This window comes from Triticum urartu, chromosome 5A (genome assembly GCF_056163025.1).
Source record: "Triticum urartu cultivar PI428250 chromosome 5A, HENAU_Tu73, whole genome shotgun sequence".
In the NCBI taxonomy this organism is placed as follows: Eukaryota; Viridiplantae; Streptophyta; class Magnoliopsida; order Poales; family Poaceae; genus Triticum; species Triticum urartu.
In genome coordinates, this window is record NC_141877.1 from 543,876,562 (window position 1) to 543,948,650 (window position 72,089).

The 72,089-nt window shown below is 46.4% G+C and overlaps 2 protein-coding genes and 1 pseudogene across 10 annotated transcripts; 2 read left to right on the top strand and 1 right to left on the bottom strand.

The window, feature by feature from the left end:
* Positions 1-7,686: 7,686 nt before the first annotated feature.
* Positions 7,687-9,533, top strand: LOC147972689 (uncharacterized; annotated as a pseudogene).
* Positions 9,534-16,945: 7,412 nt separating this feature from the next.
* On the bottom strand, positions 16,946-22,220 carry LOC125510410 (NADPH--cytochrome P450 reductase 3-like). The gene is made up of 18 exons (XM_048675579.2): positions 21,730-22,220; positions 21,587-21,646; positions 21,409-21,485; positions 21,120-21,177; positions 20,940-21,023; positions 20,807-20,843; positions 20,478-20,547; positions 20,107-20,301; positions 19,934-20,026; positions 19,597-19,825; positions 19,430-19,513; positions 19,202-19,353; positions 19,022-19,118; positions 18,192-18,341; positions 18,012-18,089; positions 17,610-17,732; positions 17,404-17,517; positions 16,946-17,321 (listed from the first exon to the last, which is right to left on the bottom strand). The coding sequence occupies exons 1-18, from the start codon at positions 22,057-22,059 to the stop codon at positions 17,241-17,243; spliced, it is 2,112 nt and encodes a 703-aa protein (XP_048531536.1). The 5' UTR covers positions 22,060-22,220; the 3' UTR covers positions 16,946-17,240.
* Positions 22,221-22,720: 500 nt separating this feature from the next.
* LOC125530730 (uncharacterized) lies at positions 22,721-36,331 on the top strand. Of its 9 annotated transcripts, XM_087521598.1 has the most exons (8): positions 22,735-23,571; positions 24,275-24,397; positions 33,660-33,714; positions 33,850-33,904; positions 34,010-34,032; positions 34,113-34,223; positions 35,507-35,585; positions 36,013-36,331. In XM_087521598.1, exons 4-8 carry the CDS (start codon positions 33,887-33,889, stop codon positions 36,115-36,117), a joined length of 336 nt encoding a protein of 111 aa, XP_087377724.1. In that variant the 5' UTR covers positions 22,735-23,571; positions 24,275-24,397; positions 33,660-33,714; positions 33,850-33,886; the 3' UTR covers positions 36,118-36,331. The 9 variants fall into 9 exon arrangements, 3 of the variants coding, with proteins under 3 accessions (XP_087377724.1, XP_087377723.1, XP_087377725.1); XM_087521597.1 differs by lacking the exon at positions 24,275-24,397 and having other exon boundaries at positions 22,739-23,571; XR_015602635.1 differs by having other exon boundaries at positions 22,743-23,571; positions 24,301-24,397; positions 34,113-34,948; positions 35,507-36,331.
* Positions 36,332-72,089: the final 35,758 nt, after the last annotated feature.

The following is a 72,089-nucleotide window of genomic DNA, read 5'->3' on the forward strand; positions in this document are numbered from 1 at the left end:
ACTGAATGGCTGCTGGAAGTGCTCCAACCACTTTCAGAGATAGAGAGGGGCATGTTGTTGATGTGTTTGTGGCGGGTGTGGCACAATCGAAATGAGATAACACACAACAAAGAACCACCTCCGATGGAGGCATCGAAAAGGTTTTTGATGGGATATTTGGACTCCTTGATACCGCTCAAATATTCAGATGAGGAGCTTCTGAAAGGTAAACTGGTTGTTGCATATTGTTTGCCCGAACCGCAAGTGATACCATCTGTTGCTCACAACATCGCATGGGTTTTGCCTATGGAGGGTTGGTCAAAGCTCAACGTTGATGGTTCTTGGTCTTTAGATGGGAAGGCAGGAGCTGGCATGGTCCTCCGTGACAGCAAGGGCCAGATCATATATACATCATGCAGGGAGCTCTTTTCATGTAGGAATGCATTGGAGTCTGAAATAAGTGCATGTATGGAGGGTCTTTCACTAGCAATTCAAAGAACGGAGCTACCTATTCAGGTCGAAATGGACTCACGGGAGGCCTTGAACATGATCACAAATGATTTGCCTGATAGGTCACTGTTCTCATCATTGGTAAAGGAAATCAAGCACCCGAGGAGTCTTCGTAATACTAATATCAAGTATGTTCATCGTAGTCAAAATAATGTTAGTGATTTTTTGGCAAATTTTGCTAGAACAAAGAGTAGAACAGTAGTGTGGCTTAGCTCTGGTTTATTAGAGGTCATTGAACTTTGTAATGCAGACTGTGGACTTACCACTTGAGTAATACAAAGTTTAAACTGCAAAAAAAAAAAAGACGTGAGGCTAATATGAATGCTCATAGTATTGGTAGGAATTCTCTAGCATTTTCGCCAGGATGCTATGTCTGGCTGATTGAGCCTCCGGGCTATGTAAATCTCAAAATTAATTAATAAAGCTCGGATGATTTCGCTCAAAAAAAAAATCAAATAGTGCATCTGCACTTTGTAGCATTTAGGATTTTTAGATGGCTATATGAAAACAAATGCATCGATAACTCGAGACTAAGGCTTACATAGACAGACGGATCATAACATGCGTATTATTCCTCACAACAAAAAAAACATGCGTATTATATATGCATGCCAGCATACGTATCACATGCATGTACTAGTAGTAACGTAGACCCGTAGTAACGTTCAGCTGGACCAGAGCTTGAGCGACAAGTCCATCTCCACCTACGGTGCGGCGGCTGCCTCCCAGTTGTCCCACTCGGAGGACCAAGCCCAGTCCGCCAGCACAGGCGCGACCGCGGCCGCCCGGAGGTCCCCGCCGGCGTGGAGCCAATAGTGGATTTGGATGGCCGGGGGGGAGGAGGGGGCGACTATGACTCGGCGCCGTTCTCGCTTATGCGTGTTCTGGCCGCCGAGCGCATACCCGTTGAAGAACTTGCGGCGGCAGTAGTTGCACGAAAAGTCCGGCTCCCGGCCGGCGGTGAGCAATGACCGGCGTGGAGACGTCTTGGCTAGGCCTGGGCGGGGGTCGAGGCCGCCGACCACGCCGCCGTGCTGCCGCGCATTGTTCTCCATGGGCCGGGGCTAGAGTGTGACCGAGCGAGTGTGTGGAAGGAAGATGGAAGCGGCAACGAAGGGTCGATGGACGATGCAATGCACTATATATCATGCGTGCATACATGCATGGAACTATATAGATTGAGATGAACGTACGACTTGGCATGCACGTCCATCCATGTCATGAGCTGTTTCTGTAGCACGGTGGTGCCACTGCCACGACATGGCTCGAGCTAGTGTGTGCATGCAGCACTCAACCCAAACGAAACATCCATGGCATATCATGTGATGTGAGCAATCATTAGCTATAACAGGCTTGTACCCTCGCAAAAAAGAAAAGCTATCGTAACAAGCTTGTAAAGAAGGTGGGCCAGCGCGCCAGCTAGTGGTGGGTACAGAAGGCCAGCAGACCGCCTTTTTTAAAAAAAAAAGGGGTTTATCGCAGCCTCTGCATCAGAACTGATATGAGTGAAAACGAGAGAGATGTAAAATGAATCCAATCAGGGTCAATTTCATTGATGATCAGTCCTTATATACAATTGGAGAGGACGCAAGCGGAGGGGCGCGTCCACTCGATGGGGAACGAGGGAACCGTCGTGACTGTTGCCAGATTGCCAACGCACGTGCAGTTACACAAGAGAGGATTATCTCCTTAATAATATTATTAATTAAATCCTAACACTCCCCCTAATCCTCGCTTGTCCTTGTGAATGATCATCCTTGAAATACTCTCCTCCAAAAACCCTGCAGGAAAAATATGAGGAGATATACGTAATATGCCATGAAAAACTCCTTCCAAAACCCAGTGGGAAAATAAGGAGAAAATGACATATCACAAATGCTTGTATTACTATTGCCTCATTAAAAACCTTTCATGAGAAACCATCCAGAAAAAACTCATAAAGGAAAAGAGTGCAATACAAAAGATCCGAAGATCTCGAACAAGTTATCGTTCAGGAGTACACTCCCCCTGAACCTTGCAAATAATAAAGTCATCTCATACCAATTCTATTAACTTATTTCTGGAATGAAGAACTTGGTAAAGACTTTGTGAATAAATCATCAAAGCTATCACATGACTTCATTTGCAAGATATTTATCTTCCACCTATCTTTAACTCATGGGGAATAAAATACTTTTAGAGCCATACACATTCTAGTGTTGCTCTTTATAACCTGTCTACATCTACATAATACAAACAAAACATTATCTTCATAGATAATGGTGGGTGGTTCCTATCAACCAATCCCACTTGAACTTTCAACAAAATTCATCATTCTATGAAGTCACATACATTCATGTGATGCTTCATACAAATCAACGATTTTCAGAATGATTAGTGGATGCAGCCACTAAAATATGTCTTCTCGACTTCCCAGAGAAGGTCACACCTTCATTCGAGGAGACAAAAATCAGTCTGTGATCTAGGATCATGGGGATCTAATATATACCCAGCATCACAATATCTAACCATGGCCCTATCTTGATTTATAGAACAAACCAAGATCTGTGGTGTCCAGAATATATCTAAAAATATTCATCACACCAAACCAACACCTTTTAATCAGTGATGCATTGTGTCTAGCCAATCAATTCACTGAAAATAATATACCAGGCCTGGTGCAGTTGCTAGATACATTAGTGCTCTCATTGCACTAAGATATTGAAACTCAGGTCCAAACATCTCTTCATCACTTCCCTTAGGTATTAATGGGTTTAATCTCTATCGAGAGATCTGACAACCATAGTTCTTGATGGATATGATTTATCCATATTGAATTATTCAAATATCTTATGGATTAATGTGGACTGATGAACAAGTATTCCCGAAGGAATATGCATAAGTTTGGAACTTAAGCAAAGTTTGGTCTCAACCAAATCTTTCATCTCACACTCCATCTTGAGATGATTTGCTAGTCTCGTGTACTTACTTGTGTAGTTCCAATGATAATCAGATCATCAACATACACAAAAATGATAGAAAATCCTGCTTCGGATTTCTTGATGAACATACATGAGCAATCATCATTGTTTGAGTAATCCTTCTAACAAAGGAACTCACTCAGTCGGTTATACCACATCCCTGCCGACTACTTCAAGTCATAAAATGATCTTTGAAGCTTTCACAATACATGTTGTGAATAAATTCAGAATCTTCATTCCATCAGGAATGATCATAGAGATATCTGAATTAAGTGAGTCATACAACTATGCAGTCACAACATCCATCAGTTTGATAAACAAATTCATTATTCACTGCTAGTGATATCAAATATCGGAACGTTATTCCACTCGTAATAGGATAACATATTTCATCATAATGACGGGTCTCTGCGTGAACCCCTATGCTACAAGCCTCGCTTCATGTATCACCACCTCATTGTTTTTGTTCCTCACATAAACAAAAACCTATTTGCTCCCCTAGGGAACAAATTCAGAGGAGTGGGTATTACTGATCAGGTCAATACCCCCTCTTCTTGAGAGCGAGTACATCCTCAGTTGTTGCCTTCCTTTGGATCAACTAGACTGTTTTAGATACTCAACCATGCATGGACTTAGCTTCTTGATCCAATCCAAGGTCTTTTGCAATTCATGAGGATAAATAAATGTCGACATAATGTAGTCTTTATTATATGATTCTCCTGAATCCATATCCATAGTGGAGATTTCATCATTACCTTTTGACTCTTTGTGATTTCCCACAACAGTTGAGTCAAGGTCTTCCGATGTCCCAGCACAAAAATTTGTGTGCACACTTGTGCTGGGTCCTGGATGTGTCCAACATCCTTCAGGTGTCCTTCAACTCTTGGTTGAATATCAACATGAAGTTGACCTGCATTTACTGTTTGAGGATTCCTCATTCCCCTTGGACACTTTCATGAAGCCTTGTCCTCTTGTGTCCAGATTTCTCCCCCTCATCAGTGGCCAAGTGGACCTATGGGTCACATCCACTCTCTCGGACACATTCACTATGGGAACATTTTACTTTGTGACACCTTTATACTCAGTAAATGCAACTAGCAGATTATTTACGATACTTTGCAAATTCATAATCTTCTGAACCTCTAGTTCAGATTGATTTGTACGTGGATCTAAGGACTAGATGTCTCTGCACATCTCATTCTATTTTACCGGCATTCAATGTGGTTCTTATCTCCCCCTAATGCCGGAAAAATGACCTCGTCAAAATACAACCAGCATACCGGGCCATAAACAAGTCCCCTTCTAGAGACTTCAGGTACTTTATATTTGACGGAGAATTGTACCTCACATAGATCCTCATTTCTCTATGAGGGCCCATATTTATATGTTGTGGTGGTGAAATTGGTTCGTATCCAACACAACCAAAATATCGTAGATGAGAAATACTTGCTGATTTCCACGTATTAACTGCAACGGGGAGACCGTATAATATGCAGTTGGTCGAATTTGTATCAACTACGCAGTATGTAAAACTACATGTCCCCAACAAGATGTTGGGAGATTGCAATTCTGCAGGAGCAATCTTGCTATCAACTTATCCTCTTGACAAGTGATTCCGCAAGGCCATTCTGGGTGTGTACACATAGTACAACAATGCTCCCCACTCATGCCTAAATCTAGGCAGTAATCATCAAATGCTCATGAACTACACGACATTATCCATTCTGATGGATTTATCAAGTTGATCTGAGCAACCAACTTTGTAAAAGCACATGGTTCTTATATAAGTAAAACACACATTGGACCATCCCTTTGATGCATCCAAAAGCACTATGGAATATCCGAATATTCCATATAACGGTTGAATTGGATCACATATATTTCCAGTCCAAGGAAATCTAGAGGCTCAACCTTTATCTTGACATAAGATGGTCTTGTGATCAATTTTCTAGTTGCACATATCGTGTATACATAGTCCAATGAATTTGGAAAATTCACACCATTAGATTATGTGTAGTAGAACCATATATAATTTTCTTATCGTCCCAATACAAGGATGATCTAGGCAACCATATCATATCTTGAACTTATCAAGATTATAGAAAATTATTTTGTATGCCAAATGCATATCTGACTTAATGTATGTATAGTATAATCCAAAAGATAGAGAATACATTTACTCTAGGATTTCATTCAAATCCATTTTGCCGAGTCAAGAGTAGGCTTTCAACCTCACTCACTTTATGGGTTTCGACATAGAAACCATTACGGATATCCTTAAAACTCAGCAAGGTACGAGTAGAATCTAGATACACCAATGCATCCAAGATTACCATGTAGTACCCCCAGGGAGTGCAATTGTGGCTTGACCAAAACCAACAATTTCCCCATCACGACCAACAATTGTCATGATTTTTTCCATTACTCTTATCAAGAGCTTGGAAACACTTAATCTCCCTAAATATCGTGTTAGTAGACCCAGTTTCCACTTAACACATTATCTTCTCAATTGGATTATTTCCATAAGTTTCTAAAGAGAAGGAAACCAATTTCAACATATGAATGAACTCATATAGAAATAGTACATACATTATAAGCTGCATATGTCAGATCACATACCACAAGCATCATGTCTGATGACATAGCTACCATATTATGTCGATGGACATAATATGTTTCACGACACGTAATATGTTTGTGGACATAATAATAATACCTGACAAATCCAGAAGACGAAATTTGGTCTCCATATATGTCACTATAAGAGAAGTCCACTAATATGTCATCGACATTCAATAGTGAATCTTCGTTTTGCTGAGCTTGGGCATGGCTTCCCACATTTCTTTTCCCATGAGCCTTGTTGCTCGTGCCAATTGAGTGCACTTTCAGACCCACCAAATGCTTGAAAGTATCAGATTTCCTTTCAATGTTAGTCATATGACCACACCATAGCAACCTTCAGAGCTGCTAGCATTGTCATTCTCCGAAATGACTTTTGGCATTTTGTGCTCCATTCATCTCTGCTTCTCATCATGTCTCCACTTTCCTTCACCATTGACAAAACTATTCAGTCAAAAATCCTCATAAAAGGATTGAAAGTGGAACACATTTCATCGATGAGATTGGCATCTAAAACCGCACTATTGCGGAATCTCAATTCTCAGTTGATTTGATGCACATTAGAGTTGTATGTTGCCACTGACTCAAAGTCATCAAATCAGACGAGTGTCCGTTTCGTATACACTTCATGTGTAATTACCACCCACTGCTGGTCATATCACTCCATTTAAGGAGTTCCAGAGTGTTGGAGAATTCACCTTCATCATACACTCTATTTTGAGAACCTAGTGCAGGTGGTGTTAGATGAAGTGTAAAGCAACATACTTTGCTATATCAACTATAGCACGGAGCGCACTTAACTTATGTGATTATGGTGGAACCTAGACTCTGGGTTTTCAAGTTAGTCTTTAGACATCCATGGCCAAGTCAAAATTTAGATGCCATTAATGGCAATCTCAGTAGATTCTTTCTTGGATATGATCAACATATCGTGCATGAAATCATCATGCATAATTAATTTACTCTCTAGTAAATTAATTTTCAACCATCATCAACATATAGCAATCCTGAAATTGCATAATCAGGTATGTTGATATACTAATGTGCTATAGAATACAGTGCAAATTACTGTAAATACACATACAAAGAAAAACTGCATAGCTGAAGCTAAACAGAAAAGAAAACCAAAAAAATGGTACTGGGTTGAATCTACGACCCCACACGAGTGGTACACAGCCCACTTCGCTTGGTTTTTGTTTTCTTTATTTTCAATCCAGAACGTGCTTTGGGCCTAAGCCTGTTTGGGATTTCAGGAATGGCTGGAGTGGATGGGCAAAGCCCACATAAGCTTTGGCCTTTAGAGCATCTCCAGCCGCGCCCCCAACAGGTCTTTCCTAGGCAATTTTGCCGCGCCGACGTCGAAAAAACGGCCCAGTCGCGTCCCCAGAAGCCCGTTTTTCGCCGGCTCGGGGCGAAACTGATGCCGGCGGACCCAGGCCGAACCCGGCTTCCTGGGGGCGCCTGGGGCGCCGGCACAAGCGAAAAGGGCGCGTGGGTCCGCCCTGTCGACGAGGCGGGCGCCTCTTCCTGCCGTTTTTTCCCTCTTTTTCCCACTTCCCTCCCATACTCTTCCTTCCTCCTGCCAATCTCCCTCCCGGTCGCCTCCCAGCCGGCCGCCATGCCACCGAAGAAGTACGTCGCCCCCCGTGCGGCGGCAACCGCGACCGCCTCCGTCGCCCAGCCGAAGCGGAGGAAGCCAAGGGCGCCGCCGACCAAGCCACCGGGCATGTCAAACGCCGAGTGGAGGGTGGAAGTTCAGCGGCGGGAGGCTGTCACCGCCGACCGGCGGAACAGGGCCATCGCCAAGAAGGCCCGCGACAACGCGGCGCGCGCGGCTGCGGCTGCCTCGGCGGACCAAATCGAGGCCGAGGCGGCTCGCGTGGGGATGATGAATCCACCCAGAAGCCACGCCCAGTACGCGCCCTGGGGTCAGCAAGGCGTCGGCTCTCCGCAACCATGGGCATCGCCCTCGCCGGGCTACGCCGACGGTGACGCGCACGGTGGGTTCAACCCAAACGTCACCTTCCCCCATGGATACCCGGTCCAGCGCACGCCCTCACCCGCCTTCGCCGGCGTGCAGTACCCTCCATACAACTACTCGCCGCCCGCCTACGCTTCCTCCCCGACGCTCCCTCTACGTCGTGGCCCGCTGCCCTTCTCACACCTAGGCGACACCGACGAGACCAAGGCCGACATGGACGACATCATCGCGACAGGTTCGGCCGCGGCCGCCGCATCTCCCGGGTTCGTCACCCAGGACGAGGTGGTGGATCTCAGCGGCGGCATGGACGGCGAGCTCGGCTACGTCTACGGCGAGGACTAGCAGGAGGAGCAGGAGGAGGAGGACGACAACGAGGAGGAGGAGCCGACGCCTAAGACGGCGAAGGGGCACAAGAAGAAGCGGGCGGCCAGGACAGGCGAGCCGCGCATCAAGTGGGCGTCCAAGGAGGAGGAATGTCTCGCCGAAGCATGGAAAGTCGTCTGCCTCGACCCGACGACCGGCACGAACCAGAGCGTCGACACGTACTGGGACCGCATCAAGGCCGAGTTCGACGAGCGCAAACTCGTCGACCCCTACTTCAAAGGCGTCTACATGCAGCGCGGCTCCAAGGCGATGGCGAACCATTGGGGGCGTATCCAGGGGGCGTGCAACAAATGGCATGGGGTCGTCGAGGAGGTCGCGGCTTGCCCGGAGAGCGGCGCCAGCGTCGAGGATCAGGTATGCCACACCGGACTCACGCCTCTCTTCGCCGTGTACGCGCGCCAACTGTTTGTCCCTCCACACAGTTTCTGGGCATGTTCACCCTGTACCGGCAGAGCAACAGCGATGCCGAATTCAAGTACCTCCATGTCTACAAACGCATTGACAAGTGCGAGAAGTGGGCGGAAGTCCGGCGCACCCTCGACAAGGCCAAGGAGACCTACAAGCCGGGCGCGCCGACTCCCGGCGCATCGGAAGGGCGGCCGGACGGCAACAAAGTTACCAAGAAGGGGAAATACGCCGACGCGGCCACCACTCGAGTGCAGGAGTCCATCAAGCACTGCCTCGCCGACGCGCATGCCCGGGCCGTCCTTCGTGAAGAGAAGACCGAGGTGCGGTGGTCGGCGTTGATGTCGAGCAGCGCCGTCAAGCTCGACCTGTTCCGGACGAACGTCGCCGCGAAGAAGAGAAACACCAACCTGGCTTTCCTGCTGGGCAGGGCGGACATGCTCCAGAGCACCGACGAGGCAGTCAAGGCGTGGTACTTGGCGGAGCATGGCCTCATCCTGAACCAGCTTCCCTCGACAAGGCCGCCGACGCCGATGCACACGCCGACGCCGACGCCAAGCCCGCGTGACGACGCCTCCACAACACCCAGCACCACCGAAGCCGCGCCGACGCCGCCCAGCGCAGAGGCTGCTCCGACACCGCCAAGCCCGCGCACGCCAACTCCGCCGACGCCTGGGGCAGAGCCCGCCGAGTGATGCGCACGCGAACTCCTGCCGCTTTATTTTTTTGTACGCCAAACTGTGGCTTGCGATCGCCCGACTTGTGACGCCTTTTGTGAGCGAGAACGACCAAGATCGAATTTTTCACGTCCTGGGGGCGGCGCCTGGGGGCGTGACTGGGAGTTAGGTCGCCCCAGGGGCCGAACTAGCGCCGGTTCGCCCTGAGACCGCCCTTTTTAGCGCCCTTGGGAGCCGAAGGGCTGGAGATGCTCTTAGAGCCCTTTGGAAGCCAACTGAGCAGATATTCCAACGCTCCTCGTCCTGCTCGGCCGGCATATCCGCCATCGCCTACCACCGTGCTGTTCAAGCCACATTGCTGCGCGTACGGTTAGGTTGTGCTAGCGACTCTGTGGACCTCCAGCCTCGAGCCCTCGACACCGTGCTTTTTAAGCCGCTGCGCCGCATTTCTAGCGACCTCGCTCGGCTGCATATAATCAGCGGTTGGGTGTCACGCCGCGTGCACTGAAGGCGCCACCGGCTAGTCCTATGCCTGCGCGATTACGACACCGAGCCACCACTCGCGGCATGTGCGAGGCATCTCCTCATCGGAGTACGAGGTCACACTAAGCTGCGCGTCGGAGGTGCACTGCCACCATCGCCCTGCGTCTCGGAGTGCCGGTCCGCGAGTACGCGAGCCTGGCAGCCTGGCTGCATTATCCACCGTCGTCATCGTCGAGGATGCTCGGTGTGCCTCTTCCAGACTTTGGTCAGTGCCGAAGGTGCCTTGGGTCCTGCCGTCGCTGAGGACTACATCGTCGAACTTAATCTGCAGACAATGTTGACCAAAAGCATGTCTGGTAACTAGTAGAATCTAATGATTAAATGATAATAAAAAAACAAAGAGATAAGGTTCCATCGTTATCTTATCTGTTGGCTGATACGAATCAATCAACTTGGTCACGTACAGAGGCCATCGCTGCTGCGACGAACCAGGCCGTGCCTTACAAAACGCCTTGCGCTTCGTGGGTTGCCTCGCCTGGGCAAGGGACCGCGCCAGCGGCCGACGACCTTCTCCATCGCGCCGTAGGGAGTCAGCCTCATGTCGGAAATCGCTGCTGCGGAGGCTCGGGGAGCGCCCTCCGCCGGAGGGCCATCTCCACACCGCGTGCTGGTCACATCATGGCTGATGCCGCCATCCGTGCCGAGGCTTATGCTTCTTTTTTTTTGGGTGAAAAGAGGATTTTCATTACTCACGGAGGCTTTTCAGCCAGAGCCAAGTTTACAATAAAGTCTAACCCCGAATGCAACCAAACAGCGGTGCGAGGGGTGCTCCTACCATACTTGGCAAGCTCATGACTAACTTTGTTTTGCCAACAAAGACTAAAAGAGACCTCCCTCCCCTTCATCATCGCCAGTCTCCTGATTTCCTCAATGACGGTGCGATGAGCCGACCGGTCCTGCTCACGAGCTGTGATCATTGTCACCGCTTCCGCACAATCAAGCTCGACTTTAATGGGCGTGTCCGTACGGAAAAGAGCTAGTTCCGGGCCCTCCCGACACGCCGCTAGCTCTGCCGTGAGCGCATTATCGCATGCATGAATTTCTCTACAAGCACTGAAAATGATCTTGCCTTCGGAATCCCGAAGGAGCCAATCTTGTCGCCGGTATGAAGCTACCATCTGTATTAAGTTTAGTATTTCCTAGCTCTGGGGCAACCCATCCTCGCTCGTCCTTGGGAGGAGCCGGCTCTCTAGTGAGTACCGGTGGTGCATTGAGTATCATCTTTCCCTTGACCACATCTCCACTTGGGTGTTGCTGCACGCACAAGAGTGAATTGATGTATCCATGAAGGAATCGGCGAGAAGCTTCTGTGGGTGGTGGCTTCTTCTCATGCATAATCTCATTCCGCACATGCCAAATTCTCCACATGATCATGAGCACAATCATCCGTGTCGCCTCATCCAGTGGCTCCAGAAGTGTGAAGAACCATTCCGACCCAACATTATGGATGTCGTCGACACCCGGTATAGGCCAGTCCAAGGCCATAGCATGCCATAGTTCCTTAGCTAGTGAACACCTGCAGAACGCATGGAACCCGTCCTCTCGTTCCACACCACAAAAGGGACAAATATCAGTAATCTCAAGGTGCCAAGAGAATTTGTTTGCCCAGGTAGCAAGTGAGTTTGTAACAATCCTCCATGCAAACACGCGTACCTTCGGGGGAGCAGGGCACCCCCATATGATCTTCCAGATGGCGCAACGACCATCCGGTGCCCTGCTCATGGCTGTGGCCGATGGACGCTCGCGCTCGTCCATGGCAAAGCGATGGGCGGATTGAACAGTGAAGATACCATTCTTCTCCGGAGCCCATGCGATGATGTCGTCGGTGACACGAGATGAAATGCGGATGCTGGAGATCGCGTCGACATCTGCCGGAAGGAAGTAGCGTCGGAGTAGGTCCATGTGCCAAGTCCCGTCCAGGCCAAGGAGCTCGGCCACCCGCCGTAGCCGACATGTGCCCTGCTAGGAGACAGGCTGGCGCGATGGCTCCCGGGGGACCCACCGATCCTGCCATATGCGGATGTTCTGGCCATCCCCTACCCGCCACACAATGCCCTTCTTTAGAAGCTCTAGTCCATATTGTATGGCCTGCCACGTAGGAGAAGCATTTCCGGAGAAGATTGTGTCCTCTAGGCGTCCATCTGGGTAGTACCTAGCTTTCAGCACATGCGCACATAAACTGTTAGGCTTGATAAGCAGCCGCCACGCCTGGCGAGCAAGGAGAGCCTGGTTAGAAACACGGAAGTCTCTGAAGCCCAGGCCGCCCTTCATTTTATGAGCTAAGATTTTTGGCCATGCCAACCAATGAGTTTTCCTCTTGCCTTCAGCGGAGCCCCACCAAAAGTTCCTCACCATTTTGTTCAGGTCATCACAGACAGACATAGGTAATTTGAAAACTCCCATGATATATGTGGGGATAGCTTGCGCAATGGCTTTTATCATTATTTCTTTCCCTGCAAGTGAGAGGGTGTCGCCCCAAGCAATGATCCTCTTCAGCAGACGAGACTGTAGATTCTGAAATTTTCCCTTAGACATACGTCCTTCCGGTGTAGGTAACCCCAGGTACTTTTCCTCAAAAGTTATCGTTTCAATGTGTAGGACATCACGCACCTTCTCTTGGTCCTCAATGGCACATGAATTTCCAAACAGAGCACTACACTTGGCTGGGTTGATGCACTGACCTGTAGCTTTTTCATACGTATTTAGCACCTCTTGTACTTTCCTAGCTTGCTCCTCTTTAGCCTTGAAGAAAAGCAAAGTGTCGTCTGCAAACAATAAATGAGAAACACCCGGAGCTCTGCGGTAGATTTTTAACGGAGTATAATCACCTTTGCGCTCTCCATCCTTCAAAAAAGTGGAGAGACCATCAGCCACAAGCAGGAACAGAAACGGGGAGAGGGGATCACCTTGCCGTAGCCCGCGCGACGGTGCGAACGAATCCAAGAGGGTTCCATTAAATTTAACTGTGTATCTCACCGAGGTGACGCATGCCATAATCCAGTTCACCCACCGACGAGCAAAACCCATCTTTTGCATCATTCGCTCCAAGAAGATCCAATCGACCCTATCATAAGCTTTAGACAAATCCAGCTTATAAGCACAGAAGCTCTTATCAGGATCCTTCTCTTGCTGAATATAGTGAATGCATTCAAACGCAATTAACGCATTATCTGTGATCATCCGGCCAGAAACAAATGCACTCTGTTCGGGGGAGATGATATCATCAAGGATAGGGCGCAAGCGATTTACCAGACATTTTGAGACCACCTTATAAATCACATTGCATAGACTGATAGGCCGAAACTCTGTCAGTTTCTCCGGGTTATCAACCTTGGGGATGATAACTATGGCAGTGTCATTCACCCCTTTCGGCATTAGTCCCGTCCGGAGAAACTCTTTAACTCCTGCGATAACTTGGTCCCGCATCACAGCCCAGTTCCTCTGGAAGAAACGAGTGGGAAACCCGCCTGGTCCCGGAGCCTTCAAGGGTCCAATCTGGAACAAGGCGTCCGCAATTTCCTTGTCCAATAAATCTACGCAGAGAGCATCATTCATGTGGTCAGTAACACGAGTATTAATGAGATCAATCACAGGGTCCGCACATAATGAGTTATCAGCTGAAAAGAGATCCGCAAAATATGAAGTAACCATAGCCGCCATAGCCTCATGATCCCTGTGAATGACACCTGCAGCATCCATTAATGATTTAATGCGATTTTTTCGGGCGCGCCAAACAGCTTTCCTATGGAAGAACTGTGTGTTCCTGTCGCCTTCCTTCAGCCATGCAACCCGTGATCTTTGCATCCACAACATCTCCTCACGATACAAGAGTTCATTCATTTTGTCCGTTGCCTCTCTAATCTCCTTCCTATCTGCATTCATAGACATAAGCTCCTCTAGGCGAGAGCGAGACTTGTTAATTTCCTTGATGACATTACCAAACTTTTTCCTACTCCAATCATGCAACTTCTTCATCAAGTTTCCCAACCTAGAAGCAATTTCACCAAGGTTAAGCATCGAACCCAATTCGGTCCAAGTGTTCATAATTACCTCCGGTAGCGTGGGATCCCTCTCCCACATAACCTCATACTGGTGGCACCTCCTTCCATGCTCCTGCCTCGGCTCCTCCCTAGAACAGCGGAGCAGGATAGGTAGATGATCTGAACTAGGAGCCACCAAGTGCTCCACCTTTGCATGTGTAAACAGATCCCTCCAGGAGTTATTTGCCACGGCCCGGTCTAGGCGTACCTTGACATTTGCCCGCCCACCTTGCCGGTTATCATATGTATACGGGAGCCCTGCAAAACCAAGATCACCCAAGCCACATACTTCAAGCACATCACGGAAGTCGATCATCTGACCTGCCGATCTTGGTGTAGCAGAAAAGTGTTCGAAGCCCCACATGGCCTCTTTGAAATCGCCAACCACTGCCCATGGCATGTTGGCTTGTCGGTGCAAATCACGGAGGATGGACCACATGCGATGTCGGTCCTCCATACGGGGCTCGCCGTAGACGCAAGTAAGCCTCCAGGGCGGCTCGCCCACCACACTCGTCACATACGCATCGATATATCTTTCATTTATTGTTTTTACATCCACACACAACGCCTCATGCCAATACAAAGCAAGACCAACACTATCAGAAGCATCAAAACCCTTTAAACCTAAGCGAGCACGATACCTACTCATTTTATTCTTGGACTGTTGAGTTTCACAAAGAAAAACAATGCTAGGGGAGTGAGTCTGAACAAGACTCACAAGATCACGAACTGTCTGAGGGTTCCCCGCCCCTCGGCAGTTCCAACTTAATTAGGACATTCATTGCTCCTGACGGGGCTCCGTCGGCCCCGTCAGTTCGTCGGCGGCCCCTGGGCCGACTGCCTCCTCAAACTAACTAATGGCCGAGCCCGTCACATTGTATTGTTGGCAGCCACGTCACCCAAACTAACTAATGGCCGGTAGTCTGCTCCATTGTAGTTCCCTTGAGACGTTGTGAGCGCTTGGTGTGCATGGCTAGCGCCTTTTTGTTTGATCGCTCTTTACTTCTTCGCTACTGCTATAGCGACTTCTCATATAGTACTACCTCGGTACCAAAGTATAAGACGTTAACTGCAAAAATGTCTTATATTTTGGTACAGAGGGAGTGGTGGTTTCTTGAAAGAAAAAAAATGCATTTTAGTGTGGTGACAGTATTGTGGTGCCCTTCACTTGACTAAAGAGTAGAGTAATTGGGGTGGGAACTCTCCCTTAACTTCCTCCTGACGAAAAGTCTGTTTCTTGAGTAGAACTTTTGGCCTAATTAGTTTGTTTCCTTGACAACATCTGTGAATCCAGGGCTCGGCCAAAGATGCATGCGTGGCTCTGATCGATGAGCATGCATGGCGCCTTCCGTTGGATTTCTCTTTAGCGGCTTCTTATACGCATGAGAAAGTTCATTATCTTACCTATGGATCGAATCCATCGCTCGCCTAAGTTTGGCGTTCATGCATATACCCGCTAATATGCCAATTAATGGAGAAGCTAACTAAGTTGATGTTAGCAAAACGAGTAGCGATAGACGCAAATGTGACGGGTATATATCTTTGGATGTATTCCTTTTTTCGGAAATTCAAGTTCGAGCTCGAGCTCGAGCTCATATGCCCCTCCATGAACTATAAATCTAAATGAATAGTAACAAAGGTTAAAATTCTCAATTTATTTTTACAATGTACACGTTTATTCATCTGCTCTAATTATAAGTATTTATTTCGTGATGAAAAGACGTGTGTGGTGAAGCAAGAGAAGGTTGCTCTAAAAGGCTTTTGAAGGACCCTTATTTTCCCAGATCACCGCACATATTATTCCTTCACGAAAAATAGCCTGGAGTTGGAAGACAAGAATTTGTTTGTTGGTTACATTTTCTAGATTTAGTTGATTTTTCTTTACCTTTTTTTCTGCCTTACTGTTCACCCAAAGCATATGAACTCTTCCACACAAAAAAGAGAGAACATAAAAACTAATTATTTTTTTGGAATTACTGACTTTAAATATACGCTGCATTTTCGGTATGAGCTTCCTAAATATTGAAATCGATCGTGAAGAGAAACACGACACATTAATTAATTCCTGCAGTTCAAGGTGCTATCTCCCTGTCGCGGATCGGCCCACGGTTCCTCTAGCATGGAGGATGGAAAGATCAAGTGAGTACTGGCTTCCACAATTTAAAATTCCAACATCGCACCCATAATGTTAAAATGGCAAATCAAGGCGTGCAAGTTTTTTTTTTTGAGGTAATCAAGGCGTGCAAGTGTGGGTCCAGTGGCGGAGCTCGGCCAAAATGTTGAGGGGCTGGTCTGGGACGGGGGGTGCCTGCCAGAGCAAGATTTGAGCCTATTTCACTGCTTATACGGGCCAATTACTAAGGGATTATCATTAAGAAAATCATCTGGGCTGATGGGCTGCGGAGTGGCAGCCAGAACAAAGATTTCAGCCAATTTCACTGCTTATATGGGCCAATTACTAAGGCTTCTGGGCTGGTGGTCTAGAGGGCGGCGGCCCAAGTTGGCCTTCACTAAGATCGGGTACTCCTGTTTCTCAGAAAAAACATGTGTAGGACCCCTAAAAAACCATCTTCGTACGAATCCACACCATGTATGTTTTCGCGAAACTATGCAAATTTGGCTTGTGCAGGGAAGATGACATACAGCAGCGTAGGTGATCTTGTCTGGTATGTTTGCCTTGTGTCCAAAGTGGACCCTACTAGAATTTTGGTTTAGGCAGAATTGTTTTCGTTTGGATGGCTGCTAAAATTCAACACTCTTTTTGCCAACTCTAGTCCATTTTCCTCATTTATAACAAGGGGGGCACGTATGCGCACAGGTACAGCTGTTGAACAATAACTGGTTAAATTAGCTGGCATGCGAATGGGCACCTTTATTTAGCTTCAATTCCAGACATCACAAACAATCGATGAATCGTCATCCTCCGTTCCACAAATAATACTACAGCAGTACCTAGCTGGAGTTTCCTATACAACAACAAAAAATCCCACTACTATAGCTACTATATATATGCTCCATACAGACCTGAAAAACCGGCGCCAATCATATTCGAAATCGGAGCCGCATTTCTCATGTTCGGTCCATCATTTCGCTAGATTTCCTAAGTGGTGTTGAATGAATCATTCTTCCGTTTCTGCAATTGTTACCAGACGTCTCTCAGGTATCTCCCTTCCGTCTGAAGGTTTTTCACGTAGCTCTCCGTCTTGGAGCTGTCCAGAGAGCCCTGCAATGAAAAGCAAACGACCCGTCAGTTCAGGGAACCAACAGGAACTCCCTCAGACCGAAATGGATGTGTGTTGCGTCACCTGTTCCTGAACTATGGTGTGCAGAGCGCGGTGCACGTCTCTTGCCATGCCCTTGGCGTCACCGCAGACATACACATAGCCGCCCTGGGAAACAATGCTCCACAGCTCTGCAGCCTGCGAAGATTGTTTACACGTGCATGGTCAAGCAAGGAAAACAAAGGATTATTTGTACCTAATCAACGACAGGACATGTATAAACAGGTTACCTTCTCTGCCATTTTGTGTTGGACGTACTCTTTTGTAGGACCCTCACGAGAAAAGGCAACAACCAACTCAGACAGGGCTCCGGATTCGGCAAAATTGTTCAGCTCATCCTCGTATATGAAGTCCTGTAGAAAAGAAATTTTGGTCAGGCAATTTCCAAACAAGTTAGATAGTGTTTTTAATCAGCCCATGAGATCCTTTACTAGATGTATAAAACACAAATGCAGAAAAGTTTCCTGACAGGCGCCAAGGAGCTAAGAGGCATAGAATAATATTTGGGCAGATATATGTAAGAATCTGCCATGCCATATTTACTATGGATGACCTGCATGCTGGCGGGGTTCACAAATCATGACAGTTCCTTACAATAACAGTAGATGAAGCTAAATAGCAGGGGTCATTACCATCTGGCGGTTTCTGCACCCGAAGAAGAGGATGGCACAGCCCAGTTCTACCCCAGACTCTTTTAAAGCTAATCTTTCCTGTCAATGCCAGATGGATTCGATATGAATGTTAACATACTAAAGAGTGACAAAGCTTGAAGCACAATGCAAGAGAAACCAAAAGGGGAAGACAAAACAAACCTGTAAGAAACCCCTGAAAGGTGCAAGGCCAGTCCCAGGGCCTACCATTATAATAGGCACTGTGGGATCAGCAGGCAATTTGAAGTTTGACTGCCTCACAAAAATTGGAGCCCAGCTACATTCTTGGCTCTCTTCCGAGGGAGTTGAATTCTGCGTGTAGCCACGTAGGATCATAAGACAAACGTTTACTAGACGCAAGATGGTCACTGGCAGATATTTCAAATGATTTAAAAAAATACTTGGCTACATAGAACATACGAATCATTATGATTTTAAAATGACTGCACACACATCTCAAAGTACAAATGTTTGCGTGACCACCTATATAAGACCAGAGATACAAAAATATGTAGTGAGAACTCGTATCATACTGTTGAGTAAAAGACCTACAATGTGATTCTAATTCGAAGGCAGTAGTGCAAGGTTGTGTCATTGATCGAAATGAGCTACATGGTATCATCCATTTAATTAATTTACATGGCCACAGAGGGGAAGCTCACGATGAAAATGTGAGAATGATTAATAGCAGATGATTACGTTGACCTATAAACATACAAAGCAAGGCCAGCAGACTGAACTAGAAATTTCAGTCAAACATCATTAAACCTGGGGAAATATGTGTGATTTAAGGAGTTCTCAAGGGAAAAATAATGGAAGTTGCCTCGACATGTTCAGGATAGATTCAGCAAATGGGGGTTGAGTCCAAACATCAAAGTGAGCAATAGGGGACAAATTCAATTATCATGCCAAAGGTCAAAAAGTTTCCATGCTTGTAACTATATTATAGGAACAAAGTTCTGCCCTGTGACCATGAAGAGACAGGAGTATACCTTCATCCAAGTAGAACAAACTCCTTTATGGATCCTTCCAGTTGGGGTTTGCCCATGAACTAGTGAACATGTTACATGAATTCTTGTAGGTGCCATTCTGCAACGATACGATATCATGAAACTTGACTGACTAATCAATTTGTTTATGTAACATAGGGAACTATTTCAAAGACAAGATACCTTGGTGAGGAAGATATTGAGTAGTATCTCGGCTGAAGGCGAGGAGCAATAGCTGCAAAGAAGACACCAAGCGGAGGCTTTGCCGATGGGAACTCCGAAATAACTTCCAAGAGACTTCTTTGACTAGCGATTATCCACTGAGAATACTCCTTCTGACCAATGAAATTCATGTGAGAAAGATGACAGCATTATTGGAGAGTATGAATTTATCCTAGATTATAAACCAACCTTTCCAGCAGGAGATGCTAGATGTCTGAGCCGCTCGGCCTCTTTGGGGTCAGATGCATGAGCAGCCAAAGCAAGTAAAACACTCTGCAGCAACCCATCAGAAAATATTTATGAATACAAACATATGATGCAGCGAGAGAACAAATACGCAGAAACAAAATATTCACCTTTTTAGGTGAATTCAACAGATCGGCATATCTGGCAAGTGCAACCCTCACAGTACAGGGAGATGGGAAAGGAGGTGGCAAAGAGCCCCCAAAAAGTGGAGTGCCATCCTCTTGGTCAGCATAAATTGAGAAATAAGTATCTGGTGAATAATCTAATAGCTTTTCTGCCTCCTCTACAGTCTCAATTGAATTTTCTGCGTACACACCAACATGATCTCCAGTCTCATATCTGGAATGAAAATTAGGAATAATCAGCTGTCTAAAGACCAATCACATAAACTGGTTATCACCTCCTATTCTCAAAAACTGACAGAGCTAGATCCTTCAATATGCTTACGTGAGGCTAGTTCCTGCAATATCAAACTCCAAATGAATGCAGGACCGGTCGGAAGCTGGTGCGTGAAGCTCCCGTCGCACAGCCACATTTGCCCTGGAAAAGAAGTGTGGTCAGAGTTCACTCATAATAATTAAAAAAATGGGTCTAGTCACATAAAAGCAAGAAGGGCATACCTGCAAGGATGTTGACTGTCATAGACAACATGACCATTGCTAAGACTGAAAGACTTGTTGATATGTGTGGCATCCTCTGGTTTGGTAAGCACAATTCTATATTGTGGAATAGCGGCCGTGTAAGGAGATTGTGCTGCTGAAGAATTATCTTCAACGCGGAGCAGTTTGTCCAATTCTGGCCACAGCAGTTCCTTCCTGTAGTCCAAGCAACAAACCATTAGCTTCCGATTTGTAAGACTCTCAAGGTCTAAAGTTGAGATCAAGGTATGTGCAGAAACAGGACCACCATGCACAAGCCGATAAAATGAAAGGCTACCAACTGTCCTGATTTGGAAAGTTCAGATCGAGGTTAAGCTCGTTGCCGTACATACCAGGCGTTGAAGTCATCCTCAATGCATTGATCGTCATCTCCAAGGCCAACAGGAACTATGCGCTTTCCACCTGGAGAAACATCATGGACAGAAGTTAACCACTAGCAGATGACAAAGGCGACAACAAAACTAGGAAAAAACGTGTAATGATGGAGTCATGTTGCAGATGATTCACAACATCTAACTCAAAACTAATCATACATGGCAAAACAATTACAGGCCTATCTAGTTATATAATTTCTCAAAAGAGCACTGTGTCATAATATTGAAATGTAGGTGAACTGAGCTACGATAAATTGAATTGGTCATTCATTCTGTTTTTTGTTTACCTTGTTCAGCGAGGAGCTGATCAACCTCCTTTCCGACCTTCAGTTTGGAAACATTTGAAAGCAAAAGCACAGAGTAAGTTTACATGTAAGAGTGCATGTATGCCTCAGATCAATAGAGGGCAAGGGGGCAGACCTTGTTGAAATGCTCGTACTGCCTATTCCCAAGAGCAAACACCCCGAACTTGAGGTTGCTCAACCACTCACCCCTCTCGTTCCCCTGTAGTCGGACCAAACAAAGCAGCCATCAATACCAACCGTGAGAAAATGCACATTCGGAGCTGCACCACCAGAAAGTACGTGTAATCAAACGGACCTCAGAGAACCATTTGTAGAATCTGGCCGCATTGTCGGTTGGCTCACCATCCCCGTACCTACAACAGCGACAAGGACGCCCATCAGCAATTTTGCTTTTTAGATTAGACAAAAAAAAGGGGGTTGCCCTCAGCTTTAGCAAGTGCTGGTTTGATTAGCAATTGTCTGGAGCAAACAAATATTCATTACTTCCTTGCTTAACACGTGTAGAGTAATTTATTAAGCAAGCAAATCCACTAGTGCTGTAACGAAGTCAGTAAGAGTTGCAGATGGAAACCGGTGATCCTTACGTTGCGAGGAAGAAGAAGGCGACGTTCTCCTTCTTGAGCTTCTCCTCGTACTCGTCGTCCTCGGCGGCGTAATCATCCTGAATCCCAACAAATCAAACGTACTATGAGAGGAGGGGAGGAGGGGAGGGGCTTTAAGAAGAAGCAGCGTCGGGGGCGAGGTTAAGATAAGAGATCGTACCAGATCGAGCACCTTGAAGACGGCCTTGTCGTACCTGGCCTTGGCCTCCTCCGCGAGCGCCTAGCATAGCAGAGCAGGGAGGTCAGATTGTTGCACGGGAGGGGGGAGGAGGCATCAGTGCTGAGAGGGACGAGCGAGCGTACCTTGGCGAAGCCCTCGGCGGTGCCGGTCTGGGTGCCGAAGAAGAGGGCGACCCGCTGGCGGCCGTCGTCGGGGTCGGGCTCCTGGTCCTTCTTGGCGGCGAGGGGCTTGGCCGCGGCGGCCTGCCGGGCGAGCGGCGCGGCGGAGGAGGAGGAGCGGCGGAAGAGGAGCGCGACGCCGCAGCCGACGAGCACGGCGAGGGAGGTGGCGAGCAGCGCGAGCAGGCGGCGGTTCTGGCCCCCGTCGTCCTGGGCGGCCGCCGGGGCCCGGCCGGTCAGCAGTGCCGCCAGCAGGTCCAGCGCCGAGTCCCTCATCCCCGGGGCGGAGTCCATGGCGGCGGCGGATTGGCGGAGGGGGGAGGGGGCGGTGCGCGCGCGCTACGCGTTCGTTCGATGGGATCGAGGCGTGCGGGCGGGCGGGGCAGAGAGGCGCGGCGCGTGCGTGTACGAGTACTAGTGGTGGATGTAGGCGATTTGTGTTTGTTGTCGCGTCAAAACGGGTGGAGGTTTTAAGCCCGGAAAAGGAAGGGCGGGGTTGGTGGTGCGGGGCGACCCACTCAATTCCGATCTGGTTTGCGGTGCGGCGCGCTGACACGCGCGGCCGCGGCCGGCCGCAGGTTCGGACCGGGCGCTGGAAACTTCCCCACCTACCTACCTCTACGGTGCACTCCCTTTTTTTTTCCTTTGACTTGATGATGAAGGCGAGGCATTCCCACCTACTCTCGCGGTCGCAGCGGGGGAGCCTGGCTCTCACGGATGAACGAACGGTTCAGCGTCGCCTTCTTGACCGTGGAATGAGTTGTCTGCCTATACGTTGACACGCTCTTTTCCTCTGGTCACGGACGCTCGGGGCCTCATACCAAAGTACACCGTCAAATGATACTGCATCTACATTACCGAAAGATAAAAACAGGGGCATTACACACCGTATCTACTGCCACTATAAAAGGACGAGAGGACGGAGAACCGAGTCATCTTATCCATTGAAGCATATGATCTGATGGTCTAAATCACTCCAACATATCAAACGTGTTTTACATTTTAATTACCCACCCTGCCACTCCTAAACTCCTTCACCTCTTCTGAGAAAAACTGTTTAGACTGATCGCACGCACGCCGCGCACCACTTCCTCCTCGCACGTTCGCATGCACAAGAGCGCTCCATCCCCAACCTCCCTCCTCTCCCGATCGGCGCCTCACCTCCCCGTCCCCGCATCCCCGGTGCCAAGCCGCCCTCCCTGCACCCGCATCGCCGCACCTAGCATGTCGTCCGATCCGCACACATACCACCGATGACCCTGACCGTCGTGAACCCGATCTGGCCGGGCATCCAGGGGAACGCCGGCAGTGAGGTCCTGGAGGGGGGCGGCTTCTTCCTCCCGTCGCTCTCCCACCGCTCCTTCCCGACGCCCACCCACGCCTGGTCCAGCCGCATCTGGGCGCGCACCGGCTGCGCGACAGGCGACTGCGGCGGGCGGCTCCAGTTCTCCACCGCAGGTCTCCCTCCACCACGGCGGCAACGAGCAATCGTCCTACGGGGTGAGCGTGGTGGACGGCTTCAACGTGGGCCTCTCCGTGACCCCGCACAAGGGCCGCGACAACTGCCCCGTCTTGGCCTGCTGCAAGGACCTGACCCAGAGCTGCCCGGGCGAGCTGCCTGTGCGTACATGGTGTTCATCCTCGGCTTGTCACACACGCAATCTTCTCGGCTTAATTCCATCTCTTCCCCAATTGGAAACAAATCAGCATGAGACTCAGCCTTGCCAAGGTCGAGAACGCCTCACATATATGTATGAGGACGTCTAATCGAGATTTCCGGCTGCAGGGCGCAATTAGTGGAAGAAGGTATTACGATTTTCCAGATTGTGATTAATCGCTTCTCAACTCAAAAATTCCCTCTTCTATAGTCTTGTGAGATCGTTCATTCATTCATAAAGATCATCCTCATACATATCTCTTTCTCACTCTGATTTCATGTTTTGATTGGGATTCGAAAAGAGGAACTGAGATGTATGTTCGTGACTTGTAAGCAGCAACAAAATTTAGCAATTTATATTTTTCTAGCCATCCAAATATCTTGCTCCATACCTTTCTTAGAATTTTTTTATTTGATCAGCAGTGTTCTTAATTACTTGTACCCTATATATTTGTGTGCTAATTAGCAAGATTGTTAGTATATCCATCTGGTAATGAGAATGAAAACTGGCATATGACTTGACTGAGGCCTCGAAAGGAGCATAAACAATTTGTTAGAATACAGACGAGTACTTCTACTGCTAGGAATTCAGAACAGCTAGCTTAGTTACTGCTGAGGAACAACCTAATGAAAAATTATAGGATGACAATATATTGAGTAAGCACAAAACTGTTACTTATTCACCTAATAAAAAACATGCCAATTGACTACAACTTTTACTGTGAATGTTTATGAACCCACTTTTCTGAATAACTAAGATGATAAGGCAACAAAATTATAGTGTATCGAGTATTTATTTGCAACTGAAATAGAAAAAAAACCAGCATATGTTTATGTGGCCTTAGGGGTTAGGGCCCCTTTTTGTTGTCTTTCCCCAGGCCCCTAAATTCTCAGGACCGGCCCTGGCTCCAAGTCCGTGGCCGACCTGGTTACCACCGTCCGGATGTTCAAGGTGGTCGTCCCAAGAGCTCTAAGGTTTGGCCGCCACACCATCGGCTAATCCACTGTTGGGTTTCGTAGTAATTTCAAAAAATTTCCTACGCACATGCAAGATCATGTGATGCATAGCAACGAGGGGGAGAGTGTTGTCTACGTACCCAACGCAGACCGACTGCGGAAGCGATGACACGACGTAGAGGAAGTAGTCGTACGTCTTCACGATCCAACCGATCAAGCACCGAAACTACGGCACCTCCGAGTTCGAGCACACGTTCAGCTCGATGACGATCCCTGGACTCCGATCCAGCAAAGTGTCGGGGTAGAGTTTCGTCAGCACGACGGCGTGGTGACGATCTTGATGAACTACAGCAGCAGGGCTTCGCCTAAACTCCGCTACAGTATTACCGAGGTATATGGTGGCAGGGGGCACCGCACACGGCTAAGGAATAGATCACGTGGATCAACTTGTGTGTTCTAGGGTGCCTCTACCTCAGTATATAAAGGAGCCAAGGGGGGAGGGGGGGCGTCGGCCAGGGAGAGGGCGCAGGAGGAGTCCTACTCCTTCCGGGAGTAGGACTCCCCCCCCCCCCCAATCCTATTCCAACTAGGATTCCCAAGGGGGAAAGGGGGAGAAGGGTGGCCGGCCACCTCTCCTAGTCCTAATAGGACTAGGGGAGGGGGAGGTGCGCAGCCCCCTTGGGCTGCCCTTTTCTCCTTTCCACTAAGGCCCATGAAGGCCCATATGGCTCCCGGGGGGTTCCGGTAACCTCCCGGTAACCCGGTAAAATCCCGATTTCACCCGGAACACTTCCAATGTCCAAACATAGGCTTCCAATATATCAATCTTTACGTCTCGACCATTTCGAGACTCCTCGTCATGTCCGTGATCACATCCGGGACTCCGAACAACCTTCGGTATATCAAAATGCATAAACTCATAATGTAACTGTCATCGTAACCTTAAGCGTGCGGACCCTACGGGTTCGAGAACAATGTAGACATGACCGAGACACGTCTCCGGTCAATAACCAATAGCGGGACCTGGATGCCCATATTGGCTCCTACATATTCTACGAAGATCTTTATCGGTCAGACCGCATAACAACATACGTTGTTCCCTTTGTCATCGGTATGTTACTTGCCCGAGATTCGATCGTCGGTATCCAATACCTAGTTCAATCTCGTTACCGGCAAGTCTCTTTACTCGTTCCGTAATACATCATCTCACAACTAACATATTAGTTGTAATGCTTGCAAGGCTTATGTGATGTGTATTACCGAGAGGGCCCAGAGATACCTCTCCGACAATCGGAGTGACAAATCCTAATCTCGAAATACGCCAACCCAACATCTACCTTTGGAGACACCTGTAATGCTCCTTTATAATCACCCAGTTACGTTGTGACGTTTGGTAGCATCCAAAGTGTTCCTCCGGTAAACGGGAGTTGCATAATCTCATAGTCATAGGAACATGTATAAGTCATGAAGAAAGCAATAACAACATACTAAACGATCGGGTGCTAAGCTAATGGAATGGGTCATGTCAATCAGATCATTCAACTAATGATGTGACCTCGTTAATCAAATAACAACTCATTGTTCATGGTCAGGAAACATAACCATCTTTGATTAACGAGCTAGTCAAGTAGAGGCATACTAGTGACACTTTGTTTGTCTATGTATTCACACATGTATTATGTTTCCGGTTAATACAATTCTAGCATGAATAATAAACATTTATCATGATTATAAGGAAATAAATAATAACTTTATTATTGCCTCTAGGGCATATTTCCTTCAGTCTCCCACTTGCACTAGAGTCAATAATCTAGATTACATTGTAATGATTCTAACACCCATTGAGCCTTGGTGCTGATCATGTTTTGCTCGTGGAAGAGGCTTAGTCAACGGGTCTGCAACATTCAGATCCGTATGTATCTTGCAAATCTCTGTGTCTCCCACCTGGACTAGATCCCGGATGGAGTTGAAGCGTCTCTTGATGTGTTTGGTCCTTTTGTGAAATCTGGATTCCTTTGCCAAGGCAATTGCACCAGTATTGTCACAAAAGATTTTCATTGGACCCGATGCATTAGGTATGACACCTAGATCGGATATGAACTCCTTCATCCAGACTCCTTCGTCCGCTGCTTCCGAAGCAGCTATGTACTCCGCTTCACATGTAGATCCCGCTACGACGCTTTGTTTAGAACTGCACCAACTGACAGCTCCACCGTTTAATGTAAACACGTATCCGGTTTGCGATTTAGAATCGTCCAGATCAGTGTCAAAGCTTGCATCAACGTAACCTTTTACGGTGAGCTCTTTGTCACCTCCATATACGAGAAACATATCCTTAGTCCTTTTCAGGTATTTTAGGATGTTCTTGACCGCTGTCCAGTGATCCACTCCTGGATACTTTGGTACCTCCCTGCTAAACTTATAGCAAGGCACACATCAGGTCTGGTACACAGCATTGCATACATGATAGATCCTATGGCTGATGCATAGGGAACATCTTTCATATTCTCTCTACCTTCCGCAGTGGTCGGGCATTGAGTCTTACTCAACTTCACACCTTGTAACACAGGCAAGAACCCTTTCTTTGCTTGATCCATTTTGAACTTCTTCAAAATTTTGTCAAGGTATGTGCTTTGTGAAAGTCCAATTAAGCGTCTTGATCTATCTCTATAGATCTTAATGCCTAATATGTAAGCAGCTTCACCGAAGTCTTTCATTGAAAAACTTTTATTCAAGTATCCCTTTATGCTATCCAGAAATTCTATATCATTTCCAATTAGCAATATGTCATCCACATATAATATCAGAAATGCTACAGAGCTCCCACTCACTTTCTTGTAAATACAGGCTTCTCCGAAAGTCTGTATAAAACCAAATGCTTTGATCACACTATCAAAACGTTTATTCCAACTCCGAGAGGCTTGCACCAGTCCATAAATGGATCGCTGGAGCTTGCACACTTTGTTAGCTCCCTTTGGATCGACAAAACCTTCCGGTTGCATCATATACAACTCTTCTTTCAGAAATCCATTCAGGAATGCAGTTTTGACATCCATCTGCCAAATTTCATAATCATAAAATGCGGCAATCGCTAACATGATTCGGACGGACTTAAGCATCGCTACGAGTGAGAAGGTCTCATCGTAGTCAATCCCTTGAACTTGCCGAAAACCTTTTGCGACAAGTCGAGCTTTGTAGACAGTAACATTACCATCAGCGTCAGTCTTCTTCTTAAAGATCCATTTATTTTCAATTGCTTGCCGATCATCAGGCAAGTCAACCAAAGTCCATACTTTGTTTTCATACATGGATCCCATCTCAGATTTCATGGCTTCAAGCCACTTTGCGGAATCTGGGCTCACCATCGCTTCTTCATAGTTCGTAGGTTCATCATGATCTAGTAGCATGACTTGCAGAACAGGATTACCGTCCCACTCTGGTGCGGATCTTACTCTGGTTGATCTACGAGGTTTAGTAGTATCTTGATCTGAAGTTTCATTATCATTGGCTTCCTCACTAACTGGTGTAGGTGTCACTGAAACAGTTTTCTGTGATGTACTACTTTCCAGTAAGGGAGCAGGTACAGTTACCTCATCAAGTTCTACTTTCCTCCCACTCACTTCTTTCGAGAGAAACTCCTTCTCTAGAAAGGATCCATTCTTAGCAACGAATGTCTTGCCTTCGGATCTGTGATAGAAGGTGTACCCAACAGTCTCCTTTGGGTATCCTATGAAGACACATTTCTCCGATTTGGGTTCGAGCTTATCAGGTTGAAGCTTTTTCACATAAGCATCGCAGCCCCAAACTTTAAGAAACGACAACTTTGGTTTCTTGCCAAACCACAGTTCATAAGGCGTCGTCTCAACGGATTTTGATGGTGCCCTATTTAACGTGAATGCGGCCGTCTCTAAAGCATAACCCCAAAACGATAGCGGTAAATCAGTAAGAGACATCATAGATCGCACCATATCCAGTAAAGTACGATTACGATGTTCGGACACACCATTACGCTGTGGTGTTCCAGGTGGCGTGAGTTGCGAAACTATTCCACAATTTTTCAAATGTACACCAAACTCGTAACTCAAATATTCTCCTCCACGATCAGATCGTAGAAACTTTATTTTCTTGTTACGATGATTTTCAACTTCACTCTGAAATTCTTTGAACTTTTCAAATGTTTCAGATTTATGTTTCATTAAGTAGATATAACCATATCTTCTTAAATCATCTGTGAAGGTGAGAAAATAACGATATCCGCCACGAGCCTCAATATTCATCGGACCACATACATCGGTATGTATGATTTCCAACAAATCTGTTGCTCTCTCCATAGTACCGGAGAACGGTGTTTTAGTCATCTTGCCCATGAGGCACGGTTCGCAAGTACCAAGTGATTCATAATCAAGTGGTTCCAAAAGTCCATCAGTATGGAGTTTCTTCATGCGCTTTATACCGATATGACCTAAACGACAGTGCCACAAATAAGTTGCACTTTCATTATCAACTCTGCATCTTTTGGCTTCAACATTATGAATATGTGTATTACTACTATCGAGATCCAATAAGAATAGACCACTCTTCAAGGGTGCATGACCATAAAAGATATTACTCATATAAATAGAACAACCATTATTCTCTGATTTAAATGAATAACCATCTCGCATTAAACAAGATCCAGATATAATGTTCATGCTCAACGCTTGGCACCAAATAACAATTATTTAGGTCTAATATTAATCCCGAAGATAGATGTAGAGGTAGCGTGCCGACCGCGATCACATCAACTTTGGAACCGTTTCCCACGCGCATCGTCACCTCGTCCTTTGCCAGTGCCCGCTTATTCCGTAGTCCCTGTTTCGAGTTGCAAATATTAGCAACAGAACCAGTATTAAATACCCAGGTGTACTGCGAGCTCTAGTAAGGTACACATCAATAACATGTATATCACATATACCTTTGTTCACCTTGCCATCCTTCTTATCCGCCAAATACTTGGGGCAGTTCCGCTTCCAGTGACCAGTCTGCTTGCAGTAGAAGCACTCAGTTTCAGGCTTAGGTCCAGACTTGGGTTTCTTCTCCTGAGCAGCAACTTTCTTGCCGTTCTTCTTGAAGTTCCCCTTCTTCTTCCCTTTGCCCTTTTTCTTGAAACTAGTGGTTTTGTTAACCATCAACACTTGATGCTCCTTTTTGATTTCTACCTCCGCAGCTTTCAGCATTGCGAAGAGTTCGGGAATAGTCTTGTTCATCCCTTGCATATTATAGTTCATCACGAAGCTCTTGTAGCTTGGTGGCAGTGATTGGAGAATTCTGTCAATGACGCAATCATTCGGAAGATTAACTCCCAATTGAATCAAGTGATTATTATACCCAGACATTTTGAGTATATGCTCACTGACAGAACTGTTCTCCTCCATCTTGCAGCTATAGAACTTATTGGAGACTTCATATCTCTCAATTCGGGCATTTGCTTGAAATATTAACTTCAACTCCTGGAACATCTCATATGCTCCATGACGTTCAAAACATCGTTGAAGTCCCGATTCTAAGCCGTAAAGCATGGCACACTGAACTATCGAGTAGTCATCAGCTTTGCTCTGCCAGACGTTCATAACATCTGGTGTTGCTCCAGCAGCAGGCCTGGCACCCAGCGGTGCTTCCAGGACGTAATTCTTCTGTGCAGCAATGAGGATAATCCTCAAGTTACGGACCCAGTCCGTGTAATTGCTACCATCATCTTTCAACTTTGCTTTCTCAAGGAACGCATTAAAATTCAACGGAACAACAGCACGAGCCATCTATCTACAATCAACATAAACAAGCAAGATACTATCAGGTACTAAGTTCATGATAAATTTAAGTTCAATTAATCATATTACTTAAGAACTCCCACTTAGATAGACATCCCTCTAATCTTCTAAGTGATTACGTGATCCAAATCAACTAAACCATAATCGATCATCACGTGAGATGGAGTAGTTTTCAATGGTGAACATCGTTTATGTTGATCATATCTACTATATGATTCACGCTCGACCTTTCGGTCTCCGTGTTCCGAGGCCATATCTGCATATGCTAGGCTCGTCAAGTTTAACCTGAGTATTCTGCGTGTGCAAAACTGGCTTGCACCCGTTGTAGATGGACGTAGAGCTTATCACACCCGATCATCACGTGGTGTCTGGGCACGACGAACTTTGGCAACGGTGCATACTCAGGGAGAACACTTCTTGATAATTTAGTGAGAGATCATCTTATAATGCTACCGTCAATCAAAGCAAGATAAGATGCATAAAAAGATAAACATCACATGCAATCAATATAAGTGATATGATATGGCCATCATCATCTTGTGCTTGTGATCTCCATCTCCGAAGCACCGTCATGATCACCATCGTCACCGGCGCGACACCTTGATCTCCATCGTAGCATCGTTGTCGTCTCGCCAATCTTATGCTTCCACGACTATCACTACCGTTTAGTAATAAAGTAAAGCATTACATCGCGATTGCATTGCATACAATAAAGCGACAACCATATGGCTCCTGCCAGTTGCCGATAACTCGGTTACAAAACATGATCATCTCATACAATAAAATTCAGCATCATGCCTTGACCATATCACATCACAACATGCCCTGCAAAAACAAGTTAGACTTCCTCTACTTTGTTGTTGCATGTTTTACGTGGCTGCTACGGGCTTAAGTAAGAACCAATCTCACCTACGCATCAAAACCACAACGATAGTTTGTCAAATAGACTCCGTTTTAACCTTCGCAAGGACCGGGCGTAGCCATACTTGGTTCAACTAAAGTTGGAGAGACAGTCGCCCGCAAGCCATCTATGTGCAAAGCACGTCGAGGGAACCGGTCTCGCATAAGCGTACGCGTAAGGTTGGTCCGGGTCGTCTCGTCCAACAATACCGCCGAACCAAAGTATGACATGCTGGTAGGCAGTATGACTTGTATCGTCCACAACTCACTTGTGTTCTACTCGTGCATATAACATCAACATAAATAACCTGACTCGGATGCCACTGTTGGGTTTCGTAGTAATTTCAAAAAATTTCCTACGGACATGCAAGATCATGTGATGCATAGCAACGAGGGGGAGAGTGTTGTCTACGTACCCAACGCAGACCGACTGCGGAAGCGATGACACGACGTAGAGGAAGTAGTCGTACGTCTTCACGATCCAACCGATCAAGCACCGAAACTACGGCACCTCCGAGTTCGAGCACACGTTCAGCTCGATGACAATCCCCGAACTCCGATCCAGCAAAGTGTCGGGGTAGAGTTTCGTCAACACGACGGCGTGGTGACGATCTTGATGAACTACAGCAGCAGGGCTTCGCCTAAACTCCGCTACAGTATTATCGAGGTATATGGTGGCAGGGGGCACCGCACACGGCTAAGGAATAGATCACGTGGATCAACTTGTGTGTTCTAGGGTGCCTCTACCTCAGTATATAAAGGAGCCAAGGGGGGAGGGGGGCGCCGGCCAGGGAGAGGGCGCAGGAGGAGTCCTACTCCTTCCGGGAGTAGGACTCCCCCCCCCCCCCAATCCTATTCCAACTAGGATTCCCAAGGGGGAAAGGGGGAGAAGGGTGGCCGGCCACCTCTCCTAGTCCTAATAGGACTAGGGGAGGGGGGAAGTGCACAGCCCCCTTGGGCTGCCCTTTTCTCCTTTCCACTAAGGCCCATGAAGGCCCATATGGCTCCCGGGGGGTTTCGGTAACCTCCCGGTAACCCGGTAAAATCCCGATTTCACCCGGAACACTTCCGATGTCCAAACATAGGCTTCCAATATATCAATATTTACGTCTCGACCATTTCGAGACTCCTCGTCATGTCCGTGATCACATCCGGGACTCCGAACAACCTTCGGTACATCAAAATGCATAAACTCATAATGTAACCGTCATCGTAACCTTAAGCGTGCAGACCCCACGGGTTTGAGAACAATGTAGACATGACCGAGACACGTCTCCGGTCAATAACCAATAGCGGGACCTGGATGCCCATATTGGCTCCTACATATTCTATGAAGATCTTTATCGGTCAGACCGCATAACAACATACGTTGTTCCCTTTGTCATCGGTATGTTACTTGCCCGAGATTCGATCGTCGGTATCCAATACCTAGTTCAATCTCGTTACCGGCAAGTCTCTTTACTCGTTCCGTAATACATCATCTCACAACTAACATATTAGTTGTAATGCTTGCAAGGCTTATGTGATGTGTATTACCGAGAGGGCCCAGAGATACCTCTCCGACAATCGGAGTGACAAATCCTAATCTCGAAATACGCCAACCCAACATCTACCTTTGGAGACACCTGTAATGCTCCTTTATAATCACCCAGTTACGTTGTGACGTTTGGTAGCATCCAAAGTGTTCCTCCGGTAAACGGGAGTTGCATAATCTCATAGTCATAGGAACATGTATAAGTCATGAAGAAAGCAATAGCAACATACTAAACGATCGGGTGCTAAGCTAATGGAATGGGTCATGTTAATCAGATCATTCAACTAATGATGTGACCTCGTTAATCAAATAACAACTCATTGTTCATGGTCAGGAAACATAACCATCTTTGATTAACGAGCTAGTCAAGTAGAGGCATACTAGTGACACTTTGTTTGTCTATGTATTCACACATGTATTATGTTTCCGGTTAATACAATTCTAGCATGAATAATAAACATTTATCATGATTATAAGGAAATAAATAATAACTTTATTATTGCCTTTAGGGCATATTTCCTTCATCCACAACGGCCAAATCTTGTAGAATGAGAACATCCTAGCCCGATACGGTGCGTGCTTTCTTATTATGCCATGACCAGTTTGATCAGTCACGCGCATGAGCTTTTCTATGAGGCCACGCTATTTGAAATTTCAAAAAGAGCACGTCTTGTTTGTTATACTACATTTCTAGGCATCCGTACAACCTGGAGGAGCTTTGTCTTTCTGTACCGGGACATCTATGGTGTGCTTTTGTCTAAAATCCGTTAACAAGTAGAGCAATGGTCGGCCCTGCATTAGCATATGTAAGGAATTTTAGATGGTAATACTTTTACCACACAGACAACCTGAAATTCAATGGCTAATAATTGACTAATATCATGCGAGGTTCTAATATGTCAATGACTAATATACTCTAGAGAACTTATGTCCATGAGTATCCATCAGTATTTCTAGTGTATTGCTAAATTTTCTCAGTGTGGACTTGCCACCTTTTACCTTCAAGATCCCTGTAATTTTTTAAGATGACTTTTGACAGTTAACTGGAGATGTTCCGTCATTCAAACATGTTGATGGCCAAGCAAAATATTCAGGTATACTGGAAACATCCGTAGCTATACGCATATACCTTAGTGGCACACTTTACTGTAGTAGTATGTTTATATGCAAAAGAATTAAAAGCTGATATACCCAGGCTATCCTAATTCATGCATGTTTGTGCCTTCCAGGTGATGCGCCCAACATGCTTCTGCACGAGAGTTTGCTATGGGAAGTAAGCATGAGGTGTGCCTGCTGGTTATGCAAAAAAATAGATGTGTCTAACAATTGCATTCTACTTTTGTGGTAAAGCCTGAATAAGTATTTGCTGTATACTCTAAACACTTACAGCAAGATGAAGCTGGCACAGTGAGGTATTTGAACAAGATTCATAAGGATCATCTACTACTCATGCAAGAGCAAGTCAACATCCATCTCACTTGCATGCCTGCAGGCTAGAGACGGGTCACATTTGGTCACACATGGGAGTTGTTCTTGTGAACGTGGGTGATGAGATTGATACAAAGCTGCTGAGGAAGGAGCGGGTGACATTTGTTTCTAAAGGGTATCGAGTTTCATATGTTTTTATCTCCTTTGTTATTCTGATTACGAGTCGCATTACCAATCATTCAACAATTATAGTTTGATATTTTAGTTCCATCTCAATCATTCATTTATGCCTGATCAGCCATGAACGTGCAACTACATTAAAGTTTGCATTAAAATTTTGTTTGCAAATAGAGGTCAGCGAAGCCTTTTCTTGGCCCAGACAGACCTGCACCGCCCGCCCACCCGACAGGAGCTATAACTATTCTACATATTTAGGAGACATTTAATATTTTGTGCGGCATGCAGGCTATTCATTTAGGACATGGTTTCCTTTCAAAAGGTATATATTTTGGCCAGATTTTTTTACACTGAGAGGCTTAAATTCTCTGGATATATCTCACTTTGGGGTTTGTATTTTGCTATCCTCGACCATGATAATTAATGGTATATTCTGTGGCATAGAGATTATGCCTCCTGTATGTAGTGACGCAAAGGACTCGTGTACACGCGTCACATAGAGGAGGCGGCTGATAGCAGGCAAGCGTTTCCCAAATATCATATTATAGTACTAGCTTTCTAGAATTAAATGGAACTACATATTGTTTTCAACTTCTAAGCAATGTATTTATATGCCTATTTGACAAATTCCCCTTTAATCTGAATCACAAGAAACAGAGAGTATACAGAGAGTGCGTGGGAGAAATTTACGTGCCATCATGAGGAAAGAGGGAACAACCTACGGTAGCATGTTATACTGACCGGTCTAAATTGTAGTTCTATTTTCTTTTTCAACCAGATTTTTTGCTTGGGATCAATATATGTTGTATACTGAAATCATGTTGTATTAAGAAGTATCATGACAAAATTATCTTCTCTAATTACTTGTTATGTTTGACAATGGGATGTTGGGGGATTAATCAGTAGATTCAATGTTCTTATTTTACAAACTATCGGAGACCTAATGGATGGAACATATATATTATTGTATTTACGCAGCAACATGACTCCACCCTCTGCTGTTCTATTTTAAAAATACATCTTAAGTGATAATTAATTTGTTGTCCCGCAAAGCAATTTTACGGCCCGGTTGAGTCATTTTGCAAGTTTTTGTTTGAAATTGTACCGGCACTGCAAGTTTATGTCTTAATAGTGCAATTAACTCTTATTTTTATGCCTGATGTATAAGTACAGATTTGTTATATTTTAATATTTCATGATTTTGACAACCTGAGCAACCATCATTGGTATCCACTTTCAAGAATTACTAGCATTGGTACCTGATGCTTCATCTTGTTGCAGTGCTGATTCTATATCTCGAGCAAAGCAGATTCTTACCTCAATACCTGCAAGAGCAAGAGAAGCATACAACCATAGCCAGGTAATCGTGTCATTCACAGATCATTGGTGACAAAGGCATATTTTCTTTAAAGGTGCCTCTGTTCTGATTATGTGTCGCGGGATTATATATTGGGGGCACTAGCTAGCAAAATAGTAATTCTTGTAACCCATCAAGTCGGGTTCATACCAGCTGCTGACTTCATACTGGTAATAACATTATCCTTACAATCGAAGCACTACTTTTTAGAGGCTAATGCACATGGTATATATGCTGTTTCAAATTTATCAGCAAGTTAAGTTGTTCAATTCGATGTGTTGTTTATGCATGTTTCCTGATGAGAATAATACAACAGATTCTGCATGAAAGTTTTGCCATCTTCTGTAATATTTGTCATTAGAATGTTCATGGGATAATGGGCCCTTGGTCTCTCATTTGTGCTTTATTTTTCTCATGGCACATGCTCAAGGATGGTCATATCGTCCAAGATGGAAAATATGAGGATCTTCTCCAAGCTGGAACTGAGCTCAATGCACCAAGAACAAAATCAATTGAAGCAACACTTCATGTATAATGTATTGTGAACCTTGGATTGAGCTCATGTGTGTGGTTTATGTATTGTGAGCCTTGGATTGAGGTCATGTGTGAGGCTAATGTATTGTGAGCCTTTTACTTTGTAATATGTGATAATGATGTGACAGGCTCATGGATTGTGGACACCAAATTTATGTGGCAATTCTGTAATGTGGAGTACCCATGATGACATGACAATGCCTAAATGATGCCAATTTTTCTGTCTAATATACTACTGATAATTCTGGGGAAGTTTTACATAGATTTGAAAATACATTTAAATTTAATTCATCCCATTTTTTGTCAAATTTTGACAAAAAATGAAAAATTTCAGAACAATTTGAAATTTCTGTAAAATCAAAAATAATTTTGTATTTTTGGCTCTATGCATATGATGCTACTTGAAAATATTTTCTTGATTTGTAATATTTTTTAGTGCAACCAAACCATCTTTCTATGTATGTTATTCTCACATATATTTGTATATTAAAATTAGTTGAGACGTGAGTTGCACGTGCAAGCTTACTAGTGACACCTAAAATCCACAACGACATCCTCAGAAGGTGGAAAGTCACCGTCTTCGAATCCAAGAGAAACAAAGGTCTTCGCTCGAAACCCTGACGAAGAGAGAAAAACCACAACAACACCCTCAAAAGTAGCGCGACACCTTGGGTTTATTGCGCGGGGCTTTCACTCGACATCTCACTCATGCTGCCACGATGCACCCAAAAATGGCATGGCTAGCACATGCCACCAGATCTAGATCTGGGCGTCGCCACTGCCCGTGACAGAGAACAAGCCCGAGCCACCCGGCGGTACACCCCTTGCTGCAAAAGATCAAGAGACATAGCCATTGCCGCCACCATGATGCCTTCCAGGGACCCAAACATGCGGACCACCATCCGGGGTCGCCGTCCCGACGTCCATGCCCATAGACACCGCCAATCATCCACGTCACAACCACGCAAAAACACAGTAGAAGGAGTGAAAGGCACCTCCTTCCACTCCTAGCCCGACATCAACCATCGAGTTTGGGTCGACTCCACAATAGGAGCCACCCACACCTGCGTCTGTACCAGTGGATCAAGGGTACAACCCTGTGATTGTCAACGACCGCCGTCGAGCAAACTCAAATGTCGCCATGTTTGTGGTTACTGGCGCTAATACATCATTGCGCAGAGAGCCCAACTCAAAACAATGCCAGCAACAGGTAGTAGTCAAGAAGAGCGCAACACGGACCAAGTCAGGCCCCGTACCCCGCGCGTTACCAAACATCATCCACCACGAATCAAATCTGTGTTACCTATTGAAGACGTTGACGATCCGGATCGCACCGCCGCCAAACCACGACACCTATGTCGCTCCATCACCGCCCTGAGGACCTCGGGCAACACCACCAACGACCACAGTACCCGCAGGGAGAGACACCTCACCTACTCGGGGAGAGAGCCACGCCCCGCCTTGGGCACAAATCTGGTCTGCCCTGAAAAGCGAGCCTTGGGTCGGAGCCACCGTCGTCGCGGGTGCAGCCGGGGCGCGTCCGACACCCATCCCATGCATCGTCGGCTCGAAACCATGGGAAGAGATATCACCACCGCCCCTGCGTCGCCAGGCGGCACACGACTGCCCGCAACGCCACCGTAGATGGCGTCTCTCCACCCGAGGCCCCCACTACCCGCACCTACAGCCAAGACGAGGCCAGTCGCACCACCACCGCCGACAATCATCACCACCCGATAAAAATGGCCGCAATCGTTGGCCCGTGCCACACACAACTTGCGGTCTCTGACGCTGCATGTAGCCCGATATGTTGCCGCCGGTATGCCCCGCCAGGAAAACTTCGTGCAGCCGCGGGAGAACTGCCCCGCCATGGTGCCCCATGTCAAGCCTGACGCCCCTGCTGGGTAGCCGTATCCCGTGCCACGGCTGTTGGAAATATGAGCAATTTATCGAATGATTTTATTAACAGAAATACTAGATAAAGCATGACTAATATAGTAGAGATAAAACAAGTCATGCGTTCTGACAGAGAGAAGGAAAAAAACTTCTGCATATATGAACCGTAGCCTATCATATCTAAAGTAGATAGAATAGCAAGTAGCATATATGAAGTAGAACCTAACATGTGTAGGACAAGGACTAGAACAAGGAACTGTGGCAGAACCTTTAACAGGAAAGACAAGAACACGTACGGGACAGCAGCAGCAGAAGCGCTGGACTTGGGGTCGGTGTCCTCGCCTGCCATGTCGTCGAGTAGGTCATGGACGTTGGGGAAGAAGTCGTCGTCGGGGAAGTCGTCGTCGGCGACCGGATCGTCCGTGATGAAGCAGCCAGTAGTCGCGCTGAGCGCTCCCCAAAAACCTTATCACCCTTCTCCCGTACAGGACTCAAAAGGTGCGGTTTCGGAGGCCTACTGTCCCGACCTGCGATGCACGCCGCAAGCCGGGATGGGGAAGATCGTAGCAGCAGCGCAGTGCTCAGGAACTTTGTGGCGAGAGGAAGGGGATCTTCTGGTGTGTCTCTCTGGAGAGGAGCGACCTCTCTTATATAGGCACAGGAGAAGGACGCGAAGAGGCTGCGACGGGAGGTGAAGCAACGACGGGAGACGAAGCGAACAGGCAGCGGCCGAAGAGGCGCGCCGTTCGAATTCAGTGTCCACTACAGAAAAACGTTTCAACTCCCACATGACCTTTCGTATACCCGTCGTGCGTGGCAAAAATTTAGACATCGACTCGTCTCATTCCCGCAACCCGCGGCGCGGCGCGTCATGACGTGGCGAGGCGGGCGGCGGAGGAGGAGCGCGCGTGGATGTCCCTCTTGTTCTCATGCTCATACATGTGGGGAAAGAACCTCCCTTATAAAGAGGTCCAACTCCCTCTAAACTAGCAATGTGGGACTAAACTTTTATTCCACCTCTTGCCTTGCACAAATGGGCTGCATGGGCCTCTAGGATTTATTAGGAATTTCTGAAACTGTTATTGGGCTAGGCCCAAAATAGACAAAATTCCAGCAATCCCCCACCAGATCCCAGAGGCACACAAAAATTTGCCTTTGGTTCCAAAACACTGTTTTATATACCGGTACTGCAGTGGAGACTGTTAAGTTGAGCTTCCACCTAGAACTCTATGCTACACTAGTAAGCAACTTGAACAGTGGACTGGACCTTGAACCGCAAGTTTTCTGCGAATCTAGCTTCACATAAAGCCTTGACCGATATGTGGCTACCGTGGGTCTTCCCCGCGGGTGGAGCTTATGCGTCATACTCCGTGACCTTTCATGAGTTTACTAGAGAGAACCCTACTCTCATAGATTGCGACGTTTGACAATCAGACTCATATAGGTGTGTTCTTCAAAAGATGTTCTGCAGGATAACATCTCTGCTTAAATAAGCCACTTAGAACACATTAAGATATACATCAACCTGCCATGCAGATAAGGAGAGTATTGCATCTTCATGGAGTGGTATTGTGAATAATAAGGATACTCTCCTCTCAGTTGACCAACAGTTTGTCTTCCACATCTAATTCACGGGATCTCCGATCACAAAGAATAGGTTACCACTGTGAACAACTCATATTGTGGGTCTCATACCCATCTCTCTCGATGCATTATCTATCACATTACGTGATAGACCCTTAGTAAAAAGATCTGCCAAATTTTTAGACGTTTGGATATAATCCAACGCTATAACTCCGGAGTTTTTCATTTTCCTGATAGACTTTAACCTTCTCTGAACGTGTCTTGATGACTTCATGTTATCCTTTGAACTGCTCACTTTCGTGATCACAGTTTGATTGTCGCAGTTCATAAGGACACCCGGTACAGGTTTCTCAACAACCGGCAAGTCATTCAAGAGCCGGCGAAGCCAATCTGCTTCAACCGTAGCTGTATCTAGTGCTGTGAGTTCTGCTTCCATTGTTGACCTCGTTAAGATGGTCTACTTGCAAGACTTCCAAGAAACAGCACCACCTCCATGAGTGAATATATAACCGCTCGTGACCTTTATCTCATCAGCATCTGAGATCCAGTTTGAGTCACTATACCCTTCAAGCACCTTTAGATGCCCGGTGTAGTGAATTCCATAATTTGCAGTGCCTTTCAAATAACGCAAAACTCTTTCTAGAGCTTTCCAATGCACATCTCCTGGTTTTGAAACAACCCGACTTAGTTTGCTAACAGCAAAAGAGATGTCAGGTCTTGTAGCACTGGCTAAGTACATAAGCGAGCCAATAATCTGAGAATACTTCAATTGGTCTCTAGCAACTCTTCGATTCTTTCGAAGCAACACACTAGCATCATATGTTGTTGGAAAGGGCTTGCAGTCACTATAGCCAAAGCGACTCAAGATCTTTTCCACATAGTGAGATTGAAGCAAAGTAATCCCACCATCATCGTCTCTCAACAACTTGATGTTCAGAATGACATCAGCCACTCCTAAATCCTTCATCTCAAAACAACGAGATAGGAAATCCTTGACCTGCTTAATAACTTTCAGATTTGTTCCGAAAATCAGTATGTCATCAACATACAAGCACAAGATAACTTCCTCACCCCCACCATGGCGATAGTACACACATTTGTCAGCTTCGTTCACAACAAAGCCTGCAGCTGTTAAAGTTCTTTCAAACTTCTCATGCCACTGTTTGGGTGCTTGCTTAAGTCCGTACAAAGACTTCAGCAACTTGCACACTTTCCCTTCCTAACCATCTAGTACAAACCCATCTGGTTGTTCCATATAAATTTCCTCGTCCAACTCTCCATTTAGGAAAGCAGTCTTAACATCCATTTGATGAACGAGAAGACCATGCGAGGCAGCTAGTGAAAGTAGAACTCGAATAGTGGTTAGTCGAGCCACAGGTGAGTAAGTATCAAAGAAGTCTTCACCTTCCTTTTGGGTATAACCTTAGCCACGAGCCGAGCCTTGTACTTTTCAATAGTACCATCAGGCCTAAGCTTCTTCTTGAATACCCATTTGCATCCTATAGGTTTGCACCCATAAGGACGATCAGTTATCTCCCAAGTTTCATTTGCCAAGATGGAATACATCTCGCTACGAACCGCTTCCTTCCAGTAGTCAGCATCTTCAGATGCATAGGCCTCTGAAATAGAACTGGGAGTGTCATCTATGAGATACACAAGAAAATCATCACCAAAGGACTTTGCAGTCCTCTGTCTCTTGCTCCTGGTAGGAACTTCATTGTTCTCCTCCACAGGACTTTCGAAGTGTTCCATCGAAATGGTAGGTTCGGTAATTGTAACTGGTTCCTGATTCGATGAACTAGGCATCTCCTGATTAGATGAGGTAGCCATATCCTTCATGGGAAAGATATCTTCAAAGAAAGTCGCATCATTCGACTCCATGATCATACCGACATGCATGTTAGGTACCTCAGATTTTACAACCAAGAATCTATAGCCAATGCTATGAAAAGCATATCCCAGGAAAACACAATCCACAGTCTTTGGTCCAAGCTTCCGCTTCTTTGGAATTGGAACATTGACTTTCGCCAAACAACCCCATGTTCGCAGATAAGAGAGTTTTAACCTTTTCTTCTCCCATTCCTCGAATGGAGTTATCTCTTTATTCTTTGTGGGGACTCGGTTCAGGACATGACATGCTGTCAATATCGCCTCCCCCCACCATGCCTTGGAGAGACCCGATGTATCTAACATGGCATTAACCAAATCAGTTAGAGTACGGTTCTTTCTTTCGGCCACCCCATTTGACTGAGGTGAGTAGGGAGGAGTCCTCTCATGGATTATACCATGTTCCGCACAAAAAGCATCAAACTCAGTGGAAAAATACTCTCCACCATGGTCGGACCTAAGCCTCTTGATTTTTCGATCAAGTTGGTTTTCCACTTCAGCTTTGTAGATCTTGAAAAAGTTCAAAGCCTCATCCTTAGATTTCAGAAGATACACACGGCAGTATCTAGTGGAGTCATCAATTAACGTCATGAAATATTTCTTTCCACCTTTTGTCAACACACCATTCATTTCACATAGATCTGAATGTATGAGCTCTAGTGGTGCAAGATTTCTTATTTCCGCAGTCGTGTGAGACTTACGAGGTTGCTTAGCTTGCACACACACTTGACACTTAGATCCCTTGACGGTGGTGAAACTAGGGATTAAGTTCAACTTCGCTAGTCGCGACATGCAACCAAAGTTAACATGACAAAGACGTGAATGCCACACATTGGATTCACTATTGTTGCAAATATGATTAACAACTTTATTGCAAACGTCTGATAAGGATAAACGAAACAAGCCTCCTGACTCATAGCCTTTACCAACAAAGGTTCCATACTTGGATATTACAAATTTATCCGACTCAAAGACAAGCTTGTAGCCATCTCTACATAGAAGAGATCCGCTAACAAGATTTTTATTGACGGAGGGGACATAATGCACGTTCTTCAGCCGCACGATCTTCCCCGAAGTAAACTTCAGATCGACCGTGCCAACACCATGAACAGAAGCACTTGAACCGTTGCCCATCAGCATGGTTGAAGTCCCTGCGGTCTGATAAGACGAAAACATGGAAATATCACCGCATACATGCACATTAGCACCCGTGTCAATCAATCAGTCAGGAGAATGACATACTGAAAGAATAGTGGGAAATATACCATACCCAGCATCCTTCATGTCAGTGTCTCCAATGACAACATTAGCGGTCTTGCCGCCTTTCCCAGGATTACGCTTGTCATAGCGATTAGGGCAACTAGGAGCCCAATGATCAGGATCCCCACACACATGACAAGCACCTTTCTTCTTGCCATTCTTCTTCTTGAAGTTCGTGTGTTGCACAGCCTTGTTCTTCCCATCAAACTTTGCTTTACCATCAAACTTGCCCTTGTTCTTGAACTTGTGGGGCTAGAAGTTCTGCTTCTGTACCACATTGGCACTAGATCCTCCCTCAATACCTCAAGCACGTGTGTCCTTTGCTCTCGCCTTTTCTTCCACATCAAGAGTGCCAATGAGATCCGGGACGGAAAACTCCTGCCTCTTATGCTTCAGCAAGGTAGCAAAATTCCTCCATGAAGGAGGAAGCTTAGTGATGATACCTCCGGCAACAAACTTGTCCGGTAGCATACAACTGAAGTGCTCAAGTTCTCTAGCAAATGACTGTATCTCATGAGCTTACTCAACCACGGAGCGCTCTTCAGTCATCCTGTAATCATAGAATTGCTCCATGATGTACAGCTCAGTGCCAGCATCTGAGACCCCAAACTTGGCCTCGAGTGCATCCCACATATCTTTTCCATTATCAATTGACGCATAAGCATCAACTATGTTCTCACCAAGAACACTCAAGAGAGCAGCCTTAAACAGAGTATCCATTTTCTGAAAAGCTTGTGCCTGTTGAGCATCAAGCTCTCCTTCAGGTTTGCCGAGAGTGGCTTCATAGCAACTCATGGTTTGAAACCATAAGACTGCTCTCACGCGCCACCTCTTATAGTGGATACCCTCAAACATAGGAGGTCTCATGGAAGCAACAAAACCACTTGGGGTAAATTGCCTATAATAAGGTTTTTGGATTGTTGGAAATATGAGCAATTTACCGAATGATTTTATTAACAGAAATACTAGATAAAGCATGATTAATATAGTAGAGATAAAACAAGTCATGCGTTCTGACAGAGAGAAGCGCTGGACTTGGGGTCGGTGTCCTCGCCTGCCATGGGCTCATTCCCGCAACCCAGGGCGCGGCGCGGCGGGGTGGGCGGCGGAGGAGCGCGCGTAGATGTCCCTCTTATTCTCATGCTCGTACATGTGGGGAAAGAACCTCCCTTATAAAAAGGTCCAACTCCCTCTAAACTAGCAATATGGGACTAAACTTTTGTTCCACCTCTTGCCTTGCACAAATGGGCTGTGTGGACTTTTAGGATTTATTAGGAATTTCTAAAACTGCTATTAGGCTAGAACCAAAATAGACAAAATTCCAGCAACGGCCACCATGCAAAGGGGCAGGAGAGCCCTAGCGGAGGCAAGAGCGAGCGGCATGCATGACCACCGCACGTGGCGGCGCGGGCGAGCGGAAGGGGGTCGGGTCGCCCAACTTCTATGACCACCAACCATTACTGTAACTCGCAGACTGTCTCGCAGACCCTGTCAAAAAAAGGAGAAAAAACTACTGCTGGCAGTCGAAGCAGGTAGTCTGACGGATGATGACTGGTTCAGCGTTGCCTTTTTTGTTCAAACAAGGTCAACGATATACTACTTGTTCCCCAAACAAAACGATGTTACTTTTGTGTGTGTGTGTCACGGACGCTCGGGGCCTGATTCCAAACGTTGGCGGCTCGGCTGCGCGTAATTCTGATCAAACATGCGCTCTGGAGCTGGCGGCATTGACGGTGCCCGCACGCACGTTGAGTTCGCCTGCTTTTTTTGGGGGGTAAGTTCATGCTTGAGGTGAGGTCGGTGTGGGCTTTGACACGACGACGACGAGCCGGTCGTGGCCACCCTCTTAGCTTCCGACACAGCAGCGCGCCACCAGCTCCGATCCTGTGTCACGAAATTGGAAATGGGGTATTCTTTTTCAGAATATACATCTCATGTTTCCTGCACTATTACTTGATTATCTTGGGATTCTTTTAGTAACTCGTGGCATGTGTTTTTTTGGCTCTGGGTGCATCGAGTTGCAGCACAGTATCTTCCGGCCGGCCGCACGCTCGGACGCGAGCGATCTACCCACCCTCTGCTCTGCGGCGCGCCCCATGTGTGCGTGCGCGTCGGTCGCATTATTGAGGCGTCGTTGCATGCATGCATGAATCCGTCGACCGTCCGCGGGGATGGACGCATCTTGTCCGTTTCGACCGCGTCGACCAGGACATGTGCGCGCGCGTTCCTCCCCCTACACACCCGCCACGCACGTGGGTGTTTCTTTATTCCACATAACTTTTTCTTTTGGTTGTTTAATCTTCATATTATAGTGGTAGTACTTTCTCGGTTTCTTTCTAGTTTGCACTAGAAAGATGCCCGTGCGTTGTACGGAATATCAAGATACATTTGTATGAGTAGTTTATCTTATGAGAGAAAATAATGAACAAGAGAAGTCCTTATCTGCAAGTGTGGAGGAAGGTGCGGGTATTTTTTTTGTAAAATTGTCATAATTTCCTTTCTATCCGTCAGATATAGATCGGACGGTCTATATCACACAATGGCAGGCACATCATCATCATCAACTCGGTCTTTTATAAGAGTAGAGATATAAGATGTGGTCAAAGTCAAACTTTATAAAGTTTGACTATCTTTATAGAAAAATATATCGATATTCACAGTATGAAATCAATACTATTAGATGCATGATGAAATTAATTTTCATAACATATAACTTTTGTATTGTAGATGTTGATTTTTTTTCTATAAAGTTTGACTTTGATCAAATCTTATATGCAGACTAAAAAGAAATGAAGGAAATACAAATCAAGTATGTGCACGCGGCAGTGGGACCCACGAAGTGACGCGCGTGCAGACACCCACAAAGATGTATATGCACTCACCCAAGAACGCACACAAAGTCACATGGCTCCTTTGGCATTGGGCATGGCTCCCCTTCCTGCAGTCGCTGTTCCGGCCTATGCTTGACTTCCTCCTCTCCGGCTTGTGCTTCGACGGCTTGGAATTGCTCAGAATGTGGCTAGGAGAAATCCCTGCATCTTGTGCTGGCAGCAGCGACACTCGCAGGTGCCGTTCCCTTCTTGGAGGCGCTATTATGGCCATTATCTATGCCCCTCTTCGAGCATCGGGGGAAACCATAGGTCCGGTTTTGCGGATCGGACAACGGCGACGTCTTGGTGTCATTCTCCTTCGTGAAGGCGTTGTCTTGTTTGCTTGCGGCGTCATCGGTGCTGTCTTTGGAGATGCCGGTCGTCTAGTTGTTGGTTGGGTTGCTTCTTCGGTCGGAGAGTTTAGCTGTGTTTTTTATGTTTGGGGTCGAGTTTTTCATGTTTCTCTGTTTCGTGCATCATGATCACGCCTCTTTGCGTCCATGTTATGTGTTGTATCATCTTTTGTACTCATTCTAACTCCTTCTATCAACGGAACGATACACAAACTTTGCGTATTTGCGAGGAAAAAAAGAACGCACACAAAGCAATTCTACTCTATGATCACTTTCTTCTAGAGACCGGGGCCGACATGTTTTAACATTGACAAAGTCGTTACAGACGCTTCGGTATGGGTACTTCGCTTCTCACCGAAAGAACATTTCGCCTCTATGTATGAGGTTGGATTCCCGATGGGCTGGGATATCATTGTTCTCTTAATCATGCAATCATCGGTTGGTTATCGCGCATATGTGAACCGCATATTCTAGAAAAATAAAAGATATCGGCCCCACCTAATTTTCCCATTCTATGTTCTTTCCACTTCCCTTGACTTTCTCTCGGATTTTTTAGGGTTTCAGATTTTGAAAAAGAAAACTATAAAGTTTCGACAGTTTTATTTTCTTAGAAAAAAACATGGTATAAGATGCAGACGCTCAGATCATGGACACACTCTCATCCCTGTGAATACACTTATTTATTTATTTTGGACTTCAGGAAAAATCTGTCTATGTCTTCCTTGAAAAAAAATGGACTTGGCGGAAAATGTCTCCAAGGCACTGCTCCGGCCGTTTTAGCAGTGCACTTTACAAGCTAGCATGGTAGTCGCCCGTTGCTATGGAATAAAAAGAAACGCACTGACACAGACGTATATAGGCGTTGATCACATGGTAAATTTATTTAGTGAGCTTGTGCAGAGTGGGACAAGCCACGTGAGATTTTCAACCATCCACAGACAAACTTCACTGTATGTTTTATCGTCAAACATGAGGTTTAATCTCCCCCATCCCAGCACTTTACCTAAGTCATTTTTAAGCCATGTTGCCTCCATCATCCGTCAATCCACACCAGCCTCCTTTTTTTGAGCGTATCCACACCAGCCCCACTATGATGCTAACAGCCCAGCCCACGACCATGTCCAAGCCCGCGCCCACTAAGCCGCTCGGAGCGCATCATAGTTGCATCCAAATGTTCGAGGCGTTCCCTCATAAAAAAAATGTTCGGCATTTCATGCGTTTTTCTACAATGCGTATCTGATGCAAAAAATCCCTTCTCTTTCTTTCTTTTAAAAAAATATGCGTTTTTTTAATTGGCATCTATTTCATGCTTGACCTCAATTGTACGACCTCTTCATGACTTCATCTCCACCAACAAATTGGTGAATTTTTTTATCGGTGTAGCTTGTTTTGTAGTAGTAATAATGCTTTTTTTAGACAAGTACACTTGAGCCCCTAGTTGGGTCACACCTATTTGATTTGTCCCTAAATTCAGAAAATCCTAGTTTCTAACCAAGCTCGTTTGCTCCTTTTATACTTTTGTCCTTTGACCGTTTAACCGTCACTTTGAAAACTTTATAACCAATTCATATTAACTCAGAAAAACACAAATAAGGTATCACAATGTTCAGAAAAAGACCAACTATATGCATGCCATTTTGCATTCATGACAAAGTGTTGTTAATGCAGAGTATCTCAACTCGAGCCTATATGAGCTTAGGTGAATACTAAATCCAAAAGTATTTTAAAAAATCTGAATTGTTTTTCTAAAAAACATTGACAAATGTTTTTATTGCTTGGAAAGTTTCATCATGGAAAAACATTAGTGGATTCATGGCAAAAAACACAAAATCGAGTGCTAATTTTCTGTTTTTGCCATGACTTTCACGAATGTCATTTCCAGATGAAACTTTCAAGTAATCAAAACCTTTGCCAGTGTTTACCACAAAAAAAATTTTCAGTTTTTTGTTAGGATTTTATTGTTCATGCCGAAATTATATGAGCTCGAGCTGAGATGGGGACTTTCCAACACTTTTGTCATGAATGCAAATGACATGCACATATAGGTGATGTTTTTATGAATATTTTGATATCTTATTTGCATTTTCTGAGTTAATTCGAACTGGTTATGAAGTTTTCAAAGTCACGGTCAAATGGTCAAAGGGCAAAAGAATAAGAGGAGCAAACGGGCTTGGGCAAGAAACGAGGGCTTTTTGAATTTAGGGACAAATCAAACTAGTGTGACCTAACTAGGGGTTTGAATGTAATTGTCACTTTTTTTACATTGGCTAAAGCTGGGTTGTTAGAGATGATATATCCTAGAGAAAAAGTGACTTGCGGACACCGCTTTATACCTATGACTGTTACGGCAAATCACTTTGGCACATGGGAGTATATGCTCCTGCCATTGGCAAAAAACATTTTGAAATGTTATAATATTCTGAAAAACAACTAGCGTGTACATCTCGACATTCTATCTGCGCACGCCAAATTCGTGAAATACCGACATTTTTGTGGCATATGTGAAAAAGACAATAAAAGCGTCTTGTGAAAAGCTCTTTTTAACATTGAATTTTGTCATTTTCACATGCGCTACAAAAGTTGTTGGTTTTTCGTAAACGACCTTGTGAGCACGTAGAATGTTGAGATGTATGCGCGGAACTCTTTGTCAGAATTTTGTGACATTTCAAAATACGTTTAAAATACATTATAAAATAGGAGCATATGCTCCCGGATGCCAAAATGCCCCTCTCAGACAGTTATGACTTCTTTTATGCTACCGGATACAATTATCTATCATGCTTCATTTATTTCAATACTAACTCTAGGTAATGAGACCATATTTTACCACCAATTTAAATAGCAGTATGCCAAATTTATATGCACTATATACAAACAAGAAAATGGACATGAAGATTGACTTTCTTTCGAGGGGGTCTTATATTTTTATCTTCTAACCTCAATGGCAAAATCTCCTTTGAACACTATTTAGTGAGGCACGATTTATACCTGCTGAGGGAGTCCTGGATTAGGGGGTGTCTGGATAGCCGGACTATACCTTCGGCCGGACTCCTGGACTATGAATATACAAGATTGAAGACTTCGTCCCGTGTCCGGAAGGGACTTTCCTTGGCGTAGAAGGCAAGCTTGGCGATACGGATATGTAGATCTCCTACCATTGTAACCGACTCTGTGTAACCCTAGCCCTCTTTGGTGTCTATATAAACCGGAGGGTTTTAGTCCATAGGACGAACAACAATCATACCATAGGCTAGCTTCTAGGGTTTAGCCTCTCTGATCTCGCAGTAGATCTACTCTTGTACTACCCATATCATCAATATTAATGAAGCAGGACGTAGGGTTTTACCTCCATCAAGAGGGCCCGAACCTGGGTAAAACATTGTGTGCCCTGCCTCCTGTTACCATCCGCCTAGACGCACAGTTCGGGACCCCCTACCCGAGATCCGCCGGTTTTGACACCGACATTGGTGCTTTCATTGAGAGTTCCTCTATGTCGTCACTTTTAGGCCCGATGGCTTCTTCGATCATCAACAGCGATGCAATCCAGGGTGAGACTTTTCTCCCTGGACAGATCTTCGTATTTGGCGGCTTTGCACCGCGGGCCAATTCGCTTGGCCATCTGGAGCAGATCGAAAGCGACGCCCCTGGCCATCAGGTCAGATTTGGAAGTTTGAGCTACACGGCCGACCTCCGCGGAGACTTGATCTTCGACGGATTCGAGCCGCGGCCGAGCGCGCCGCGCTGTCACGATGGGCATGATCTAACTCTGCCGCTGAACAGTGCCCTGGAGGCTGCACCCGCATCAGCCCCGACCCTTAATTCGGAGCCAACTGTGCCAATCGAGGATGGGTGGTTGGACACCGCCTCGGGGGCTGTAATCTCTATGGCGATCGAGCCGAACACCAGCCCTATTCTCTGCGAAGCCCGTGTCTCCAAGGAGCCGGACTCCTCTCCAGACTCCGAGCCCTCCGCGCCCCTACCGATCAAACCCGATTAGGCGCCGATCATGGAGTTCACCGCCGCGGACATCTTTCAGCACTCGCCCTTCGGCGATATTCTGAATTCACTAAAGTCTCTCTCTTTATCAGGAGAGCCCTGGCCGGACTATGGTCAGCGAGGTTGGGATGCGGATGATGAAGAAATTCAAAGCCCACCCACCACCCACTTCGTAGCCACTGTCGATGATTTAACCGACATGCTCGACTTCGACTCCGAAGACATCGACGGTATGGACGCCGATGCAGGAGACGATCAAGAACCAGCGCCTATAGGGCACTGGAAAGCCACCTCGTCGTATGATATATACATGGTGGACACCCCAAAAGAAGGCAATGGCGATGGAACAGCGGAGGATGACCCGTCCAAGAAGCAGCCTAAGCGCCGGCGTCAGCGGCGCCGCTCTAAATCCCGCCAAAGCAAAAACGGTGATTCCGGCACGGGAGATAATGTAGCGCCCCGAGACCGACGCTCTAGAAGACTTCCAGCTATTCCGAGTTTCGCCGTGTGTTTCTTTTGTGCTTGCTCTTTTATTTTTTGCATTGCATCATGTCATCATGTCATCATGTCATTAACCTTTGCATCTCAACTCAACTAATAAATTGCATAGATGGTTGATCTATTTAAATCGAGGGAAGGGTGACTTCTCTTTATAACATACCCTCCCAATATTAGGGAGCTATGATAAATAATCCATTCTTATGGAATCACCTAAAACACACTTGCAAAATTTTTCCATGCCTTTGTTATCTCGCTTCTTGACCTCGAACTTTGTCCGTAAATTCTTTCGTCATTTTTCGGAACTCCACCAAAAATCCGAACATTTTTGGACCTTCCTTTTACCAAGTCCTAGTTCAAACCCATTTGAATTTAATTCAAATGAGTTTGAATTTATATCTTTCAATCTTCGCCTTTTCTAATTTTCTCGGACCGAGCATATTTTTGGGAGTCCAAGAAAATTAACCACATGCCCAAATTCTTCCTCTAACCTTCTCTTCTCTCTTTTTCTTTCTCTTGTTTTTCTCTGTTTTTGTAAAGAGAAGAATTAAGAGGGAGAGAGAGAGAGCCCAGCCTGGCCAATTGGGCCTCCAGCAGCCCCGTCCCACCAGTGGCCCAAGGCCCAGCCGGCCCCTGTCTATCTAACCCTAGCCTCGACCCACATCTCCCTCGCGCACCCTCTCTCTCGTTCCCTCGCGCCACCAGAGACCACTCGCTCGATCTCCTCGCGCCCCTCTATCCTCTCGCGTGCCTCCCTCTCCTGCGCGGTCGCCCGCGGCAGCGCCGAACCGCCGTCCTCGGATACCTCGTTCCCGCGCGCGCCATGGCGCTCTCCAGCTGCGTCGTGCCCGTCGCCCGCCGCCGCCTGGCCCGTTCGGCCGTCTCCTCGCGCGACCACAGCGCCTCACCAGTCCCGGGGAGCACCGCCGCCACTTGCAGTCGCCGGCGCCCACAGCTCCTCGCCGGACCCGGTCCCCGCGCCCTCCTCCTCGCCTTCAAGCCCCGCGCCCGGTTCCCTCGAGGTCCAGTGCCGCCGCCTTCACCACTCCAGAGAGGCCGCCGTCTTGCTGCTTCGTCCCCACCCCACCAGGGCCTCCCTGCCCTTGCCCTCCTTCTTCCCGCGTCCGCAGCCTCCCTGCCTGCAAGCCACCGGCAGCAGCGCCACCGTTGTAGTTTAGCGGCAAGCTCCTCCAGCCGCGCCTCCGTTTCCATGGCCTCGCGTGCCTTGTCCTGTATCATCTCCAGCCGGTGACCGATGTGCCCCGCGGACGGTTGCCAACTTTTTCGCCGGACCTCATCTACCGCGAGCCCGTGCCCGCTTCTTGCCGCTGCTCACGCACCGCCCGGCCTTGCTGCTGACCAGAGGCCTTTTTAGCTCGAAATGTTTTGGATCAACAAGGACGAGTACCACAACTACAGCCGGTGTTTTTTTTTGAAGTCCGACTACAACAAACGACTACGCGACGAGACGCCAAGAACCACTATGGCCGGAGACCTCGGACCCGTCAAGTACCCTTTGGATGTGCCAAGTTTCACGACGACCCAAGTACCGCGAGAACGTTTGTACCTCTACCGTCGCCGTGGATCCGACAAGTACCCCTACAACAAGTGTACCTCTACCGTCGTCTTCGGAATCGCTAAGAACGTCAAGCACCCCTTCGAGATGACGAGACCGACAAGTTCAAATGACCCCAAGTACCTCTCCGAAAACGAGACGTATACCGCTATCGTCGCAAGAATCGAGACCGACAAGTCCGAAGATGCAAGTACCACTCCGAACCATGTACGACGACCGTCGCCGAAGACCCGTGTAACGCAAATGTCAAGTTCAACTACCGTTGCGTGAACCGCAACTTCCCACGACGACCCCGTGAACAACTACTTCCCCTTCGACACGTGTGCCCCTACCGCCGAACTCGATCTGTTCCGATAGTGCACGCCTCGAAGGTATAACCTCAAGGCGACGTTTGTGAACGAATGCTTGCGATGTTTGAGATGCTCGTGTTTGCACCGTGTCCAATTTGTCACTCGTTCCCTTGTCGCCAACTCGTGGGACACCCGGAATCCGGGGACGCCCCACCATCTTTTGCACTCATCCGCATACTTCTCCTTTGCATCGGTATCTCAATCGAGTTACTGGAACCAGAACGTTGCAGTGGCACCATTTTCGTTATCGTTGCCGTGGCACCCTTTTTCTTTTCACCACGGTGACAAATGCCTCATAATATGCTCTTGTTAACATTTTCTTAAAACTTGCATAACTTGAACATGTCATCCGCATCATGATAACAACATCAAGAATGTTTAAAGTTGTTGTTTGCATTAAATTACTAATGCATATGGGGATTTACCGGGTTTGTTGTTTGTTATATCCGGCCCCATTTAAATTGTTTAGATGGTATAGTTTTGTTATGCCTCACCTTTTGCCATGTTTAACAATATTTAATATTGTTGGGTACCTAAACGAGAGATAACTAAATAAGTCTCGTGGTGTTTCGTCAATATGCATCCCGATGCATATTGATCTCCACTTAATTTATAGTTTTGTTTGTGCACTTTGCCATGTCATGCCCTCTTTAAACCGGACATGCATCATGCTTGGTTGTGCATCGTGCCATGCTTATGTGATGTTTGTTTACTATGTTGTTTTGCTTCTTTCCGGGTTGCTTCTCGCGTTAGCTTCGGTTTCGTTCCGGAGTTGTGAGGATCCGTTCGACTACGTCCGTTTGTCTTCTTCATGGACTCGTTCTTCTTCCTAGCGGGATCTCAGGCAAGATGACCATACCCTCGAAATCACTTCTATCTTTGCTTGTTAGTTGCTCGCTCTTTTGCTATGCCTATGCCGCGATACCTACCACTTGTTTATCATGCCTCCCATGTTGTTGAGCCAAGTCTCTAACCCACCTTGTCCTAGCAAACCGCTGTTTGGCTATGTTACCGCTTTGCTCAGCCCCTCTTATAGCGTTGTTAGTTGCAGGTGAAGATTGGAGCTTGTTCCATGTTTGGAACATGGATATTTTGTTGGGATATCACAATATCTCTTATTTAATTAATGCATCTATATACTTGGTAAAGGACGGAAGGCTCGGCCTTATGCCTGGTGTTTTGTTCCACTCTTGCCGCCCTAGTTTCCGTCATATCGGTGTTATGTTCCCAGATTTTGCGTTCCTTACGCGGTTGAGTTATAATGGAACCCCTTGATAGTTCGCCTTGAATAAAACTCCTCCAGCAATGCCCAACATTGGTTTTACCATTCGCCACCTAGCCTCTTTTTCCCTTGGGTTCTGCAGACTCAAAGGTCATCTTTGTTTTAACCCCCCCGGGCCAATGCTCCTCTGAGTGTTGGTCCAAACTGGGCAGCATGCGGGGCCACCTCGGGGCAACTTGAGGGTTGGTTTTACTCGTAGCTTGACCTATCTGAGTGTGCCCTGAGAACGAGATATGTGCAGCTCCTATCGGGATTTGTCGGCACATTCGGGCGGTGTTGCTGGACTTGTTTTACCATTGTCGAGGATGTCTTGTAACCGGGATTTCGAGCCTGATCGGGTCTTCCCACTAGAAGGAATATCCTTCGTTGACCGTGAGAGCTTGTGATGGGCTAAGTTGGGACACCCCTGCAGGGATTTGAACTTTCGAAAGCCATGCCTACGGTTATGGGCAGATGGGAATTTGTTAATGTCCGGTTGTAGAAAACCTGAAGTTTATCTTAATTAAAATGCATCAACCGCGTGTGTAACCGTGATGGTCTCTTCTCGGCGGAGTCCGGGAAGTGAACACGGTGTTGGAGTAATGCTTGACGTAGGTTGTTCTAGGATCACTTCTTGATCATAGTTTCTCGACCGTGCTTTGCCTTCTCTTCTCTCTCTCATTTGCGTATGTTAGCCACCAAATATGCTAGTCGCTTGCTGCAGCTCCACCTCATACCTTTACCTTACCCATAAGCTTAAATAGTCTTGATCGCGAGGGTGTGAGATTGCTGAGTCCCCTTGACTCAGAGATACTTCCAAAACCAGCTTGCAGGTGCCGTTGAACCGTGCAGATGACGCAGCCGAGCTCAAGGAGGAGCTCGATGAAGATCTTGTCCTTTGTGTTGTTTCGTTCTAGTTGATCAGTAGTGGAGCCCAGTTGGGGTCGATCGGGGATCTGTGTAGCTTTTGGGGTAGTCTTCTTTCATTTTGGTTCCATAGTCGGACCTTGATTGTATCTGGTTGATGTAATGCTTTATTCATGTAATTGTGTGAAGTGGCGATTGTAAGCCAACTATGTATCTTTTCCCTTATTGTATCACATGGGTTGTTTGTGAAGATTACCTCACTTGCGACATTGCTTTCAATGCGGTTATGCCTCTAAGTCGTGCTTCGACACGTGGGAGATATAGCCGCATCGAGGGCGTTACAAGTTGGTTTCAGAGCCTTCCCCGACCTTAGGAGCCCCCTGCTTGATCGAATCGCTGGCGTTATTGAGTCTAGAAATGTTTTGAGTCATTTAGGAGTTATATATATATCGGAGAGTTAGGACTTCTTTTACTCAGTCCCTTCGTCGCTCTGGTGAGGCATCCTGACGTAGAGTTTTGACTCTTCTCTTCTCAAATTTCACTAAAAGAATTTAGGATCACGCGGGTATCTTGGAATTGTTCCGATGGTTTTGTGACGAGAACATTGTTCTTGGTGCCTCATGTTATTTAGGGGTTGTGGCAGTGTCCCGGGGAGTTGAGCTCCAAGGTGTTGTCGTCACAATTTTATCGTTGCAGTTCTGGAATACCTGAGTTTAGTTTTGCCGACATCGAAAATCTCTTTTATGCAGTTGTTGGTGAGATAACCTCGACGCCACCCAGTACTGGGGCGGGAGTTCGGGAGTATTGCCATAACTTGTATAATGGATGCTTTTCGAAGTTTGAGGTAGACGATTTCCAAAGGTTTCTTGGTTATGTGTTGAAGGATGGATACAGCTGGATGTAGGATTTGCTAGTTTTGGGTGAGATTTTATGCTTCCCCTGTATCCCCAACACCTGATTGCATAACCGGAAAATTTCGGGAGTTTATAAGTGGGAATTCAAGTAGCTCTTAGGATATCTTTCCGATAGATGTATGATATGAAATTGGGGTTCGACGTCTAGTGGTACGCCTATTCACGGTTGGTTTTATAGTGGTCTCATTGTGTCTTAAAGAGTCCTTGGCTATGCCGACTCGGGGACGCTTCGTATGTCATGTGCACTGCCTTGTACATGATGGTGCTGTACGATCGAGCCCGTGTAGGCCCCACCACGGAAACTTCGGACGAAATCTCTATCATATTTTTGTTCCGGCTTATTTTGCAAGCCAATCTTTGTTTTGTTTTGAGTTGTGGTATTAGAGTTGTTTCAAAGTCAAATGTTGATTCCATACCTTCCCCGAATGGTGTTCTCATACTCCGATGTGAATAACAATCCTCTTGATCATCAAGATTGTTTTGTCAATCCTTTTTAACCGGCGTGCCTCTCTTCAAGTGGATCCGATCATTTCAACATCCGCAAGACCAAGTATCAGTTCTTCTCAACGGTGTTTGTTTCATCCGTCTCCAAGTTGCTTTTGTTTTTCCCGCCCTCCCTCCCTTGTTTCCTTCAAGGACTAAGAATTCTTAATCACTTATCATGTTATTGATGTGAAGCCTCTCCATTTTTTTCCGTCAATGCTCTTATCCGGTGATTCTCAGAAAGATTCTAACGGAGCTTCAAGTTCATCGTTCTTCGTTCTTTTCTTCTCCGGTGGATTCAAGTCAAGTTTTGTTGATCATACCTTTTTCCTTGTTTCAATGCTTTCTCATGCCGGTGCACCTCATTATCATTCAACTTCTCGCTATTTATTATTCCGGAGTGCTGAAGATATCTCGAAGATTCGTGTTTCCACTCTACATTCGTTCAAGCTCTTTCGAGGATGTTCCCTCATTCAAGTCATTTAATTCAACCGGTGCTTTCTCTCTTTTGAATCATTCTACGGTGTTTCTTTTGAGTGGGCCCTAACCCACAGGTCGTTTTCCAGGATCTTACCTGACTCTTCTTATTTTTTCCGGAGCTATCCTCAAATTTCTTTTCGAAGTTTGACGTAAGAATGATTGTCATCAGTCAAATGCCTTTCTCCAAGATCTTTCATTTCTTTTCATCGTTGGCTCAACTTTTCCATTCTTCATTCCGGTGTGCCTCAATAATTCTTGGTGTTGTTTCTCGTCGTCATCCTCAACATTTGAAGACCGAAGAAGAGTTTCTTTTAAATCTTGCCCCATTCTCTGCCATCCTCCCATAATTGTTTCGGTTGTGAAAATTTCTTTTCACCCATCCGGAGTAATTCAGAGTATTTTCAGTTTGATTCATCCGGAGCCCATCATTTCAGAAGAATTATTCATCCTCAGCTTTCAGCTCTAATTCTCTAAATCTTACGAGTGCATCGATCAAATATCCTCTAATCAGTGCATGATCTCTTCGTTCTCTCATATATAAATTCTCTCAAGCATCTTCATTCGTTTGCTAATTCTTTCCGGTGTTTTCTTTATCTTCTCTTCATTCATTTTTAATTCTTACGGTGGTTCGTTGAAGATTTGTCTTCTTTATCAATTTGTTCGTTCTTCCAAATTTCTACCGGTGGTTCATGGAAGACATTCTCAAGTTTATGTTATATCTCTCTTAAATTTTTTCTATGAGAATAAGTAGTATGCCAAATCCATTGTTTGTCATCAATTTAATTGGTGAAGGATAAGCATAATGTAATTCTTATTCTTGTTTCACCGAGTAAATTCAATTTCTGCTTTCCGGAGTGGTTCATCATATCACATTCTCGGTTCGAGATTCTTTATCTTTCCTTCCGGAGTTCCAAGTTTCCACTTTATCTCGTCGCAAAGCTTCATCCAATCATTGCAAGGATTCACCTTGTGTTTTCAACTTCTCTTTCTTTGTATCATCATTTCGTTACCGGAGTTTCTTCATGGAGGTTCTACATGTTGGTTCATCAAGGACTTAATCCCTTCTCGAAGGGTTCATTGAGATTATTTTCTGAGGATTTCAAGCATTCTTCATCTTGCAATCTGGAGTGCAATTCTTTCATGCATATCTTTTGAGGTGGTGTTATGTCATTCTTGATAATTTCCCTTCGTGCTTCGTGATTCACATGTTATCAAGAATGAGTTATTTTAAATCCATCAACCTCGTCATTGGAGGTATCTTGTGTCATGTTTCACCTAAAGCTTTCCCTAAGGATTGTTGCTAATTATGATGCTTATAAATGACCCAAGTTCTTCATTCATCCTTCCGGCGAAATAAGTTTCTCGTCTCCTTGTTCATATCGATCCAATCTATTGTTTCGTTAGTGGCAGAATTTCACCTCATAATTTTGAGATGTCTGCCATAAGCCCACATCAAGCTTAGCCTTTTCGTTGTTAGGTTTCCAACAACCCCGATCGACCCTTCTCCCAAAGATGCTTTTCAAGCTCATTTGAGGTAGAAGATGTTGTTTTCTTCTCCGTTCTTTTGTTCTGACGATCCAACTTCTATTCCTTCATTCCGGGGGCATTGTGATATTGCTCTCTTCAACCATCATCTCGAATTGTGAAGGTCATGTTCTTTTCATGCTTATCCATTTAACCGGAGTGTTGTGCCCTCTGCTCAAGTTCTTTTCATTTTATCAAGTTTTTCATCTCTTTTAAACCAGAGTGCTGTCCGAGATCTTTCTTACCCCTTGTTCCATTCATTCAATAGTTACGGAGGCAGTGTTTTGTGATTCCAGCAAGTACCTTCTCATCTTACCAAGTTCTAATCCAACTCCTTTTTCTTTTCAATCGGAGTGCCGCCCGAAGTTGTTCTTCCTTGTTCCTCTTTTGCTAACGGAGTGTTTTCAACTTCATTCATCTCCTTTGTATTCTTTTCTCGAAATGGCTTAACCTTTTCAAGGTTCTTTGGTTTCACTCGTTTGTCAAAGAAGCAACTTAGTTTTACCTCTCCTCTTTCTCTTTCATTTTCCCTCCGGTGCCATTCTAGATCTCGGGACGAGATCCTCTCGTAGTGGTGGAGTGTTGTAATGCCCCGAGACCGACGCTCCAGAAGACTTCCAGCTATTCCGAGTTTCGTCGTGTGTTTCTTTTGTGCTTGCTCTTTTATTTTTTGCATTGCATCATGTCATCATGCCATCATGTCATTAACCTTTGCATCTCAACTCAACTAATAAATTGCATAGATGGTTGACCTATTTAAATCGAGGGAAGGGTGACTTCTCTTTATAACATACCCCCAATATTAGGGAGCTATGATAAATAATCCATTCTTATGGAATCACCTAAAACACACTTGCAAAATTTCTCCATGCCTTTGTTATCTCGCTTCTTGACCTCGAACTTTGTCCGTAAATTCTTTCGTCATTTTTCGGAGCTCCACCAAAAATCCGAACATTTTTGGACCTTCCTTTTACCAAGTCCCAGTTCAAACCCATTTGAACTTAATTCAAATGAGTTTGAATTTATATCTTTCAATCTTCGCCTTTTCTAATTTTCTCGGACCGAGCATATTTTTGGGAGTCCAAGAAAATTAACCACATGCCCAAATTCTTCCTCTAACCTTCTCTTCTCTCTTTTTCTTTCTCTTGTTTTTCTCTGTTTTTGTAAAGAGAAGAATTAAGAGGGAGAGAGAGAGCCCAGCCTGGCCAATTGGGCCTCCAGCAGCCCCGTCCCACCAGTGGCCCAAGGCCCAGCCGGCCCCTGTCTATCTAACCCTAGCCTCGACCCACATCTCCCTCGCGCACCCTCTCTCTCGTTCCCTCGCGCCACCAGAGACCACTCGCTCGATCTCCTCGCGCCCCTCTATCCTCTCGCGTGCCTCCCTCTCCTGCGCGGTCGCCCGCGGCAGCGCCGAACCGCCGTCCTCGGATACCTCGTTCCCGCGCGCGCCATGGTGCTCTCCAGCTGCGTCGTGCCCGTCGCCCGCCGCCGCCTGGCCCGTTCGGCCGTCTCCTCGCGCGACCACAGCGCCTCACCAGTCCCGGGGAGCACCGCCGCCACTTGCAGTCGCCGGCGCCCACAGCTCCTCGCCGGACCCGGTCCCCGCGCCCTCCTCCTCGCCTTCAAGCCCCGCGCCCGATTCCCTCGAGGTCCAGTGCCGCCGCCTTCACCACTCCAGAGTTTGCTACTTCGTCCCCACCCCACCAGGGCCTCCCTGCCCTTGCCCTCCTTCTTCCCGCGTCCGCAGCCTCCCTGCCTGCAAGCCACCGGCAGCAGCGCCACCGTTGTAGTTTAGCGGCAAGCTCCTCCAGCCGCGCCTCCGTTTCCATGGCCTCGTGTGCCTTGTCCTGTATCATCTCCAGCCGGTGACCGATGTGCCCCGCGGACGGTTGCCAACTTTTTCGCCGGACCTCATCTACCGCGAGCCCGTGCCCGCTTCTTGCCGCTGCTCACGCACCGCCCGGCCTTGCTGCTGACCAGAGGCCTTTTTAGCTCGAAATGTTTTGGATCAACAAGGACGAGTACCACAACTACAGCCGGTGTTTTTTTTTGTGAAGTCCGACTACAACAAACGACTACGCGACGAGACGCCAAGAACCACTACGGCCGGAGACCTCGGACCCGTCAAGTACCCTTTGGATGTGCCAAGTTCCACGACGACCCAAGTACCGCGAGAACGTTTGTACCTCTACCGTCGCCGTGGATCCGACAAGTACCCCTACAACAAGTGTACCTCTACCGTCGTCTTCGGAATCGCTAAGAACGTCAAGCACCCCTCCGAGATGATGAGACCGACAAGTTCAAATGACCCCAAGTACCTCTCCGAAAACGAGACGTATACCGCTATCGTCGCAAGAATCGAGACCGACAAGTTCGAAGATGCAAGTACCACTCCGAACCATGTACGACGACCGTCGCCGAAGACCCGTGTAACGCAAACGTCAAGTTCAACTACCGTTGCGTGAACCGCTACTTCCCACGACGACCCCGTGAACAACTACTTCCCCTTCGACACGTGTACCCCTACCGCCGAACTCGATCTATTCCGATAATGCATGCTTCGAAGGTATAACCTCGAGGCGACGTCCGTGAACGAATGCTTGCGATGTTTGAGATGCTCGTGTTTGCACCGTGTCCAATTTGTCACTCGTTCCCTTGTCGCCAACTCGTGGGACACCCGGAATCCGGGGACACCCCACCATCTTTTGCACGCATCCGCATACTTCTCCTTTGCATCGGTATCCCAATCGAGTTACCGGAACCGGAACATTGCAGTGGCATCGTTTTCGTTATCGTTGCCGTGGCACCCTTTTTCTTTCCACCACGGTGACAAATGCCTCATAATATGCTATTGTTAACATTTTCTTAAAGCTTGCATAACTTGAACATGTCATCGGCATCATGATAACAACATCAAGAATGTTTAAAGTTGTTGTTTGCATTAAATTACTAATGCATATGGGGATTTACCAGGTTTGTTGTTTGTTATATCCGGCCCCATTTAAATTGTCTAGATGGTATAGTTTTGTTATGCCTCACCTCTTGCCATGTTTAACAATATTTAATATTGTTGGGTACCTAAACGAGAGATAACTAAATAAGTCTCGTGGTGTTTCGTCAATATGCATCCCGATGCATATTGATCTCCACTTAATTTGTAGTTTTGTTTGTGCACTTTGCCATGTCATGCCCTCTTTAAACCGGACATGCATCATACTTGGTTGTGCATCGTGCCGTGCTTATGTGATGTTTGTTTACTATGTTGTTTTGCTTCTTTCCGGGTTGCTTCTCGCTTTAGCTTCGGTTTCGTTCTGGAGTTGTGAGGATCCGTTTGACTACGTCCGTTTGTCTTCTTCATGGACTCGTTCTTCTTCCTAGCGGGATCTCAGGCAAGATGACCATACCCTCGAAATCACTTCTATCTTTGCTTGCTAGTTGCTCGCTCTTTTGCTATGCCTATGCCGCGATACCTACCACTTGCTTATCATGCCTCCCATGTTGTTGAGCCAAGTCTCTAACCCACCTTGTCCTAGCAAACCGTTGTTTGGCTATGTTACCGCTTTGCTCAGCCCCTCTTATAGCGTTGTTAGTTGCAGGTGAAGATTGGAGCTTGTTCCATGTTTGGAACATGGGTATTTTGTTGGGATATCACAATATCTCTTATTTAATTAATGCATCTATATACTTGGTAAAGGGTGGAAGGCTCGGCCTTATGCCTGGTGTTTTGTTCCACTCTTGCCGCCCTAATTTCCGTCATATCGGTGTTATGTTCCCGGATTTTGCGTTCCTTACGCGGTTGGGTTATAATGGGAACCCCTTGACAGTTCGCCTTGAATAAAACTCCTCCAGCAATGCCCAACATTGGTTTTACCATTCGCCACCTAGCCTCTTTTTCCCTTGGGTTCTGCAGACTCAAGGGTCATCTTTATTTTAACCCCCCCGGGCCAGTGCTCCTCTGAGTGTTGGTCCGAACTGGGCAGCCTGCGGGGCCACCTCGGGGCAACTTGAGGGTTGGTTTTACTTGTAGCTTGACCTATCTGAGTGTGCCCTGAGAACGAGATATGTGCAGCTCCTATCGGGATTTGTCGGCACATTCGGGCGGTGTTGCTGGACTTGTTTTACCATTGTCGAGGATGTCTTGTAACCGGGATTCCGAGCCTGATCGTGTCTTCCCGCTAGAAGGAATATCCTTCGTTGACCGTGAGAGCTTGTGATGGGCTAAGTTGGGACACCCCTGCAGGGATTTGAACTTTCGAAAGACGTGCCCACAGTTATGGGCAGATGGGAATTTGTTAATGTCCGGTTGTAGAAAACCTGAAGTTTATCTTAATTAAAATGCATCAACCACGTGTGTAACCGTGATGGTCTCTTCTCGGCGGAGTCCGGGAAGTGAACACGGTGTTGGAGTAATGCTTGACGTAGGTTGTTCTAGGATCACTTCTTGATCATAGTTTCTCGACCGTGCTTTGCCTTCTCTTCTCGCTCTCATTTGCGTATGTTAGCCACCAAATATGCTAGTCGCTTGCTGCAGCTCCACCTCATACCTTTACCTTACCCATAAGCTTAAATAGTCTTGATCGTGAGGGTGTGAGATTGCTGAGTCCCCGTGACTCACAGATACTTCCAAAACCAGCTTGCAGGTGCCGTTGAACCGTGCAGATGACACAACCGAGCTCAAGGAGGAGCTCGATGAAGATCTTGTCCTTTGTGTTGTTTCATCCTAGTTGATCAGTAGTGGAGCCTAGTTGGGGTCGATCGGGGATCTGTGTAGCTTTTGGGGTAGTCTTCTTTCATTTTGGTTGCGTAGTCGGACCTTGATTGTATCTAGTTGATGTAATGCTTTATTCATGTAATTGTGTGAAGTGGCGATTGTAAGCCAACTATGTATCTTTTCCTTTATTGTATTACATGGGTTGTTTGTGAAGATTACCTCACTTGCGACATTGCTTTCAATGCGGTTATGCCTCTAAGTCGTGCTTCGACACGTGGGAGATATAGCTGCATCTAGGGCGTTACAGATAATAACACCCTGGACAGTGCCGAAGACAACCACCTCCAGCAAGATTCAGCACAGGAGGATGGAGAAGCCAGCCCTCACGAGAGAGCGGCAGACAGAGAGGTCGAGGACGATAATTATATGCCTCCCTCCGAAGACGAGGCAAGCCTCGACGACGATGAATTTGTCGTGCCGGAGGATCCCGTCGAACAAGAGCGTTTCAAATGCAGGCTTATGGCCATGGCGAGCAGCCTCAAGAAAAAACAGCAACAACTTAGAGCTGATGAAGATTTGCTAGCCGATAGATGGACTGAAGTCCTTGCGGCTGAAGAGTATGAACTCGAACTCCCCTCCAAGAGCTACCCAAAGTGCAGGTTGCTACCCCGACTAGAGGAGGAAGCACCTAAAGCTACATCACCAGCGCATGATGCAGCTGATCGGCCACCCCATGGCCGCGACAGAGAAGCCTCTCGGCCCTCCACTCAAGCCACACCCCAGCGCCGCTCAAAAAATACCAAGGCATGGGAAAATGCGCCAGACCTGCGAGATATATTGGAGGACAAGGCAAGGCAAACAAGATCGATCTACGGATCGCGTGGGCGACCCACGGCACGAGACGGTAATCGTCACTCCGGATACAGTCAACCGGCCGGGCCGAACACAGTAGACAAAGCTCGTTTGAGCTGCGTCGTGAAATAGCCCAATACAGAGGCGCCGCACACCCACTGTGCTTCACAGATGAAGTAATGGATCATCAAATCCCTGAGGGTTTCAAACCCGTGGACATCGAATCATATGATGGCACAACAGATCCTGCGGTATGGATCGAGGACTATCTCCATATCCACATGGCCCGCGGTGATGACCTACACGCCATCAAATACCTCCCACTCAAGCTTAAAGGACCAGCTCGGCATTGGCTTAACAGTTTGCCAGCAGAATCAATTGGTTGTTGGGAGGACCTGGAAGCCGCATTCCTCGACAATTTCTAGGGCACTTATGTGCGACCACCAGACGCCGATGACCTTAGCCACATAATTCAGCAGCCGGAGGAATCGGCCAGACAATTCTGGACACGGTTCCTAACCAAGAAAAATCAAATCGTCGACTGTCCGGACGCAGAGGCCCTAGCAGCTTTCAAGCATAACATCCGCGACGAATGGCTTGCACGGCACCTAGGACAGGAAAAGCCGAAATCTATGATAGCCCTCACGACACTTATGACCCGCTTTTGTGCGGGAGAAGACAGCTGGCTAGCTCGCAGCAATAACATGACCAAGAGCCCTGGTAATTCGGATACCAAGGACAGCAGTGGCAGGTCGCGTCACAACAAGCAAAAGCGCCGCATTAACGGCAACAATGCTGAGGATACGACAGTTAATACCGGAATCAGAGGCTCTAAACCTGGTCAGCGGAAAAAGCCATTCAGAAGAAATACTCCGGGCCCGTCCAGTTTGGACCGAATACTCGACCGCTCATGCCAGATACATGGCACCCCAAAAAACCAGCCAATCACACCAACAGGGATTGTTGGGTGTTCAAGCAGGCTGGCAAGTTAAATGCCGAAAACAGAGACAAGGGGCTGCATAGCGATGACGAGGAGGAGCCCCGGCCGCCGAACAATAGTGGACAAAAAGGTTTTCCCCCACAAGTGCGGACGGTGAACATGATATACGCAACCCACATCCCTAAGAGGGAGCGGAAGCGTGCGCTAAGGGACGTATACGCGATGGAGCCAGTCGCCCCAAAGTTCAACCCATGGTCTTCCTGCCCGATCACTTTTGATCGAAGGGACCACCCCACTAGCATCCGTCATGGCGGATTCGCCGCATTGGTTCTAGACCCAATTATTGACGGATTTCACCTCACTAGAGTCCTTATGGACAGCGACAACAGCCTGAACCTGTTTTACCAGGATACAGTGCGGAAAATGGGCATCGATCCCTCGAGGATTAAACCCACTAAAACGACCTTTAAAGGCATCATACCAGGTGTAGAGTCCAACTGTACAGGCTCAGTTACACTTGAAGTGGTCTTCGGATCTCCGGATAATTTCCGAAGCGAGGAGTTAATCTTCGACATAGTCCCGTTCCGCAGTGGCTATCACGCACTGTTTGGGCGAACCGCATTTGCCAAGTTCAATGCGGTGCCGCACTACGCATACCTCAAGCTCAAGATGCCAGGCCCTCTAGGCATCATCACGGTCAATGGAAACACCGAACGCTCTCTCCAAACGGAGGAGCATACGGCGACTATCACAGCGGAAGTACAAAGCAGCCTCTCAAGGAAATTCTTGTTGGGGAACGTTCCAGAAAACAAAAATTTTCCTACGGTTTCAACAAGATCCATCTAGGAGTTCATCTAGCAACGAGTAATTAGATGCATCTACGTACCTTGTAGATCGTGAGCGGAAGCGTTCAAAGAACGGGGATGATGTAGTCGAACACGACGTGATTCAAATCACCGATGATCTTAGCACCGAACGGACGGTGCCTCCGTGTTCAACACACGTACGGAACGGATGACGTCTCCTCCTTTCTTGATCTAGCAAGGGGGGAAGAGAGGTTGATGAAGATCCAGCAACACGACGGCGTGGTGGTGGATGCAGGGCGTCACAGTAGCAGGGCTTCGCCTATACTACGAGAGAGAGAGACGTAACGGGGAGAGAGGAAGCACCAAAGGCTGAGGTATGAAGTCCTCCCACTCCTCAACTATATATAGGAGGGCCAAGGGGGGGTGGTGCGCAGCCTAGGAGATCTAATCTCCTAGGTGCGGCGGCCAGGGGAGGGTTTCCCTCCCCCCCAAGGCACCTCGGGGTGCCTTCCACCACTTGGACTCCTCCGTGGTGGAAACCCTAGGCGCATGGGCCTAGTAGGGCTGGTGCCCTTGGCCCATATAGGCCAAGGCGCACCCCCTACAGCCCATGTGGCCCCCGGGGACAGGTGGCCCCACCCGGTGGGCCCCCGGGACCCCTCCGGTGGTCCCGGTACAATACCGATAACCCCGAAACTTGTCCCGATGGCCGAAACAGCACTTCCTATATATAATTCTTTACCTCCGGACCATTCCGGAACTCCTCGTGACGTCCGGGATCTCATCCGGGACTCCGAACAACATTTGGATTACTGCATGTACATATCTTCATAACCCTAGCGTCACCGAACCTTAAGTGTGTAGACCCTACGGGTTCGGGAGACAAGCAGACATGACCGAGACGACTCTCCGGTCAATAACCAACAGCGGGATCTGGATACCCATGATGGCTCCCACATGCTCCACGATGATCTCATCGGATGAACCACGATGTCGAGGATTAAACAACCCCGTATACAATTCCCTTTGTCAATCGGTATGTTACTTGCCCGAGACTCGATCGTCGGTATCCCAATACCTTGTTCAATCTCGTTACCGGCAAGTCACTTTACTCGTACCGTAATGCATGATCCCGTGATCAACCACTTGGTCACTTTGAGCTCATAATGATGATGCATTACCGAGTGGGCCCAGTGATACCTCTCCGTTATATGGAGTGACAAATCCCAGTCTCGATCCGTGTCAACCCAACAGACACTTTCGGAGATACCTGTAATGCACCTTTATAGTCACCCAGTTACGTTGTGACGTTTGATACACCCAAAGCACTCCTACGGTATCCGGGAGTTACACGATCTCATGGTCAAAGGAAAAGATACTTGACATTGGAAAAGCTCTAGCAAACGAACTACACGATCTTTGTGCTATGCTTAGGATTGGGTCTTGTCCATCACATCATTCTCCTAATGATGTGATCCCGTTATCAATGACATCCAATGTCCATAGCCAGGAAATCATGACTATCTGTTGATCAACGAGCTAGTCAACTAGAGGCTTACTAGGGACATATCATGGTCTATGTATTCACACGTGTATTACGATTTCCGGATAATACAGTTATAGCATGAATAAAGACAATTATCATGAACAAAGAAATATAATAATAATGCTTTTATTATTGCCTCTAGGGCATATTTCCAACAGTCTCCCACTTGCACTAGAGTCAATAATCTAGTTACATTGTGATGAATCGAACACCCATGGAATTCTGGTGTTGATCATGTTTTGCCCTAGGGAGAGGTTTAGTCAACGGATCTGCTATATTCAGGTCCGTATGTACTTTACAAATCTCTACGTCTCCATTTTGAACATTTTCACGAATGGAGTTGAAGCGACGCTTGATGTGCCTTGTCTTCTTGTGAAACCTGGGCTCCTTGGCAAGCGCAATAGCTCCAGTGTTGTCACAAAAGAGTTTGATTGGCCCCGACGCATTGGGTATGACTCCTAGGTCGGTGATGAACTCCTTCACCCATATTGCTTCATGTGCTGCCTCCGAGGCTGCCATGTACTCCGCTTCACATGTAGATCCCGCCACGACGCTCTGTTTGCAGCTGCACCAGCTCACTGCTCCACCATTCAACATATACACGTATCCGGTTTGTGACTTAGAGTCATCCAGATCTGTGTCGAAGCTAGCGTCGACATAACCCTTTACGACGAGCTCTTCGTCACCTCCATAAACGAGAAACATGTCCTTTGTCCTTTTCAGGTACTTCAGGATATTCTTGACCGCTGTCCAGTGTTCCTTGCCGGGATTACTTTGGTACCTTCCTACCAAACTTACGGCAAGGTTTACATCAGGTCTGGTACACAGCATGGCATACATAATAGAACCTATGGCTGAGGCATAGGGGATGATACTCATCTCTTCCATATCTTCTGCCGTGGTCGGGCATTGAGCCGAGCTCAATCTCACACCTTGCAAAACAGGCAAGAACCCTTTCTTGGACTGATCCATTTTGAACTTCTTCAAAATCTTATCAAGGTATGTGCTTTGTGAAAGACCTATGAGGCGTCTTGATCTATCTCTGTAGATCTTGATGCCTAATATATAAGCAGCTTCTCCAAGGTCCTTCATTGAAAAACTTTTATTCAAGTAGGCCTTGATGCTGTCCAAGAGTTCTATATCATTTCCCATCAAAAGTATGTCATCTACATATAGTATGAGAAATGCTACAGAGCTCCCACTCACTTTCTTGTAAACGCAGGCTTCTCCATAAGTCTGCGTAAACCCAAACGCTTTGATCATCTCATCAAAGCGAATGTTCCAACTCCGAGATGCTTGCACCAGCCCATAAATCGAGCGTTGGAGCTTGCACACCTTGTCAGCATTCTTAGGATCGACAAAACCTTCCGGCTGCATCATATACAACTCTTCCTTAAGGAAACCATTAAGGAATGCCGTTTTGACGTCCATTTGCCATATCTCATAATCGTAGAATGCGGCAATTGCTAACATGATTCGGACGGACTTTAGCTTCGCTACCGGTGAGAAAGTCTCATCGTAGTCAATTCCTTGAACTTGTCGATAACCCTTAGCGACAAGCCGAGCTTTATAGATGGTCACATTACCATCCGCGTCTGTCTTCTTCTTAAAGATCCATTTATTTTCTATGGCTCGCCGTTCAACGGGCAAGTCAGTCAAAGTCCATACTTCGTTTTCATACATGGATCCTATATCGGATTTCATGGCTTCTAGCCATTTGTCGGAATCCGGTCCCGCCATCGCTTCTTCATAGCTCGAAGGTTCACTATTGTCTAACAACATGATTTCCAAGACAGGGTTGCCGTACCACTCTGGTGCGGAACGTGTCCTTGTGGACCTTCGAATTTCAGTAGGAGCTTGATCAGAAGTATCTTGATCATCATCAATAACTTCCTCTCTAGTCGGTGCAGGCGCCTCAAGAACATTTTCTTGAGTTGCGCCATTTTCCGGTTCAAGAGGTAATACTTCATCAAGTTCTACTTTCCTCCCACTTACTTCTTTCGAGAGAAACTCTTTCTCCAGAAAGGATCCATTCTTGGCAATAAAGATCTTGCCTTCGGATCTGAGGTAGAAGGTATACCCATAAGTTTCTTTAGGGTATCCTATGAAGACGCATTTTTTCGACTTGGGTTCGAGCTTTTCAGGTTGAAGTTTCTTGACATAAGCATCGCATCCCCAAACTTTTAGAAACGACAGCTTAGGTTTCTTCCCAAACCATAATTCATACGGTGTCGTCTCAACGGATTTCGACGGAGCCCTATTTAAAGTGAATGCGGCAGTCTCTAAAGCATAGCCCCAAAAAGATAGCGGTAAATTGGCAAGAGACATCATAGATCGCACCATATCTAATAGAGTGCGATTACGACGTTCGGACACACCATTACGCTGAGGTGTTCCAGGCGGCGTGAGTTGTGAAACTATTCCACATTTTCTTAAGTGTGTGCCAAATTCGTGACTCAAGTATTCTCCTCCACGATCTGATCGTAGAAACTTGATTTTCCTGTCACGTTGATTTTCAACCTCACTCTGAAATTCCTTGAACTTTTCAAAGGTTTCAGACTTGTGTTTCATTAAGTAGACATATCCATATCTACTCAAGTCATCAGTGAGGGTGAGAACATAACGATAGCCACCGCGAGCCTCAACACTCATTGGACCGCACACATCAGTATGTATGATTTCCAATAAGTTGGTTGCTCGCTCCATTGTTCCTGAGAACGGAGTCTTGGTCATTTTTCCCATGAGGCATGGTTCGCACGTGTCAAATGATTCATAATCAAGAGACTCTAAAAGTCCATCTGCATGGAGCTTCTTCATGCGTTTGACACCTATGTGACCAAGGCGGCAGTGCCACAAGTATGTGGGACTATCATTATCAACCTTACATCTTTTGGTACTCACACTATGAACATGTGTAGTAATACGCTCGAGATTCATTAAGAATAAACCATTGACTATCGGAGCATGACCATAAAACATATCTCTCATATAAATAGAACAACCATTATTCTCGGATTTAAATGAGTAGCCATCTCGTATTAAATGAGATCCTGATACAATGTTCATGCTCAATATAGGCACTAAATAACAATTATTGAGGTTTATCACTAATCCCGTAGGTAAATGTAGAGGTAGCGTGCCGACGGCGATCACATCAACCTTGGAACCATTCCCGACGCGCATCGTCACCTCGTCCTTTTCCAGTTTTCGTTTATTCCGCAGCTCCTGTGGTGAGTTACAAATATGAGCAACGGCACCGGTATCAAATACCCAGGAGTTACTACGAGTACTGGTAAGGTACACATCAATCACATGTATATCAAATATACCTTTGGTGTTGCCGGCCTTCTTATCCGCTAAGTATTTGGGGCAGTTCCGCTTCCAGTGACCCTTCCCTTTGCAATAAAAGCACTCTGTCTCAGGCTTGGGTCCATTCTTTGACTTCTTCCCGACAGCTTGCTTGCCGGGCGCAGCAACTTCCTTGCCGTCCTTCTTGAAGTTCTTTTTACCCTTGCCCTTTTTGAACTTAGTGGTTTTATTCATCATCAACACTTGATGTTCCTTCTTGACTTCTACCTCTGCTGATTTCAGCATTGCAAATACTTCAGGAATGGTCTTTACCATCCCCTGCATATTGAAGTTCATCACAAAGCTCTTGTAGCTTGGTGGAAGCGACTGGAGGATTCTGTCAATGACCGCGTCATCCGGGAGATTAACTCCCAGCTGAGTCAAGCGGTTATGTAACCCAGACATAGTGAGTATGTGCTCACTGACAGAACTATTTTCCTCCATCTTACAGCTAAAGAACTTATCGGAGACTTCATATCTCTCGATCCGGGCATGAGCTTGAAAAACCATTTTTAGCTCTTCGAACATCTCATATGCTCCATGTCTCTCAAAGCGCTTTTGGAGCCCCGGCTCTAAGCTGTAAAGCATGCCGCACTGAACGAGGGAGTAGTCATCAGTACGTGTCTGCCAAGCGTTCATAGCGTCTTGGTTCTGTGGGACGGGTGGATCACCTAGCGGTGCTTGTAGGACATAATCTTTCTTGGCAGCTATGAGGATGATCCTCAGGTTCCGGACCCAGTCCGTATAGTTGCTGCCATCGTCTTTCAGCTTGGTTTTCTCTAGGAACGCGTTGAAATTGAATACAACGTAGGCCATTTGATCTACAGGACATATTGTAAAGATTTTAGACTAAGTTCATGATAGTCAAGTTCATCCAATAATGAACTCCCACTCAGATTAGACATCCCTCTAGTCATCTAAGTGTTACACGATCCAAGTCAACTAATCCGTGTCCGATTAACACGTGAGACGGACTAGTCATCGTCGGTGAACATCTCCATGTTGATCGTATCTTCCATACGACTCGTGTTCGACCTTTCGGTCTCTGTGTTCCGAGGCCATGTCTTCACATGCTTAGGCTCGTCAAGTTAACCCTAAGTGTTTTTGCATGTGTAAAACTTCTTACACCCGTTGTATGTGAACGAAAGGATCTATCACACCCGATTAACACGTGGTGCTTCGAAGCGACGAACTGTAGCAACGGTGCACAGTTAGGGGAGAACACTTCTTGAAATTGTTGTAAGGGATCATCTTATTTACTACCGTCGTTTTAAGTAAACAAGATGCAAAACATGATAAACATCACATGTAATCAAATAATAATAGTGACATGATATGGCCAATATCACATAGCTCCTTTGATCTCCATCTTGGGGCTCCATGATCATCCTGTCACCGTCATACTCATCGACATGTAAGTCGTGATTCCTTTTACAAGAACATGATCAATCTCATACATCACATATATCATTCATCACATCCTTTTGGCCATATCACATCACATAGCATACCCTGCAAAAACAAGTTAGACGTCCTCTAATTGTTGTTTGCATGTTTTACGTGGCTGCTATAGGTTTCTAGCAAGAACGTTTCTTACCTACGCAAAGACCACAACGTGATATGCCAATTGCTATTTACCCTTCATAAGGACCCTTTTCATCGAATCCGATCCGACTAAAGTAGGAGAGACAGACACCCGCTGGCCACCTTATGCAACTAGTGCATGTCAGTCGGTGGAACCTGTCTCACGTAAGAGTACGTGTAAGGTCGGTCCGGGACGCTTCATCCCACGATGCCGCCGAATCAAGATAATACTAGTAACGGCAAGCATATTGAACAAAATCAACGCCCACAACTACTTTGTGTTCTACTCGTGCAAGAGAACTACGCATAGACCTAGCTCATGATGCCACTGTTGGGGAACGTAGCAGAAAACAAAAATTTTCCTACGGTTTCACAAGGATCCATCTA

What these genes read in the sequence shown, in the direction of transcription:
- LOC125510410 (XM_048675579.2), bottom strand. Translation starts at nt 22,059, where the DNA reads ATGGACTCCGCCCCGGGGATGAGGGACTCGGCGCTGGACCTGCTGGCG. An exon ending in ATTGCAGGAACTAGCCTCAC is followed by an intron (nt 19,826 to 19,933) that starts GTAAGCATATTG and finishes TTTTCATTCCAG; the next exon opens with ATATGAGACTGGAGATCATG. An exon ending in TCAATATCTTCCTCACCAAG is followed by an intron (nt 19,119 to 19,201) that starts GTATCTTGTCTT and finishes GTATCGTTGCAG; the next exon opens with AATGGCACCTACAAGAATTC.
- LOC125530730 (XM_087521598.1), top strand. An exon ending in GATGAAGCTGGCACAGTGAG is followed by an intron (nt 34,033 to 34,112) that starts GTATTTGAACAA and finishes GCATGCCTGCAG; the next exon opens with GCTAGAGACGGGTCACATTT. An exon ending in AAGCATACAACCATAGCCAG is followed by an intron (nt 35,586 to 36,012) that starts GTAATCGTGTCA and finishes CACATGCTCAAG; the next exon opens with GATGGTCATATCGTCCAAGA.